The 72,089-nt window shown below is 45.1% G+C and overlaps 1 protein-coding gene across 1 annotated transcript; it reads left to right on the top strand.

The window, feature by feature from the left end:
- Positions 1-13,040: 13,040 nt before the first annotated feature.
- On the top strand, positions 13,041-65,292 carry NSG2 (neuronal vesicle trafficking associated 2). Its single transcript, XM_028102851.2, has 4 exons — positions 13,041-13,169; positions 28,478-28,561; positions 62,569-62,679; positions 65,101-65,292. The coding sequence occupies exons 1-4, from the start codon at positions 13,041-13,043 to the stop codon at positions 65,290-65,292; spliced, it is 516 nt and encodes a 171-aa protein (XP_027958652.1).
- Positions 65,293-72,089: the final 6,797 nt, after the last annotated feature.

Genomic DNA, 72,089 nt, shown 5'->3' with positions numbered 1-72,089 from the left:
GGCTCCCTGCTGAGGGGCTCGATCCCAGGATCCTGGGATCATGACCTGAGACAAAGGCAGATGCTTAACTGACTGAGCTACCCAGGCGCCCTGAGAATAGATCTTAAATGTCTTCACCACACATAGTAAAAAGTGGTAACTATATGAGGTGGTGGATATGTTAGTTAGTTTGATTGTGGTGATCATTTCACAGTGTATACCCATATTAACACATTGTACACCTTAAATATTTACAATGCTTATTAATTATATTTCAATAAGGTTGGAAGAAAAATAACAATAGATGTTTACAGCCTGTTAATACTTTCTGGTGTGTCAGAGAGGAATAAAAGGAATTTTTCATGAAGTGTTCATAACATCCAGTAAACTTATACTCAACTATTTGATTTTTACCATATTGGCTTACTTGTCTCTTATAAATGATTGTTTTTTAAAAAAAAACTTGTTTTTTTAGAACTCAGTAGACTTTTTATCTAGCAGAAAATTATTCATTTTTCCTCACTGATTTAAAAATAAATAGTGTTTTGGGGGAGATGAGCAAAGAAGTGTTAAGAAAAGAATGAAAATCAGACAAAAAAATCATGCAGAAAAAAACCTATAAACATTTTAATGTTTTTCAGTCTTTTTTATTGAAATATAATTTGACATATAACATTGTGTAAATTTAAGGTATACAACATGTTAATTTGATACATTTATATATTGTAATATGATTGCCATTGTAGCAATAATTAGCACTTCTGTCACATTTCATAATTATTCTTTTTTTTATTTTTAGTTTTGGGGGGCAAAGGGAGAGGGACAGAGAATCTTTTTTTTTAAGGTTTTATTTATTTCAGAGAGAGAGAAAGAGAGCACAAGCAGGGGGACGGACAGAGAGAGAGGGACAAGCAGACACCCTCCCCCCCACCGGGGAGCCTGAAGCGGGGCTCAATTCCAGGACCCAGAGATCACAACCTAAGCTGAAGTCAGACACTTAACCGACTGAACCCCCCAAGTGCCCTAAAAGAGAATCTTAAGCAGGCTCTGTGCCCAGCTCAGAATTCCACACAGGGCTTGATCTCACAACCCTGAGATCATGACCTGAGCTGAAATCAAGAGTCAGATACTTAACTGACTGAGCCACCCAGATGCCCCCATTGTTTTTCTTTCATAGTTGGTATTCAGTCTCTATATTTTCACATAATCAAAATCATAATGTCCCTATAATTTTGATTCCTCTTTTTATTCAACATTATAAACATTTCCCATGTTACCTAAAATTCTATGACATCATTTTTAATGACTGTATAATATTTTACCGTATGCTGTGAACTAAAATTTACCCATCTACCCCCTGGTTGTTGATCTTTTGGTTGGAAGAACACAATCTCTACTCTCATTAAACCATAATTACACAAATAATCATATAATTTTTAAGAATGATAGGTATTTCAACATAAAAAGACATGGATAGGTATTTCAACATAGAAAAACAGAATTATAGGTATTTCAACATAGAAAAACATAGATAGGTATTTCAACATAGAAAAACTTTAAAAAAATTTTTGAGAATGGTAGGTATTTCAACATAGAAAAACTCCTCCTAAGGTAGTACAAGGGGAGTCAAATATAGTCTGGGGTCTCAGGGGAGACTTCTCTGACAAAGTAATATTTAAGTGACTCTGAAGAATAATAAGAAATTAATTATAGGAATAGGAAAGAGCACTCCCTGAAGAGGGAGTCATTGAGGAAACATCATATGAAAAGTCTCTGGGTTGGGAAGGAGTGTGTTTGGGAGGTCAGGGAAGCTGGAGCATAGCTGTAAGGGGAAAGGTGGCAGGAGATGAAGCTTGCAGAATAGGCAGGGGACAAACTATAAAGAGCCTTTCAGACTAAGTTTGAGATTTTGGTCTTTATCTTTAAAAAGAAGGAGGGGGAGCAGGAGGAGGAGGAGGGGGAGAAGAAGGAGAAGAAGAAAACTTCTAAGGAATTCTAAGCAAGGAAAAAGAATTACTAGACTTTTCATTTCACAGAACTTGTTTGGACTGTGGTTAAAGAATAGATTGGTGGGGAGGAAAATACAGTTGTGAGGAGACTTGTTAGACGGGGAGACAGAGTGGACTCAGGAGTCATGGAGAGGGGGGGTTAGATGTGAGAGATATTTGGGAGGGAGAGTGATCAGGACTTGGTGATTAGATATAGGAGTGAGGAATAACATGTCAAGAATTCCTCTCAGTTTTCTGGTTGTATAATGGATGGATGATGGCACAATTCACCAAGAGGCAAAGCAGGAAGAGGTGCACGTTTGAGGTGAGAGAGCAGGAATTGGACATGTTGAGATTCAAGTGCCCTTGAACCATTGGAATGGATATGTCAAGGAAAGAGTTGTATATATGGGTCTGGAAACCAGAACAAATCTCTGTGCTTGAGATATAAATTTAGGAGTTATTGATATATGAATGGTATTTGAAGTCACAGGGTGTGACTGTCAAGTGAGGGAGCATGAGAACAGCCTAGGATAGAGCCTGTGGTGGGTGCTGCGCTGCCCAGTTAAATCCCCCTACAGGACTGAAAGTCTTTTGCCCCTTAGGTGTTGGCTGACAGCCTTAGCTATTAGCTCTCTCCAGGAATTGCCCTTGGTTGAAGAGACCCACTCTTGCCCTCTTGGAGAAGGGTGTCCACCTGCAACTGAATTCAAGACAACTAAGAAAGGTCATCCCGGCTTCACAGGTACTTGTGAGATTGTCTGAGGGCGTTATTGAGATTGTATCACAGTTCAACTTCTCCTTCTGGTCAGTCCTGCTTCCTTCCCTTCCTTTCTTCATCCTGAGCATTCCTTAGTAAGTTTCCTGCATTCAAAGCTCTCAGAATCTGCTTTTGGGGAAACCTGTTCTACAACCGAAACTTTCCACTCAATTGTTACTCATTTTACAAAATAGACTGAGAAACCTTTTGTTGGAAAAGACAGATGAATGGATCATTTAACAGGAAAAAGTGCCCTGGAATGCATTTTAAAGACATACTTCTTGGCAAAATTTAAAACTTTTTAAAAAAGGCTTTATTCTTATCGACTTATTTCTAAGTGGATGCCCAGACTTAATTGGAAGGGTTCTTCATAAGTCATCCTGCTTGAATTAAGCTGATGTCAATTTTCACCCCCAGGGCTTGCCTCCCTTTTTTTATTTTAGAAAGTCTTCTTCATCTGTTTCTAGCCAATCTGAGGAGAGATGTGGACTGGCCTTTCTATCGTTTGCCTTTTGGCCTCTCTATTGTCTGTTTTTCCTTCAAATCAAAAGTAGGCAATGCCCTCTTCCCTTTTTAAGAAGAAAGAGAATCTCATGCTTTTCATTGCTTTCTGACTACTGTTGTTTGAAATTTAAATATAGAGCTCCTAGCAATAGTATGAGCATAGCTTCTTTTTATGCTGGCCTCTGGGAGATTCTTAGAACAGATTTCTGAAAAGCTTATATTCCTATCACATCATTAAATTTTGAATAACATTCTTAAACTGACAACTTAAGAAGATTTATAATGAGACATTTAAAGTTCTTTTATCATCTCTTTCATTGGAGGTATATCTTATACATGGAAACAAAACAAAACATTAAATGCGAAGATGTAATGAAAACCTATCACAGAAACATCACAGATCCTTTGAAACTTATGTATGTAAAGTAATTATTTTCAGATAAAGTATCATTGAGCCCTTTGGGAAAAGACTCACACTGTATTCACTTTTCTCCCACTATGAATCCTGACAAGAGTGTCTCAGGAAATGGAAGTAAAATGGGAAAATGTGCATCAGTGAAAATAAAGACTTGGGTTTAATATCTGATAATTATAGGAGAAATGAGAGGCCAGAACAGGAGGAGAAAAAATGTGATGTGATGTGAAAAAAAAATGATGTGTGCGTATCATCTAATTTTACATGGGAGGATATCAGAAGATTTTGTTTTATTCTTGAGGCTGGGAGATGAATGTTGATTCAAATATGTTTTGGGTATATTAAAAAATAACTGAAGACATCAATTTAAAACACTATATGTGCCTTCCAAATTATTGGAGGAAACTTTATGTAAAAAACAATGAAGGAAATCACAAGGAACAATAAACATTATGACAAGTATAAGACAATACATATCATCATAAGAGTTAATTTTAAGGAGTTAAATTCCCACATTAAAAAGGTTACTTATAATGACCTATGTAAAGAATAAAGTCCAATTATAAAAGGCTGGAAAGAGCAAATACAATCACAGAAAGAAAAGAGTTTGCATTTGTATTTTAGATAGAGAGGAATTCAAATCACAAAGCACGAAAAAGGACTCAGGTCATTTTACATCCATAAAAGCAAAATTCACAAGAAGATGTGACATCATGAAGCTTTATGTCAAATAACATAGCTTTAATGCAAGGAGAAATATCACAGCAGTAGTAGAAAATAGAAACACCTATCTTTCATTTCTTTTTTTTAAGATTTACTTATTTTAGAGAGGGAGGTGGAAAGGGGAAAGGGAGAGAGAGAGAATCTGAAGCAGACTCCCTGCTGAGTGTGGAGCCCAAAGACAGGGCTCGATCCCATGACCCTGAGATCGTGACCTGAGTTGAAACCAAGAGTCAGATGCCTAACTGACTGAGCCACCCAGGCACCCCTATCTTTCATTTCTTGACAAACAAGCAAGTGAAAAATCAGGGTATAGAAGATTTAAGTATCTTATGTAACAGGTTTGACTTAATAGTGATGTATAAAAATCATATGTATTTAATTTTTTTAAAAATTTTTATTGTTATGTTAATCACCATATATTACATCATTAGTTTTTGATGTAGTGTTCCATGATTCATTGTTTGTGCATAACACCCAGTGCTCCATGCAGAATGTGCCCTCTTTAATACCCATCACCAGGCTAACCCATCCCCCTACCCTCCTCCCCTCTAGAACCCTCAGTTTGTTTTTCAGAGTCCATCATCTCTCATGGTTTGTCTCCCCCTCTGACTTACTCCCCTTCATTCTTCCCCTCCTGCTATCTTCTTCTTTTTCTTTTTTCTTAACATATGTTGCATTATTTGTTTCAGAAGTACAGACCTGTGATTCAACAGTCTTGCACAATTCACAGCGCTCACCATAGCACATACCCTCCCCAATGTCTATCACCCAGCCACCCCATCCCTTCCACCCTCCACCACTCCAGCAACACTCAGTTTGTTTCCTGAGATTAAGAATTCCTCATATCAGTGAGGTCATATGATACAAGTCTTTCTCTGATTGACTTATTTCACTCAGCATAACACCCTCCAGTTCCATCCACGTCGTTGCAAATGGTAAGATCTCATTCCTTTTGATGGCTAAAAATCATATGTATTTAAATAGAAAATGACTTATTTCCTTATGCTCAGAAAATTTAACAGAAATAGTTCATATGCTAGGCCACAAAGGAAATTTAATACATTCTACAAAATAGAAAATGTACAGAAAATACTCTTGGACTACACACAATAAAACTAGAAACTGGTCTCAAAAGATACAAATTAGTAATGATGAAAAGCATGTAGAAATTAAAATAAAACAAAACTATTTTACTGAATGACTCAAGTCAGAGAAACAAGCCTTAAGTTATAAGATATTTGAAGAATAATAATGAAAGAGCCTCAGTAATCAGAGGTAAATTAAAATAATAGCATTAATTTCCCATTTTCAAACAGGAAGAAAGCAAATCATTAAACTAGATATTTGTTCCAGGAAGCTCAAAAGAGAAAAATGAGATATATTTAAGGAAATCGGGAAAAATAAAACATTTTAAAAGTGTAAATTAGGAAAGTAAAAACAAAACTGATTAACATAGGAGCTAGGTCTAAAAAAGTGTATATAATAATTGAATAACATGAGTAAATATTTGTCTTGTACTGATAGGTGTTGTTCTAAGCACTTTACATATATTAACTCCATATAATGTTCCTATGCAGTAAGTATTAGTAGTATCCAGGTTTATAATGAGGAAACTGAGGCACAGAACAGTTAAGTAACTTACCCAAAACCAGAAATCTAGCAAGTGGCAAGGCTGGGATTTGAGCCCAGACAGTCTGGCTCTAAAGACTGTGTCCTTAATTTCCATAGTATACACACAATTATTAAGGAAAATGGTTACAAACAGTAAATACCAGTTAAAACATTTTAAAAGTGAAAAAAATGCCTATGACATTATGCTAAAAACATGGGTGTTTTAAAAATGTTCTTTATAAGTAACTTATGGTGCAAGCCATCTAGAATGGTCAGATAATGTTCAAAAAAATAATTATTTCTTTGTTTCATCCAGGACAATGCCAATACACTGTCTTAAGGGTATTTAGTAGGTTAAGGGTGAAGTTGATAACGTTTAAACTCTTCAGCATGTTATTATTATATTTAGATATCTGTTGTTTTGGGTGATCAATATTCCTTCTCACTTTTTGGAAATGCTACCTTCCTTTCTTCCAGGAAGTGCTTTTGTCCACTTCAACCATGTGGTTTGAATAAAAGTTGTCGTCCTTTTCAAATTTTGTTTCCCTCATAAGAAGTGGGCACTGGAGTCTACTAGGGCCCATCAGAGCTCTTCTCTGGGAATTTTGAACCTAGAACCTGAGAGGACAAGTCTCAAATTCCTGTTTGGTGTGATGGAGAAGCTTGTTTTAGCAATACTTCTAAACTGAGAGCAATTAAAATTTTGGCTAAAATAGAACACAGCTATGTGAAACAATGAGATACTACTATGCAGCTTTGAACTGGTTAAAATCCAAAACACTGACAACACTAAATGCTAGTAAGGTGGTGGAGCAACAGGAACTCTCATTCATTGCTACTGGCATTGCAGAATAATACAAATACTTTGGAAGAACTTGGCAGTTCTTTACAAAACTGACCATACTCTTTTCATATGATCTAGCATTTCCTTTCCTTGGTATTTACCCAAATGAGTTGAAAACATGTTTACATAAAAACCTGCACACACATGTTTAAAGTAGCCTTATTCATAATTGCTAAAACTTGAAAGCAATCAAGATATTTTCACTGGGTGAATGGATAAATAAATTGTGGTATATCCAAACAATGGAATACTATTCAGTGGTAAAAACCAATGTGCTATTAAGTCATGAAAAGACATGGAAGACAGTCAAATGCATACTGCTAGGTGAGAGGAGCCTATCTGAAAAGGCAACATAATGTATGATTTCAACTATATGACATTCTGAAAAAGACAAATTTATAATCAGTGGTTGCCAGGGGTTTGGAGGGAAGGGGGGAGGGATAAATAGGTAGAGCACAAGGGATTTTTAGGACTATGAAACTCTTCTGTATGACACTGTAATGATGAATGTATTCTATACATGTAATGGTGGATACATTATACATTTGCCAAAACTCACAGAGTGTACAAATACAAAGTAAACCCTAATGTAAATTATGGATTTTAGTCAATAATAATGTATCATCAGTGGCTCATCAATTGTAATAAATATTTCACACTAATGTCAGATGTTAATAATAGGAGAAACTGTATGTGTACTTGCACAGGGTGGGTGGTGGCAGGGATATATGGGAACTCTGCACTTTCCACTCAATTTTTCTGTAAACCTGAAACTGCTTTAAAAAATAAATTTTGTCAATTAAAAATAAAACAGACAAAACAGCTGTTTGAAGGAAATGGACCAGTGAAGCAAGGACTTGGGGAGCTAAGGTTCTAGAGAGAAATTAGTAATGGATTGGGGCAAACTCCAAATTCTCGCTGCTTTTCCCCTTCACACTGCCAATTCTTAATAACATTCTTAGAAGCTTAGCAGAAAGCAATGGCGTAGAGCTTTCATCAGTCTCTTGGAGGTGGGGAGACAAACTTTGGAGTTCTTTGCTACCAAGATATCCAGAACTGGAAGGGACAAGATCCTAGAGAAAAGGGAACAGCTAGGAAGAGAGCCCAAACTTTTCTACCATATCTTCCCTCCAGATGTTTTCTGATTTTTAATCTGTAGAAAATCTGAAAGAATCAACAAGCAAACTCCTGGAACTAATAAGCAGTTGTAGCTAAGTTACAGGATACAAGGTTAATATACAAAAGTCAATTGCTTTCCTATACACCAGCAATTAACAAGTAGAATTTGAAATTAAAAACACAATACCATTTATAGTATTACCCAAAAATGAAATTCTAAGGTATAAGCTAACAAAATATATCGAATATAGGAGGAAAACAAAAATGTAATGAAAAAAATCAAAAAAGATCTAGATAAATGGAGAGATATTCCATGTTCATGGATAGGAAGATTCAATATTATAAATGTGTCAGTTTTTCCCAAGATGCCAGATTTTCTATTGATCTATAGGACCAATGCAATCTCAATAAAAATTCTAGCAAGTTATTTTATGGATACCAACAAACTAACGCTTAAGTTTGTATGGAGAGGCAAAAGATCCAGAATAGCCAAGGATATTGAAAAAGAACGACAAAGTTGGAAGATTGACACTATCTGACTTTAAGACTTACTATAAATTTTTAATAATGAAGATAGTGTGTTATTGGAGAAAGAATGGGCAAATAGACTGATAGAACAAAATAGAGAGCCCAGAAATAAGCCTAAAAATATGTAGTCAACCAATCTTTGATAAAGAGCAAAGGCATTACAATGGACAAAAGATGGCCTTTTCAACAAATGGTGCTGGAACAACTGGATGTTCACATGCAAAATAATTAATCTAGGTGCAGACTTTACACACTTCACAAAGATAACATGGATCATGGATCCAAATGTAAAATGTAAAACTATAAAATCCCTGGAAGATAACATAGAAAATCTAGATGGTTTTGGTGGTGGTGTTTTAGATACAACACCAAAGGCATAAACCATGGAAGAAATAATTGATAAGCTGGGCTTAATCAACATTAAAAAATTCTGCTCTGCAGCAGAAGATACTGTCAAGAGGATGAAAAGATTAGCCATAGACTGGGAGAAAATATTTGCAAAACACATGTTTGATAAGGGACTCTTATCCAAAATACACAAGAATTCTTAAAGTTCAACAATAAGAAAACAACCTAATTAAAAAATGAGCCAAAGACTTTAATAGCCACTTACCTAAAGAGGATATATAGATGGCAAATAAGCATATGAGATATTCCACATCATATGTCATCACGGAGATATAAATTAAACAATAATGAAGTGCTACTCCACACTTATTAAATGGCCAAATTCAAGAGTCTCAAAATCACCAAATGTTGGCAAGGATATGGAGCAATAAGAACTCTCATCTCTCCTGGGAATGCACAATGGTACAGACACTTTGGAAGACAGTTTGGCAGTTTCCTACAAAGCTAAACATACTCTTATCATATGATCCAGGAATTGCACTCCTTTGTTTTTACCTAAAGAAGTAAAAAACTTATGTCCACACAAAAACCTGCACACAAATGTTTATAGTAGCCACATTCATAATTGTCAAAATGTGGAGGTGACCACAATGTCCTTTAGCAGGTAAGTGGATAAACTGTGTTTTACCCAGACAATGGAATCTTACTCAGTGCTAAAAAAAAAAAAAGATGATCTAGCAGGCCATGAAAAGACATGGAGGACACGTAAATGCATTTTACTGTGAAAGAACCAATCTGAAAAGGCAACTTACTGTATGATTCCAACTACGTGACATTCTGGAAAGGCAAAACTATGGAGACAGTTAAAAGATCAGTAGTTGCGAAGGACTGAGGGAGAGGGAGGGATAAATACGTGGAGCACAGAGGACTTTTAGGGCAATGAGACTATTTTGTATGATAACCAGATGATGGAAACATGTCATTACACATTTGTCCAAATCCATAGAATGTACAACACCAAGAATGAGCTCTAATGTAAACTATGAACTCTGGATGATAATGCTAAGTTTGGATTTAAGTCTACGATTTCATTATTTGTTTTCTGCTTGTTTCCTTTGTTTTGTTGTTGTTCCTGTTTTTTTCTTTCCTGCCTTTTTTGGGTTATTTGATTTTTTTTTTTAGTATTCCATTTATATTTCTTTATTGTAGTTTTGATCTTACCTCTGTATATTTTTGGTTATTCTGGGGATTTAACTAGACATAGCTAACTTTTCACTGTTTAGTGGGAATATACTTTACCACTTAGAATATAGAAACATTACCACTGTAGTGGTCCATTTATCCTCTCCTCTTCATGTTGCAGTTATCCTATATATTACATCTACACACATGGAAAACCTCATAAAAATGCTCTAGTTTTGTTTTCAACTGTGAAACATATCTCCCAGAACTCAACAGAAGAATAATAGTCTATTATATTAAGCTCCTCTCAATATCATTTTCCCATAAGGGGCTTTTCCACATCACTCCAGCCCCCTGTTTCTTCTTGCAGCCTCTCTCTTGACTCCACACACCAGGAAGCCTGGATTTCCCACTGCCATGAGACAGGTGCTTCTCCTGGACCTTTTACTAAACTGTCAGGACCTCTGGCTTGGAGTTATTAAAGGTGTGACTTCTGCTTGTGAATCAATCATAAGCTGTGTCAAAGGGACTTTTTTTTTTCCTTTGGAGACAACAATAATTGGATCAGACACAAGTGTTCACAAGTGACTCCATGTGGATGTCTACATTGTGTTTTCCTTAGACGATGCTTGCACCTGAAAGTCATGCTGGTCTTTGGAAAGGAGAGAGTGAGAAATTAATATTAAAGTAACTTCCTCTCATATATATGCATACTTCTGGTAATAGTACCCTGTGCAGCTCTGATATGTTATAGACTTTACTGTCTCAGAAACATCTCTCTTTACACATACACATGCACACATGCACACACATGTCCATTTCATTACTGAACAATACCGATAATAAGCATGTTTTCTCCTGGCCTTTTAGGTGATAGAGTGTATGCTCATCATGTGAGCACTAATTAAGGTGGCCAAACAATTTATCATGGGAACGAGGATATTTTTGAAAGTGAAAGGGGATGCTATTACTAATGCCAAGACCACTCGACCTCATGATGTGCATCATAAATAGCACTGCAGCTGGGGATAAATGACCAACAGTGATTTGAACCACAGCGAGGAGAAACTTGTGGCAATAGTCTTAATCTCAGAGGATTCTAAGAGTGTAAGAGCAATCTCCAGAGATGAAATAATTCAGCCATTCGGAACCTTGTCCCTGAGCTAGAAGAGGTATCCTTGAGCACAGTCTCATCTTACTCCCAACCACCCTGCAAGGGAGGTATTATTATTCCCACATTATAGATAAAGAAATGGAGGCTTGGGGAGGGAAAACAAAATGTCCAAGATCTCCACAGTCAGAACTTCATAGAGCTGATACCAGGACTTCACCTTCTCTGATTCCAGACACCAACTTGGAAGGTATACAAAGTTGTGGACTGCATGCAAACATCAGTGGCCATGGATCAGGGCTCAAGGTCCAGCTCCCGGTGCTCTACCTGACCTGTGTGATTCCAGCGGCATTGTGAGAATAGTGTGCCCTGCTCTGAGCTGCTTTCCTTTTGTGATCACATTCCCACCTCACACTAATCCCATCACATTTTGCAAATGAGGAAAATAGTCTGAAAGAAACTGGAAAAGTGCCCACTGCTTGGGAAATAATAAATATAGGTTTCCCTTCACTCCTTACCACAGGTCAGAGCACAGCGCAGGTCCTGAACCATTCTGGGTTTCATAATATTGCTCTGGAAGATTTTAAAAAGTGATCCTTTCTCCTAATGAATATGTCTCTTCTGTTTTTCTAAAGACTCAAGGATTGCTTATTATATGGTTATTATTATTATTATTATGGCCAGAATCCCTCCCACTTTCTTGAAACCATTTTGTCCCATGCCCTGGTTGTGGCCATGCATGAGAAACAGCAGGTGGTGCCAGATGACAGATGGTGTGGGAGCCCGTTCCCCGGTGGGAGGGGGCGCGAGCGAGGGAGCAGGCAGGCAGCTGCCAGGAGCTCTTCCCCTTGCTCGCGCCTCGCTCTCAGAAACTCCCAATCCAGACACAGGCAAGGCGCTGTCTTTTCAGCACCACAAGCTCGGGCTGAGGAGGGAGGACTCCTGGCCGTCCTCCTCCTCTTCAAATTGGCTTGAATCTGCTCTGACCCCCCAAGAGTGCATCACAGTAAGTAGGCATTTGTTTTTGTTATAACCACTCCTCAATATCCTCCGACCCTTTATCATCCTTTCATCTCCACAACAATCCTATTTTGTCTAATAATGTTCCATCAGCAGGATTGACAAGAGAAATCCAGTTGTCTGGGCTTCTAGGGGTGGGGTGGGAGCATCGTTTGACTTCCAAGGGAGCTTGAGAGAAATAAATGTGATTTGTTTATTTAGTTGGCAATCTTGCAATACGGGGGTTGCTAACTTTCCATGGAAGAAAAAAAAATGGCCCTTCGCTATTGAGGAAATGGAGGCATTCCATGGCTGAATAACAGGATCAGGTTCAAGCCAGCTTTTTTTTTGTTTTGTTTTAGGAAATTGTATCTCTTGTACAATCTACATATCATGTGAAAGGGTACAGTACACATAGAGACACTGAATGTATTTATTGTGGTTTAAGGAGATTGCTGAAGAAAAGCCAACATCATAAAATAGCAAGGTGGTAAGGTGTGGTGGTAAGGTGAAATTTATCATACTGCAGGGTGACCCAGAATAATAGGGTTTAATTTTTTGGTAAAAATAAGCTTTTCACTGAAATTATATGACTGTATTAGCTCTAGTATCTTGGATTTTTTTTTAAAGCTTGTATATTGTTGGTGTAAGTCTGGGATTTCCTTGAGTTTTCCTGAATTTGAGGGCTGTTGAACTCCATAGGCAGGTGGCATATTTTGATGATTAAAGAAGTTTTGCTGGATAATGAGAATCATGTCATGAAATCTAGCAGAAAATATATAGATGACTGATCTCTACACTGAAAACCAAGTGGACCCGTTGAGGACACTGCTGTTTTCTCTGTCGTCAGCCCTCTCTTACCCTGCTTCACCTCCCACTGTAACCAGAACCCCACTGCTTGCCTTAGGTCTGGGAAGAAAGGCGTAAGGATGGTGAAGCTGAACAGTAACCCCAGTGAGAAGGGAACCAAGCCGCCTTCGGTTGAGGATGGCTTCCAGACCGTCCCTCTCATAACTCCCTTGGAGGTTAACCACTTACAGCTGCCTGCTCCGGAAAAGGTAAAGCAGTTGCTCTTCTCCCCATCAGTCCCTCATGCTCCCCCCATCTCAGGAAATAAAGCAGTAAAAATTCCACCTCTCCAAACCCTTTCATTCCCTCCGCCAAATATATCCCTTTTCTTATAAAATGTAGTCTTCCAGAGACATGACATCTCTTGTGTTATTTCAGGTTTATGGTAAGTGTTTACTCATTTTTTGTTCACATATACATATATGGGCAAGAAAATTAATCTTTCTTTTTTAAAGTTTTATCATAGCAGATGAATACTAATAAGCTTGTGGATGGTGATGGAGAAAATTGTCTTGATTATTGGGGGGGAGGTGTTTCAAAAATTCACTGGTATATATTTGAGGACAGAGATATTGGATGCAGTCCAACAAGCATTTAGTTTGCACCTGCTAAGGCCCTATCCTTGTGCTACAAGTTGGTTATGAAAAGGCAAATTACAAAATCCCTATCTAGTGTAATGCTTAATATAATACATCAGGGTAAATGTTATACCTGAGAATTTCACAGGTTATGAGAGCACAGGGGTGGAAACAATTAAATTCTCTTGGGGTGGGAAGGGACTGGAAGAACAGATTAGGTAAACTGCAGAGGAGAACATTTGAATTTGGCTTGTAAAGGTGAGTGAAAACCTTCCAGATAGACCATAGGAGGAAAAGACATTTAAGACATATGCAAAGCATGGAAAGCTTTTGAGAAATAGCATGACTAGAGTAGAGTGTCTTTGGGGAGGCGTGGCTGGAAATGAATGACTGGCTGATGGCACATCTCCTGACATGGGAGTAGTCCATGAAGAATGGAGGTGGGCATTTATACAAAGGTGGGCAACAATACAAAAGTTATCCCATGGGCAGAGCTGGGAGAAACGTTATTGTTTAAGATCCAGTTGAGAGAACTTGGGGTTTTATAATATAAGCTTTTGCACACCGTAAGAGATAGATTTGGAGGTAAATGATGGAGTTCCCTGGCTGAAGAGCAAACAATGGATCATTCCATCTGTTTGATTTTCTCATTGGCATCTCCAGGAGGGCATTGTGTGTCTTAACCAATTGGCTCTAGCCAATGAACAGAAGAGGAGCCAAAGCTAGATAAAGGACCTGGCTGATTGGCTGGGGGTTGAGTCATCTGTTTTGAAAGTGCAGAGGTTGTCAGTATGAGAATGTGCATGGGGGTGGCAGAAATAAAGAATCCTTGAGCCATCCTGTGAGACTGATAAGGCTTTTAAAAATAAAATGTGAACAGGCACTTAACACTAAAGAAATGTAAAAGAACAGTATTAATTAGGTATCTGCTGCATGGATAACAGAGGCTCTCAGTTTTGGGCTGCATATTAGAATCACCTAGGGGAGGCTTTGAAAATCCTGATATCTAGGCTACACCCCAGAACAATTATGTCAGAACCTCTGGGGGTGAGATCCAGGCATCAGTATTAATTAAATCTCCCCAGGTGACTCACGCATGCAGCCAAAGTTGAGAACCGCTGCGTTAGATGCACGTTTCCCCATGGGAGTCAGGGATTATGCACTCAAATTTATAGGTGAAAAGGTGAAGGATCAAAGAAATTTGGTTAGTTATCCAAGCTTAGAGAAGGAGTACCTGGCAATGCTGGAATTTGAACCCGGATATAATGGAAATTGGAGAGGAGCAAGGGGATATTTTCTTGAGGTTTTAGGAAGATTCTTTACCCTTCTGCCAACAGCTACAACCTGGAAGATCTGCATGTCCCTAAAAGGTGCACAAGGAAAAGGGATTGTGGTGAGATCATCCCTCCCCCCATCCTTAGACACATCGCAAGTCATCCGGACATACCATGGCCTCTGTTTCCCCTTACTCTTCCCATCCCACCCTTTTGCCTTCAAGGGCTTCCTTCTCTTCTTTAGAAAGGAAAAGACACAATAACCATTGAGTGCCCAGTCCAGATGAACCAAAAGGCTGTCCCAAAGCCTGAAGGACAAATACACTGGGGACTTGCACGCATGGAAAGGGAAAGCAATGCATCCCGAAAGATGCAAATCCCTACTGGGACACATCCTCACAGGGGCACATTACAGACTCTTCTGATGTTCATGACCAAGTCTTCCTACCAGGCACCACCATTTCTTCCTTTGTGAAACAGGGAGGATCACCCCTACTCACAGTGGTCAGAACAAAGTTAGATATGGCCTCATATGTAAAGTTTCTGGCACAAAAGTAACTGTAAAAGAATAATAATGATCATTTTCAAGTGCTTCCTAAATACTAGATTCTGTTCTAAATCATACGTACATGTGGTGCGCGCGCACGCACACACACACACTTTTCTTTTAGCTGTAAATAGTTAATAGGACCCAATAAAGGAATTGCTATTTTAATCCAATTTTTGATGATGACAAAACTCAGGCATGGAGTGATAAAGTAACTTCCCAAAGCACATAGTTAACAAGCATCCTGGCGATGTCTAGAGAACCCAGAACCTAGGCAGTGTTGTTCCAGAAACTTCACTTCAGTGGGAACAAGGAGCCAGCTGGCCTGGGAGTCCACAGACTTGGGCTTTTGCTCAAACTCAGTTGCAACCCACAGTGTGATTTGTGTAACTTGTTTCTCCTCACTCAGGCCTCTGTCTACTCTTCTCTGAGTCAGAAACTCTAGTAGTGGTATTCTGTGCTAGAATTTTGATTTTATAATATTTACAAGAGTAAACAAGTTTTCCTGACATCAGAACAGATGTGTTAGAAGTGAATTCCACTTGAGAAGCCAAATGGGTCCTCCAAATACTTATTTAGCAGCACAGACTCTGAAGCTACCGCTCTAGGAGGGTTCACATCTCTGCCCTACCTTTTACTGTTTTACTTTGGCTGATGACTTGAAGCAAGCTTCCTAGACTGCCTCAGCCTCCTCATTGTAAAGTGGGGATAATGATATTGGGACTCAGGTCACGGGACTGTAGGGAAGGTGAGGTGAGTCCTGACACAGTTGTCAGTGCTTTGGTTAGGTTCCAGTCAGATGGTGAGTGTTTGAAGCCAAAACGTTCATCACAAAGAAGTATATTTGACACCAATGTTAAATCAGATTTTTTTTGAAAATGTAAAATACGGAGCGTGCTTGGCGTGTGATACTGATAATCATCTTTAGATTTGTTCACTAAATGTACTATAGTATGGAGTCTATGAGTTTCAGGGGGAAAAGCTTTCGGAGGCCAAATGGAGAAATGAGCAGGTCTGAAGCCTTTGCACTGGGCTGGGAATGGGCCACAAAGGCATTCATATCTGTTGTTTCAGTTAATCTTCCCAATGGCCCTGTGAGGGGGGTTTTAGTGCACCCAATTCACTGATGGGGAAATTAAGCTCACATCAATAGAGTGGCTTGCCCAAGCCTCACAGATGGAGTGGGAGAGCTGGGGTTGGAATCCCAGTGCACCTGAAACCCCAATATTTCCCTCTTCACTGTGCTTGTCAATAACAAGAAGTATTCCACCTCCAGAGAGTGCTTCCTCAAACTCAACATCCCTCATCCATGGCCATGCTCCTCCGTGGGCTCCCTGGACCAGCTGCTGGGGGCTGGGTGTGATCCTCCAGAGAGAAAATCCCAGCCTCCAATGCTTCCTCCCTGCCCAGTACTGGAGGGATTCATGCCTGCCTCAGGAGAGGAGATGGGCTAGCTTCCCACCTTGTCTAGCACTCTAATCAAATCCTCCACACTGCACCTGAGGGAGCCTCCCAGAGTTGGGACCAGGTGCTTCTCCCATGGAAACCCCTTTCAATCATAGTCACAGGCTACAGTCTCAAATCTTTACCTTGGCAAATCCTTATTTGCCCTACTGGCTTCCATTCTCACCATTCCCACTTTGTACCTTGAACACCAACATGTCAGACATATCAAGAGCAGTGGAGGGTGATTTTTTCCCCCCAAGGGGACATTTGACAATGTCTGGAGACATTTTTGGTAGTGAAAACTTTAGGGGAGGGAACACTATTGGCATCTAGTGAGTAGAGGCCAGGAATGCCGCTAAGTATCCTACAGTGCGTAGAATGTACCCTCCCACCAAAACTGAAAGAATTATCCGGCCCCAAATGTCAACAGTGCCAAGGTTGAGAAACCCTGCCTTAGAGTTTTCCACAGTTTCCAGGGTGGTTCATGCTCCCTTCTCTTGCACATGCCATTCCTTATGCCCAGAATGTCCTTATCACCTCTTGCCTGTCTGTTAAGCCAGTACTCATCTTCCTAAACCCAGCTCAGATGGCAGCTCTCCTGGGTTCCTTCCCTAGCCACCCATCATTATAGCTATGATTTTACTTATCACCATGGAAGGTATCTACTCACTCACTCACCCAACACATCTTTTTGGGCACTTCTCTGTGCCAGGCACTGTGCCAGGCTATGCATATCCAGCCATAAAAACCAGGCCTAGCCACTGCTTTCACGGAGCTTCCAGTCCAGTGGGGAAGAGGGACTTCAAACAAGCCATCATACAAACAGATGCACAGAGACACAAGCTGAAAATGGGCTCTTAAGGAAACAATACAGAGCTGTGATGTGAGAGAGGATAAGACTTGAGAGACCTAACTGTGATAGAGGCTGGTCGGGGAGGTCCTCCTGAGGAAGGAGGCCCGCCTGAGACCTGGAGGTTGGGTGGTCAAAGGAGTAGGGGCAGTGGGTCTAGTATGTGGACAGGTATTGAGGGAGTCGGAGGGATAGGCAGGAAAGTAGGTGGGCTGGACACACTGATGAGGGGGAGACATTTGGGAGATGAGGGGAGGTGGGTACCAGTTCATGGGGGGCTCAGTGTATTTTTTTGGAGGGGTTTAAAGCAGGAGAGTAATGGGATCAGATTTCTATTTAAGGAAGATTCCTCTGGCTGCTGTGGGCCACCCTAGGGATGAGGGACTCATGATGGGTCTCCTCTTCCTCATTCCTTCCAACGTATCCCCCTTGCAGCACCAGAGTAGTTTCCCCAAGACAGAGGTGACTGGTTCCCTGCAGCATGCCCACCATGAGTGGTAGAAGTAGAGAAAGAGTGCAAGGCAGGAGGTCAGCTAGAAGGCCACTGCTGTGTTCATGAAGGAGGTGGGAGGTGGCACTAGGGCAGTGGCAGTGAGAATGGGGAGGTGGGTGGATTTAGGCTGACTTTGTGTCTGGTGGGCACTGAGGAGATTTGCCCACTAGGCCGGAGGGCCCTGGCTCGGCCTCATCATGAATCCTGGCATGCAATGGGCAGTGGGAAGTACTGGCTGAGCGAGGACCCCTGTCCCTTCCATAGCCTAAAGCTGGGCTTAGTTTCTCCACTTGACACATGTGGGAATAGACTTGAATGTAAGCAGTTGGGCGACTTTTCCAGCCTGTGAGTGCAAGCTCTTGAGAAGCTGAAACATCAATCTGCAGACAGCAAATTTTGGGACATGCCCATGGGGCCTCGTTGCCTTTGGTGTGTCTAAGTGAGCACAGTTAATCTGGATATCCCCCACAACCCATCTGGGAGGTTGCAACCATTATTGCCGTTTTACAGATGCAGAAACAGACTCAGAGAGGTGAAATGCTATCCTAGGATACCCAAAAGAAAACAGTGCAGCCAAGATCAGCACACAGGTGTGCTGGGAGATGCCAACTAGTGGGTGGCAGGTCTGCAGAAAGTAAGCCACAAACGGGCACAGCCCCACCTTGGCAAATCCCCAGATGAATCATGTATTTGGCAAGCCAGCAACCAAGCTCTGGGAAAATGTTCCTTTCCTTTCTACTAATTCCTAAGTCTTTACATGTCCTGGATGAGGTTGGCTTACTTGCTTGTGGGAGGAAAAGAATGCAAACATTTGTAGATCCAGTATTGAGGTTTGATACACTTGGTATTTTGCAGGGTAAACCACATGAGCTTTGCCATCCTAGAGGTCTGGGTTCAGATCTCAGCTAAGCTACTTCCTTACTGTGGGGCTTTAGGCAAGTCGCTTAGCCTCTCTGGACTTTTTTTTCCAACTGCAAAATGAGCATAATATCTATCTACCAGGGTTATTGTGAGGAAAAAGCATGAAAATTGTCTAATGGCACACAAATGGTGCTTTATTGATATAGTTTCCTATCTTCCACTGGACATCCAGAATATGGGTCTTGCAGTTCACATTTTTGAAAGATGACTGTAAAAATGAAACATGATATGAATGGGGTTTCCAAGGTGAAGGTACAGGGGATCCGACAGGGTGGACCTGGACAGATGTGGCCAAAGGAGATGCCTCTCCTGTCACTGAGTCCCGCGAGCCTTCTTGGCTTCTCTCGTGGCTTTAAAAAGAGGGTTCTTTTTCTCCCTGAAGCACAGGATCAGAGAACCGTCAGCCATTCCCTAGGGAGCAGCAGAAATGCACATCTCTGCACATTTGAGGTTCACAGAGCCCCCTCGTTTCGCTCTTCAGACACTCTCAAGACACAGCTTTATAAATCACCATGAATCGGGGCAAAGGCTCTGACCAGGCATTTCCAGTAAATAGATATAAAAATGACCACTCAGCATATTTAAAATTTTTATAATTTTAAAAATATAATTTTAAACAAAATATAATTTTTCACCTATTAGATTGGCAAAAACAAAACAAAAAACCCCTGATCCCACAGCATTTGATAAAGCCCAGTGTTGCTAGTACTGAGGCGAAGCAGATCTCCATACGCTCTGGTCAGTTATATAATTTGGTGCAATGTTTTGCAGAGGGTGTTTTGACATTGTTTATAAAATTTAAACTATGCGTACCATTCGATTGGTATGCTTCCTACTGGTAGGAAGTTACCTTATGGGTATATTCTTTCAAGTATGCAAAGGCTTATGCATAAAGAAAACCTATGAACAACTGGAATGTTCCATGCGACTGGGCCGGTTAGATGAACCCTAGCGCATGGATGTGGAATACTGAGTGGTTGCTAGGAGAACGAAGCATTCCTGCTTGTGCTAATGTGGGAGGAACCACAGACACACCGCTCAGTTGGAATAGCTTTAAAGAGCATGGCACGGAGTCATCTCATTTGTGGAAACACATCTGTGTGTATGTTTTGTTCTTATCATTCATAAAACAATTCTGGACAGACGCACAAGAAACCATTATATGTTGAGGGAGTAGGGATAGGGGTTGGAGGGTGGACTGTTTGAAGACTTTCATTCCATATTTTTCAAGCTTTATTTTTATCATGAGCATCTATCAAATTTTCTACTAAAAAAATCACCCCCATTCTCACAGATGGTGAGACAGTCTTGGAGCACGGAAGTGACTTGCTCACACTTACACATGGAGCAAGCCGGCATCCCTGCACGTAGAGGAAGGCATTATAGCAGTGCACTTTGAATTTGAACCCTAACTCTACCACCTACTTGCTGTGTGACCCTGGGCAGGTTTATTAACCACTCTGTCCCTCTGTTTCCTCGCTGGTAAAATGAGGACGATAATCTCTTCCTGTAACAACTGTTTTAGGGGTGAAATGAGAAAATGCATGTCGAGTGTTCACCCCAGTGCCCAGCACAGAGTAGATGCTAGTGTGAGGCTGTTGTTATTACTGTTGTTGCTTATTACCATTCTCATCTGTTTGTGGAGAGCACAGGGCTGGCCCCAGGCCTCAAGGAGTGCTGAGCAGTGAAGTGGGCTGGGCCTCTGGACCACAGAAGACAGGCCCAGGGGCAGATCTGCGGGTCTCTGCTACAAAGATTCCAGCCCAGGCGGCTAGTTTCCACTCAGAACAGGAGCTGGAGCCCTCCCCACACCCCAAACCCCAGAGAGGACCATATGGAGAGTCCCTCATCTCCCCGCATGCTACGTACTGCCGGGGGGCTGGACAGTCATAGGCTTAGTGGGCTGGCCAGTGCATTTGAGGCCATACTGGCCCACCTTCCATTCTGCCTCTGAAAAAGTAAAAGCCCAGCAAGGAAAAAAGACCTGATCCCATGGAAAGAGCCCTAGACTGGGAGTGAGCAGGCCCTTACTAGAGTCCCGCTTCTGACCCAGTCTTGCTGTGTGACCCGTAGCAAATACCTTCCCCTCTCCGGGCTTCCATCTCCCCATCTGTGAGTTGATGGGGTTGGACAACACTACCATTAATGTCCTCTGAGCACTGACATTTTACCCTGTGTTCTGGGCCCTTACCAAGCTTTGAGGGCCCAGAGAAACAGAGTAGACTCAAACCCAAAAAGATGGAGTATGGGTTGAGAGGTGAGCAAGGGAAATGGGAGAAAGTTCCCAACTAAGTATTCAGGCCCCATCTGGTCAATTTCACCTTGTCTCTTTACAGATGGGATTCATTCATTCAACAGTATGTATGGATTCCCTTCGTGTGTACCAGGTGCCACAAGATCAGAGTTAGAGTTTTTGAATGGTGACCTTCCTAGTGGGTGGCACTTGGATTTGAGCCAAAAGCTTAGATTCAAGCTTTGGTTCTACTTCTTAGTGCCCTGTGAGGTTATGAGGTCATTTCTGCTCTCCAAGACTCAGGTTCCTCATCTGTAGAATGGGGATAATCATTCTTACTTCAGAGTGATAGAGAGGGTTTCCTATGATATAAGATGTAAAGCTTTTGGCATAGTGGTAGTGGGTACCCATTATATTTTATTTTAAATTTTTTAAAGATTTTATTTATTTTGGGGAGGCAGAGAGAGAGAGAGGAGGGGCAGAGGGAGAGAATCTCAAGCAGACTCCCTGCTTAGCACAGAGCCCAACTCAGGGTTGGATCCCAGGACCTTCAGATCATGACCTAAGCAGAAATCAAGAGTCAGATGCTTCCTCAACTGAGCCACCCAAGCGCTCCTGGGTACCCGTTTTAAAACAATGATAGGAAAGAGCAGGGTAATCTTGAGTTTGAACCACCAGTTCAACTACTTACCAGTCATTTGATCATAGGCAAGTGACGAATTCTCTAAGGCTGAATTGTCTCATTTGAAAAATGGGAATAATAATGATTTTAAAGGGGATACATGAAGATTGGAGAGAAGGTTGTGAGGAGAGTTATGAGAATTAACAGAGTACACATCAGTAGACCCCCTAGAACAGTGCCTGGCACATAGTAGGTGCTTGGCAGATTCCCTATCCTGCTCTGAACTTCTCTCTTAGCAGCAGGGATGAGCTGCAGGGTACAACTTAGATCTATTTTTGGCCTGTGAAAGTCCAGCTCATAAAAATACAATCTTGCTCCTTGTCAGCACTTCTGCACTTTTATTTATTGTTCTTGCCAATCCTGGGGCCTCTCCATGTGGGAACCTCTTCATTATTGATAATCCCGGGAAGTAGTATTTTAAATTTTTATGATCTGTACTTTGCGCCATCTGAACCACCATGTATTATCTGGCCTTGCCAGTGAACAGAGAATATATCCAGACTAGGGGTCCTTTTGGGATGAATAATTTATCCCATTTTCACAACGCCAATTATGTTAAATTATGTTCTTCATATCAGCCACTGACAGGACAATGGGGACTGATGTATAAATATGAAAACAAATTATATCTTTGCCCAAATCCACAATGGTATTTGAAAATCTGGAGGTTCATTTTTCCAAATATTTGTAAGACCCCACTTTAAATGATAAAAAGCATAGAAAGGATTTTTCCTCTTCTCTCTCCACTTCCCCCCCACCCTTTCTGTTATTAATCAAGAGCTCAGGGCTCCATTTTCCCCACTTTTTTTTTCAACTGCAGAGAATAGAGCCTTTCTTTGCAAATGTATTTTCTCTTTTCTCTTTCTTTGCTTATGTAAGCTGATTCCTCCAAGGTACAATTAATGATTTGCTAACATTTCTTATGCTTTCCCCTTCATAGTACTTAAAAAAAAAAAAAAAAGCGACTGTTGCCGTATCTTCTTTTATAGAAGGGAAATGTTTTTGGCTCCCCTCCACGGGAACAGAACACCAACTTTCATGACACGCCCAATAGCTGGTTGATTCCAGTAACTCTGTAGGGTTGTATTTCTCCTGTTCTCTGCATCTTTCCAGTGTATCTCACTGTGGCCAGAGGCTTATCCATTACCTGTCCTATACATCTGGAAAGGCACTCTCTGGTTTATAATCCTTCCTTGAATTTTCACTGCTTTCAAGTTAATCTTCAAGTTGCTTGGTGTGGCATTCAGAGCCTCTGTTTACCCCTCACTTTCACCTACCCTATGCTCTGGCCGCTCAAAACCAATTCCTGTGGCTCCTTCATGTGCCAGCCTCCTGAGTGTCTCCTGAACGTACGCTGGTATATGCCGTTCCCTCGGTCTAGAAAACCCTTTTCCCTAAGTTTGGGGAGGCAAGAATGGAAAAAAGAAGTTGGCCAGAGAAACCATTCAGGGAGAGATGACAATGCTCTGGACTAGGGTGCAGGCAGTGTGACTGGACAGATGGGTTGATTTGAGAGAAGTTTTTGAGAAGCAGGAGCTGGTGCTGAAATGGATTTGGAGAGTGCAGGGAAGGGAGGAGTCATGGGAGAATTCCTGTATTTGACATAAGCACTGGCATGGATAATGCCGCTATTTGGGGGCGGATGGCTTGGGGAAGAACTAGTAAGGGGCAGGTGGACTGGGAACACAAGAGCTTTGCTGTGGACATGGTATATTTAGGCAGATTGGTCCAAGGGCAAATGTCCAGTAGGGAAATCTGAATGCTGGATGAGGTCTGAATTTAGTTATAAGGGTAAAGATGGACTTGGAAGTTATAGGAGTGCGAATACTCAGAGGAGGTGTGTAGGAGGGAAGCACGCCCATGACTTCACCCTGAGAAATTCTATCATTGAGAGGTCAAGCAGAAGGGGAGGATCTTGAAAGGGAAACTGAGGAGAGCTGGTCAGTGAACGGGAAGAGAACCAAGAGAAATATGGCCATGGACCCAAGGGAGAAGGGCATTTCAAGGGGTAGGGAGCAAACAAGCCTACCAGTGAGAGGTCAGAGAAGAGGCCAGAGGACTGTCTGTTCTTGTCCTAGGCAAATGGGCAAAGACCTGCTTTTGATGTGGAGATGGGGTTCTAAGGAGCTAACATTTCCTTAGGGGCGGTGGTAAAATATTAAGCCACGTGGGTTGCTTTTGGGGAAAATGTGGCTTAGCTAAAGAGAGGACAAGACTGAAGACCAGCCTGGGTCAGGTACCCACCTGACCTGTGGCTTGTGTTTGAACTTGGTAGTTTGAGAACTGGGGCTCCGAAACCAAAAAGAACCCCTTTCATTAGAAAGTCACTCAGGGCATAAGCAGCCTGTCATAGGGGTTTAGGGCAAAGCAGGACATGGATTTGAAGGAGGGCTATGACCTCAACTCTGCCTAAACTCAACACCCCCACCATTACTGCAAATGGTAAACGGGGGACTTTAAAAAGAAATAGTATATATATACTTATAAACATTACATGCTATTTATATATTTATTATAAATATTATATATAAATTATATAAAATAATATATAATTTTTATGTATATTTTGAACTTGATATAAATAAATCATATAATATACAAAAAAATTTTGGGTCAGATCTTGTTCAAGGTAATGTCTGTAAGATTCACCCATGTGTGTGGCATTCCATTTTATGAATAAACCACAATTTATGCATTCTCCTATTAATGGACTTTTGGATTGTTCTCAGTTCAGGGATATTATGAAAAAAGTGGCCATGAACATTTTTATTTGTATGTTTTGGTGGATCCATTATATTCTGAGGTTTTTTGTTTTTTTTTTGCTGGTGCCAAAAAAATCTACTGTTTTTTTTTATGCTTATTTAGTATTTGGCCGTCTTACTAAATTCTAATAGCTTTTCAGTTCATTTTTCTTGGAACATATTTTTTATCAGCTAGATCTTTTTACCTCACAGAAGGACCTAATCCAAATTGGACTAAGGCCCAAAGAGTATAAATTGGCCCCTATAACTGCAGAGTTCAATGTGAACTTTAGGCAAGGTGTGATCCAGAGGGCACTGTGTCATCAGGGCCCATCTCCATTTCTCTAGGGTCCTCTTGGCTCTGCTCTCCTTCATATGCCACCTTTGTCTTCATCTCGGCTACTCCTTATTGTGACAACAATCTCTGCGGAAGTTTCAGAACTCAAGTCCTCACCACACCAGCCAGAGGAAGAGCATGCTCTTTGAGGAACACCCATAAAGAGCAAGGAGGCTTCTTTCCCCAAGTTCCTAGTCAATCTTGCCTCATATCTCATTGGTCCTAATCTTGAGCCAATCATATTTTGTGATCAAGAGGATAGTAGGCCCTGATTGGCTTAACGTATCATTCCTATCATGAAGGGAGGCATCAATCCCACCAAACCACATGGCTGCCACACAAAGGGGCAGCAGTGGGTTCCCAAAAGGAATATCTGGGGACTTTTGATCTAAATGGATGCTAGGGAAGCAACCACAAAATGTTTAATATGATAATTAGAATGTTATTCCGACAGTAATATTTTTAAAGTTCTGTCACCTGTCTCAAAATGTCGGCTATGCATAGGGTCTTTTAAATTTATGTGGAATGATGAAAATGATTTCGAGCTTTTTGAGAAGCTTTGGAAAAACTGTTCATAGAAATTGAGGGCGGAGGGAAGGACTAAGAAGCAAATGCTTCTTAACATTTCCTCTGTGATGTGTAAACACCAGAGATCTGATGGCTAAGGATCTAGCTGCAAACAGATCAACCCAAAAGATGGTTGTTGGTTGAGATGGACTTGGCAGTGTGGGAAAGCATATCAGTTTTCTATCGTTGTACAATAAATTTCCAAAAATGTAATGGTTTAAAACTACACAAATATATTATCTCACAGTTTTTGTAGGTCAGAAGTCAGGGCACAAGTTAGCTGTGTTCTCTGCTTGGTGTCTCACAGGTCTGAAGTCAAGGCGTTGGCTAGGCTGCCTTCTCGTCTGGCACTCAGGGTCCTCTTCCACACCTGCTGAGGTTGTTGGCAGTATTCAGTTACTTGTGGTTGTAGAACAGAAGTCCCCATCTTCTTGAGTGACCTGGTTGTCAGCTGAGGTCACTTTCAGCATCTAGAGTCTGCCTTCCAGCTGCATGGTCTTCTTGTAACAAGTCAGCTTATTTCTTCAAGGCCAGTAGGAGACGCTTTCTCTAGTCTGTTATGACGAAGTTTTTTTTTTTTTTTTAAGATTTTATTTATTTATTTGAGAGAGAGAGAAAGTGGGAGTGGGAGAGAAAGCATGAGTGAGGGGTAGAGAGAGAGAGAAGCAGGGTCCCCACTGAGCAGGAACCTCAATGAGGGACACGATCCCAGGACCCTGGGATCATGACCTGAGCTGAAGGCAGACGCTTAACCGACTGAGCCACCCAGGAGCCCCTCACCCAGTAAATTTCTATTCATCCATCACTCCCTACCTTTTTTTTTTTTTTTTTTCCAGACAAGGAGGTCAGGAGCATGCTTGAACAGCATTGTTCGGGCTGGGTAGGGAGGACCTGCAGGCTGACAAGTGCAGGCCAGGCTCCATTCCACATCTGCTTTGAACGTCCATGGAAGAAAATTTGGCAGCACTCAGAGGCAGTGTGCAAATAAACATTTGTTTTTGAATGAATGGTTTGAGTGCTTATCTTCTATTAACTCATTTAAGCCTCACAACAACCCAATGAGATATTTATGGTTATTGTCCCACTTTATAGAGGAGAAGACACAGAAGGCTTAGGAGTGGAGCTAGTGTTCAAACCCAGCACATACCCTTACACCTTCCTACAGTACTGACAGTATCAGTGTCTGCCCCACAGCGTAGAATTAAGTGAGATATGTATGTCAAATGTTCAGTGCCTGCTATATGGTAAATTTGCAAAGCATGAGACTTATTTTTATTACCTGTGCCAAAGAAGCTTCTGCTTTCCTATTCTTTAGAATAGGAGGTAGGAAGAAAATAAAAATAACAGAACAACCCACCCTACCTCCCAAAAGACCCTCACCCTTATTTGGCTGCCCTAATTCCCTATTTGAAGGAGCCAGGGCTCACTTCCATTGTTTGGAGGAGCAGACTACAGAGAGGGGCGGGACACAAGAGCAGAACTGACATCTGCAAATTTTGGATTCTAGATCATGGGGAGGAAGAGAACTGTTAGATGGGCTGGTCGCCGAGCCTCCTTAACCAACATATGTAAGTGCCACACCGGCGATGCTCAGTAATAGCAGTCCTTTCTCCATCCTTTCCTTTTTGAGCTACATTTAGTTAATGGCATGCCTCACAGACTTAAAGAATATTCTTCATAGGAGAATTTTTTTGCTTGAGTCAGTACACTTGACTACTGTCTCCAGGAAAACATGGGAATTTCCCATGAAGATTCAGTTAATTTAAGCTCCAGTGAGAAGTAAGAGTGATCATGGCTAGGAGGCAGCTTCCTTTTAGCTGAGTGACCTTGGACAAGTGACTTAGTATCTCTGAGCTTCAGTTTCCTTGTCCCAAGACTGGCAATAGTAGTGGTATGTAGAGAAAGGCTTATGAAGTGCTTGATCTAGTTCTGGCACATAATAAATAATTCCAAAAATATTACCCATTATCATCTCATTTAACCCTCAGAACAACCTTGTGAAATAGGGAAGATTATTGCCCGTATTTTACAGGTGAGGCCCTGAGTCTCAGACAGCTTCTGTGCTCCCCCTGACACTGTGGCACTCGGCCATGGTTATTGATTATCTGTCAGGTTCTTTTTTTCTTCCACTTTGCCTACACAGTGGGATGGAGTTCCATAAATGTCTTGGCAGGTTGACAGCATATCTTGATAAGATATTAACCACCTCTGCAAAATATTCAGACTTTAGAAAAACAAGATGATACAAGAGATTCAAAGACCTTTATGTTTTTCTCTGTGCAAGTGCCTAAGTCAAATTGGAATCAAGTATATATATAAAGGTTGAGCTACAAGATGTTCATCATAACTTGTTTACATAACCCAAGCTGTGAAAATAACTTAAATGTTCAACAATAGAGACTCATCAGATTCATTGTAGTATATGCATATAGTGAAATATTATGCTTCATCAAAAGGCAAAATACAATTGTGTATTTGTCTACATAAAAATATGTTAATATATTGTTGTATGTTTAAAATAGGTTATAATTCACGAAGTATGAATCTGTCACATAAAAAGAAAAGATATGCTTATATAAATAGCACACATATGTCTAATATATGCATATATATGTGCATATAAAAACATCTGGAAAGGTGTGAACCAAATTGTCACCTATGGTTGTCTCTGTTGGCATGGGGAAGTATGGGTAATTTGAATTTTCTACTTTCTTATATGTTTGAGAAGGAGGTTCTTTATTTTCTGATCTTTATGCAATGTATAAAAATTCTAGCTACTGAGAAAAAGAAAAGAAAAAAAGAAGCAGTTCAAGTCTCCAGTTGTGCTCACACTCGTTGAACATTTCAGGTGATTGTGAAGACAAGAACAGAATATCAGCCTGAACAGAAGAACAAAGGGAAGTTTCGGGTGCCGAAAATCGCCGAATTTACGGTCAGTTTCGTTACACAAATTGTAAAGGTAAGGCTGGCTTCAGCCAGCTCAAGGCTCCTCGCGCTAGTAGAGCAGGTGCTCCTGGGGAGTGGGAAATGAGAGAGGCTATTTCTGGGAGGATTTCTTGAGGCCACACTATCTGGCTCACTGAGTCTGATCAAATAACAAAAGCTCTGCCTCCTGAGGACTATTTATGCTCTCTTCTGCTCTGGAATGCTCAGATAATTTGATAATTGAGGAATGTGCCTCCTTTCTTCTTTTTCCCCCTGTCCCCATCTCTCTACCTTTCCATCACAATCTCCAGGAAATATGATGGAAATGTATATTAAAAAAAAAAAAAGCCCTCAAATATATTAGTCAGTGGATGGTTGTAACAAAATACAAAAAAGACAAAGGGGGAAAAAAAGCTGACTTCTTAGTGGAAAAAACCCAAATGGTTGACCTTCTATTTCTTGGTGAGCGGTCACTAGGAGGGCTGATAAATATATATCACTGTGATGAAGGAGTCTTGAAGCATGCTCTGCAAGGACGAAGGGAGGAACTTGAGGGAAGTACCCTGGAGAAGTCACTTAGGAAGCTGAGAAGAGCACAACTTGTGTAAAGGCCCTGAGGCTGGTCCCAACTCTGAATAAGAACACAGGCAGTGAGGCTAGGCTCTTAGAAGGGCGCAGGGAGTAGGCAGATAGGAGACAGGAGAAGTGGGCGGAAAGCAGACAATTCTAGGCTGTGTAGACTCTATGGAGGAATTTGGATTTTATGCTAGAAGCATAAAGGAAGCCTCTGAAGGACTTCAAGAAGGGAAAGGACATGATTTAATTGGGTTTTAAATAAAGTACACTGGCTTTTATGTGGCCAGTGGACTGTAGCGGGCAAGAGGGAATGTTTGGAGACAATTAGGCTACTGCAGTCGTCCAAGTAGAAAGAGATGGTGGCTCCAACAAGAATGGCGAGCAGATAGAGAGACATGGAAAGACTTAAAAGATATTTAGGAGGCAAAATCAGCCATGATTTTACTAGAACAAAGTGGTTCTTTAGATGGATATTGGAGCAGCCTGGCTGGGTATGAGCCCTGTTTCCACTTTATACTAGGCCAAGTGGCCACCACAAGTCTGCAAACCTCATGTATCAGATGGAGGTAATAGCAGGGTCACTGTGAGGGTCAAGTGCAGAAGACATGCAGAGCACTACGATCTGTACATGATAAATACAAAAGAACAGTAGCTCTTCAGTGTCAGCTGTGACTGGGGGCTTTGAAAGTGAAAACAGCCCTTGGTTGGAGTGTGTACATGGATAAACATATTGGTCTGTTCCCGTCCCTCCCTATCTCCCTGCTAAATTTGGGTTAGAGCCGCTGGGTGTGTGAGCCTGAGAGGGAGTGTGGCCCCTCTGTATGCATCCCTTGGAGTGTGGGAGCTCCCTGGATGCTGACGCCCTCTTTGAGGACAGGGGCTGCTCTTATTTTTGGCTGTAGCTTCAGTGTCTGGCTCACAGTGTAGGCCCCATGAATATGGATCTGGCCTGAACTGCATGCCCACAAGAATGAGCCTGATCAGAGCTTCAAGGTGAAGGTGAGGGTACCTTGGGGAATAAAGTATATGCATGGGGCCAGAGAGTAAGCTGACCTGTTCTCCTGGCAGCGGAGACCATTAGAAATATGCCCAGATTCACATACAAGAACGTTTACTTCAATGTTATTTAGAACATCAAAGTATTGGAAATAATGCTACATTTTCAACAACTTCCTCATGATTCTGTAAATAAGACCATAGCCATATGATGGATTATTTTAGCAGTTTCTCAGGTTTCCCTTTCTCTCAGAAAGTATTTCATTTACTCAGAATTATGGGCTTCTGCAATATTTTCATCTCTTTTTACTTTCCCGTGCTTTCCAAATTTGATATGAGCATGCATGATTTTGATAATCAGAAAAAAAGTAGGATTATTATTATTATTTTTACCAAATAGAGTGTTACAAGCTTCTGATGGAATTATTCCCTATTTATCAGTTGCTTTACAATGATAGTTATGAAGACACAATAATTTGGGCAAATACTTCAGAGGGAAAGTTGAGTGAAGAAAGCAAGGATTCAAATTGTGTGTTTTCCAGGATTGGAACTATGCAAAAACCCACAAGTAAACAGAGGGAAAAAGACATGGCAAAAATGTATCAGTGTATGCCCCCTCTGTGGCCGTGTTACAGCAGTGGTGTTGGATGATTTTTTCCTCTTCTTTGACTTTTAGTGATGTTGCTATTTAATCATATTTACTGCCCACAAGCCCCTGAGAGACTGATGTAATCCTCCATTTCTCGAAGGGGAGCCATGGCTCGGAGCAGTGACGTGATCTGCTCCTCTAGCCAGCAAGTAGCAGGGCCGCGGCTCAGAGCTGAGCCAGAGTGGCCTTTCTGTTCAGCCACGCCGCCTGTCGTGGTGGGTCACTCCCCATTCGAACAGAACAGAAGTGAGTCAACGAAGAGAAAAGGAGGGGCTCAGTCCGGGTCTGGGGCTGCAGAAGCCCCCCCCACCCCCAGCAGCTTGACTCGATTAGTCCTAGGGGGTTAAGGAGGAAGGGTGTTAGGTTTGGGGGCAGCAGTCCTTTGTCAGCACGGGTGTCACGGGTAGGCAGGGGGCCCTGCCACTTGGAACAAAATGGGAGGAATGGAGCAAATCCCTTTATGTAAAGCTGTGAGCATTCATTAGCCTCTTTTTGCTTTTTTAAAGAGAGCTGCCTCTGGGTTGTGTGGAGGTTATATCTGTTGGGGTGAGGGTGGCTCGAGGACCTGGGAGGAGGCTTTGGGGGAGAGTCTGAGGGTCTGCGCTGTTGGCTGCAATAAGGCTTGGGGCCCAGGTGGTCTGTTTTGAAGACAGAATTTATAGGACTTGTTCCTGTTGGGAAAAGGGCGACTCCTTGGTATTTGGCTTGGCTGGCTGGGCAAGGGGGTGCTGTCCACTGAAGGAGAAACTGGGGGACCTAGGTTGGGGGCATGCATTGAGTGAGAGGTGCCTGGAGCATATGGGCCATGGATGGTGGTCTGGTCACCCTTGTATGTAAATGGCCTGGGGCTCAGGATGGCTCTGTGCTGGAGAACCAGGGCTGGAAGTCAGAATTCCCAGTTAGTCTTAGAGAGTGTGGTGCTGGTAAACAGTGGCTGGGCTACTTCCCAAGGATATTGCTCATGTAGGAGGTAACTATGGGGATGGCAAAGATGCATCTGTCCCTCATTCCAATACCCTCACAGAGGTGGAAAGGCTTATGACTTCACATTTCAGAGCTGATCTAGACAGAGCGGCTCAAAGCCACATAAGAGAGAATGAGAGGAGAGAGTGGCGGGGCAATGAAGTGAGAAAGTTGGCTGAAAGAATTGTCTGGACTTTTTGTCTTTTCTAAAACCAAGAAAGCTCTTGTGAGAGGTCACAGACTTGAGAAAGCGTTCAGCAGGCTACTTAAGAAAACAGTAGCGTGCAGAGAGGAGCCGCTCCTTCTTTCTTAGTCTTGGGAGCTGAGTGTTCCTCTAAAGCTGATTTTGCCGTGGAAGGCGCTGTGCAGGGTGCTGGTCCGTGCAGGGTGCTGGTCTGTGCAGGGTGCTGGTCGGTGCAGGGTGCTGGTCGGTGCGGGGTGCTGTTGTATCTGGCCATGCTGTCAAACCTGGTTGTCCCCCAAGCTGGTGTGAGAAGGAACTGAGTTTTGCATTTGGAGGCCACTGTGTTAGGTTGATGAGAGGTTGTTCTAGGGCCTTGGGGCTAGAATGACCTGGGAAGCTGAGATCACATCTTTGTCACCTCTTAGCTCCATGACCTTGGGAAAGTCCCTTCGCCTTTCTGAGCTCCTGATTCCTCATCAATAAACCAGGACACACTGTGGACATAACAAACAGTGTAAGTCCTTGGCACACTCTAGATCTTAATGAATGCTCATCTTATTTCCTTCCTGTTCAGACCCTCTTTCTTCCTCCTGGGTTCTTAGCTTCCTGCCTAATCAGCCAGCTTTTGTCTGTTGGTCGAGACAAACCTGGGCCTCCCTTTCTGGCTTTCCCCTTTGGGAACGTGGCTGGGGAAACATGCAGAATTGTTCAAGGGTGGCCAGTTCAATGTCAGGATTCATGGGGAGCCCCTGGCTGTCTACCGTGACCTCTGGAGCTACCTCTTTGCCTACTGGGGAGTGTAGGGAAATTTTTTGGTCGGCTATTTCTCAACACATTGGTTATAACATGAATAATCCCGGTATCTGTTAAAAAACGCTTTTAATCCACTTTTCAGCCTAACAACAACAATGCCTATTGTTATCCCCATTTTACAGATGAGGAACTTGATGCTCAGAGAAGTGAGGTGGCTTCCAAGGTCATTCCGCCCGGCAGTGTTAGAACAAGATAGGAACCCAGCTATATCTCACTCTCTGCCACACGTCCATGCCACCCTGCCATTGTCCGTGCCCATTCTGTGGCTGGCTTGCCTTCTTTCCTTCCTTTTTTGTCTTCATTAATATTTGTTCTGGGCTGGGCCAAATGCCTGTTGCTGGGAGACACAAAGATGCATAAGACAAAATCCTTGCTCTGGAGGAGCTCACAAATGTGGATTCGTCAAGAACATTCTGGCCACCTTCTCAGCTATACTGTGCCTATAGGGTCAGCTCCTCTGGGATGCTTCCCCCAATCCTCTCAGCCGGGTTTGGTGCCTCCTCTTGGCTCTGCAGCTCACAGGGGGCCTTGAATGCCGCTGTACTGTAACTGGCTGCTCCTGTATCTGCAGACCTGCCCCCAGCCTCTGGTCCCTGGAGGGCAAGGTCACTTCTGGCCTACCCACGTGTCTCCAGTTCCCAGCACGGGGCCTGGCATAGAGTGGGTGTCTGGTGTGTGGCCACTGGAGCCCCAGTCTTTTGGGACTGCCACTCAGTGTTTGTCTCTGACCACACCCCAGTTTGGGGTCCAGAAAGTCTGACTCTGGTGGTTATGGCCCGGGCAAGCTCAGATAGGGAGGCCGTCCAAATGCATGGGGATGTCTGCAGATCAGACCCAGAACACAGTCAGTGGCAGAAGTCAGAATGGCAGGGATGCATAAGTGGTAAGGGACCAGAACTCACCATATGTCAGGCAAACGGACACGTTACCAGGAAGCCAGGTGGCGGAGGACTGGAAGTGGGAGGGCTAGTAATTCTTAGAGAATAGGGGTCTGTGGGCTGTTACTAAAAAACAAGCAACAACGAACAAACAACACAAAATAAACAAAAGTCCAACTGAAACTTCAGGCCCCTAACATTATAAGGCTTTGCTTTTTCACTATTTCATCTATCTGCTGTGATCCACTCAGTTCTTTTGGATTTCTGCTCTGCTCCTGACCTGTGACTGGTGCCTTATGTATGTTATCTCACTGAGTGATCCCGGCATGCGGGGCTGGTGAGCTCATCACCCCACTTACAGGCAAGGGAAACAGGCTCAGAGAGCCTGGTGCTTCCCCCAAGTTCCACACCAGGAGGCTGTGTGGCTGGCCTGGGCTCCCAGGCCCTACGCAGGGGCTCAGGAGTCAGGCAAGGCTGCTTGCAGTGGAATGGGAGCTGGGCTACCAGTGAGTAGCTCTCTGGGGATGCTGCGGAGCCAATTTACCTGCTGCTTGTTCCTTTCCTCCTTCCCTTCCTTCTGGCCAAGCGATGGGGCCTTGGTACTCCATCTCAGGCCTCTGCTCCACTAGCGTACCCCCCCCCACCAACATGGGAAAAGATATGGGGCAGCCCTGGAACCAGCCTCGCCAGGCTCAAGTGCCACATCTAAAAGCCAGCAGAGTCCAGGCCCCTCTCCCTCCTGAAAGTCTCCAATAACTGTACCTTCTTCTCTGTTCACCCATCCTCTCATCACCCAGCCTCATCCTGGGTCCCTGGGCCTCCTTTCTCAGGCTCCTGTCCATTCTTCTCACCACTCCAGAGAAGGACTCTTCCTAAAGTGCATATCCCATGAGGGCTTTGGCCCCTTTAAAGTCCTTCTGCAGCTCCACAGCTCACCTGCCTCTCCCACAAGCACTCTGACCACCCAAAGCACTTCCCTTATGACACTGTACACAGTATGCCTCCCTGTCTTTCTTCGTGCTGTGCCTTCCAGCTGGAATGCCTTTCCTGCCTTCACCAATGGGCATAGTCCATACTCACCCTTCAACACCCACCCCAAATGGCCCCTGGCCTGTGCGGTCTTGCTGGCTTGCCCACATGGTCTGTCCTTCCTCCTTGGTTTCCTGCACCTGCTGTACGAGCCTCTATTCTAGCACCAGTTACATGGTGTTGGCGTCATGGACTTACCTGCCATGTCTTGCACTGACTTGGGATTGGAATGGTGTTTCCTTCATCTTTGCACCTCAAGAGCCTAGCCAGCGCCCGGCCACGTTAGGAACTAAAAGATGCCTTCAATAGCTGAGTGAACAGGTGCATGAGTAAACAAAAAAATCCACCTGGCTGACTGAGAAACTCCACATTTAAACAACCCCAGAGCTCTGGCTGCCTCGTTTTCAACATCTTTATTTAAAATCAGGGCTTTATCTCTGTTCCTAAGTTTATTGATGATGACACATTCTTGTAAATGTCTTCTTCTTGATGCCACATTCCAAGGGAGGTGAGACCCCATTTATACCTTTGCCATTTGCTTCTGCCAATTTTTCATCAAAACCCCAGGGGCTGCCTTCCTTGGATGGGATTCTAATCTTTGCTGACAGTAGTAAATGGAGATAAGACATTTTACTTTATTATCTGTTGTCTTGGTTTTTATTGCTCTCCTATTTTTTTTAATTTTTTTATTCTGAGGAACATTCTAGGTGAGTTATTAAAAACATTGCCTGCTGGGTTAAGAGCAGATTCATTATCTGGCAGGGAAGGAAAGAATTTGCATATGAGTATTTGGTAGAGAAAGGCCCTGATCATATTTGATGTTTATTATTGCATTTCTGGCTAGGGTTTAATTGAAAATCAGAATAAAGATGCTGGTCTATGTTTCTGTCTGGGTGCTTTCTCCAGGCCTGATAGAATCATACTGTTAGAGTAACTTCCAGAAATATATATATTGTTATCAGTTGATCATTGAAAAGCAAATGTGGCTTTTTTTTTTTTTTTAAACAAAAACCTCCGTGGCGCTGTCTCATAAGGAATGTGCTCAGGATTTCAGTGGGGGCCTGGGTGTCTGGGTGGCTCAGTGACCACTCTATAGCCCAATAACTGGAGCTGCTTTTAATTGCTGACTTCTCATGCTTGTTGATTCAAACAAACACTGGTAAGTAAACGCTGCAATAAAGCAAGTGACTAGTTAATACATTGGATGTATAAGAAGGCTGCTAGAGTTTAGTGAATATCTTCTTTCCTACCGGACTGCTCAGCAGGGGCTGGAGCTGGCTCACACGGCCTCCTGAGGGCCAGTTATTAAAAGGCTGCAAGCCAGTTGTTAAACTGTTGCAAGCTTGTAACCAGCCATAGTGGGAGTATTTACACCATGGAAATGGGCAAACACAGGCAAATTAGCCCCCCCCCCCCCGCAAAATCAATATGAAAGGCAATATGGAAGAAGGGGGAATATAGGGGTCGGGGATTTGTGTGAACTAAAGCAGGTCATTTCACCTGTTTGAACCCGTGTTTCCTGACCTGTAAAATGGTATAGTGACGTCTACATTATAAGCCTGGTGTGAGGACTGAGTGAGATAATATAAACTAACACTGTCCCATGGGAGCTCAGGAAATGTGAACTTCCTCTTGTACATTTCTGGGGAGTTGGTCATCTGACCAGATGGAATACATCCACCTAGTTCGGGCATCCAGTGGGAAGCCTGCCTCATTCCATCTCTGTGAGCCCTCTGTCTCAACTGACATTGCCTGGGCACACCTGTCCCTCCCCACTCGCCCTTTCTACTGTGTCAGCTTTTGACCCTCCATCTCCCTGCCACCTCCTTCCCCCCATTATGAGCAACATCAGATTGGATCATTGATCTTGCCTGAGAAATCTTCAGTGGCTCCCTACTTGCTACAGGCAACAGCATGAGGACCTTAGTATGGCATTGCCGGCTCGTCCAAAGGTGGTCCTTGCTGCTAGTTCCAGTCGCCGTGCCACTGACCTCCTGCACCCCCAGGACCGCAGCCTTCTCATAGTGCTGTAAAGCCACCACGCCTTTTCTCACCTCCGGATCTTTGCCCGCGCAGTCTCCCCCCACCTCTACCCCATGCTCTCTGACTTGTGACCCAGCTCAAATGTCACCTCCTGCAGAAACTAGTCTTGGATTCCCCAAGTCAGTTCCTCATCTGGGATTCCCCAAGTCCCAGCATTGCCCTTTGTCCTAGTGTCTGTCTCTGCTTGGGCAGAGTTCTCCTGCTACATGGTTGAGTTGCTGAAGGCAGCACTGAAGGCAGGGCTTCATAGTGTTTCTTGAATCCCACGTGGGGGTAGTAAGAGGAAGATGTTCATAGAAGGTAAAGCAGTATTTAAAATTATTTGTAGTTAATTAATAACAATAACTTTCTTTTTTTGAACATCTGTATGTGTCAGGTAGTTAGCTAGTCATTTTCCATCTCATCTTTACTATAGCTCATGAAGTAGGCAGCATTTTGATATACAGAGGAGAAAACTGGGGATCAGAGAGGTTAGTTAAGGTACCTACAATCACACAGCCAATAAGGGGCGGAATCAGGCTTTTTTGACCCAGAGTGGTATGTGTGACTATGGATGCTTTTGAGTGTACGTGTGAGTGTGTGTATGTGCTCATTTGTCTATACCCATCTTCCAAATTGGGAAACCCTGCACATTTTGGGAACTGGCTAAATGAAACTAAACTGAAAAGTGGTTGTTAGAATTCTAAATTTTGCTGCTTTTCCTCGTTATTTGCCAAGAATTAGGCTAATTTTGCCTTGGCTCTTTCCCTTTTTCTTTTCTTTGAATACACTGTTTGGCCAAGCCCTGAAACGCATTGATCCAAAAAAGAAAAAAAGAGAAGCAAAATTTCCCAAGGGAGAATTGCCATTTTCCTCACTGCTTGTCATGTGGCTTGCCTCATGGTCCCATCACATGGTGGGAGGGTGAATCTCCTGACTTTCTCGCTCTCTGGGCCTCCACTGTTGCAATGCGTGATTATATTAAATGTGATTAAAAAAAATTTATGATGTTTAAGCTCCTGGAAGTGTCAGAGGCAGACAGGTCCTAACAAAGTGACTGTATATGCAGCTTGTGTGTCACCACCATGTTCTATAATTATAAGAAAAGTAGTTGTCATAGCAACTGCCAGAGGCCTAGCTTTCTCCTGGAGATGCTGACAAGCTCCTCAGCTCCGTGATCCAAGAAACTGGGAGGGAATTTGGTTCTCTGAGGACATTCAACTTTCACTTGGGTGTTAATCGTGAGCTCACTCTAATTCTCCACAACTTGAACTCAGTTGTGTTATGCAATCTGACAGACAGGGGTTCAAATCTGGTTATAGAACCACTCATTGGCTCACTGGCTGTTTGACCTTGGGCAAGTCACCTCACCTCCATGAGCCTCAGTTTCCTCTTTTGCAAAATGGGGATACTAATGCCCACTTCAGAGGATTGTTGTAATGATACTGTTTGTGATGTATCTGTCAGGGGCCCCTGATATATATTAGATATGTTCCCCTTAATCTCTTCACTGTGAACAAATAAAAAATGAAAAATGCTGAATTAGAGAGGGTGGTTGTTTTAATAATAACAGAATTATAATAATAATAATTTTGGTACCATTTGTGGCTAGAAAACCAAATTAGTAAATAGAAATTCTACGATGAATCATGTATATGAGGCAAAGAAAGAGAGAGAGATGGAGAGAGAGAAGAGAGAGAGAAAAGATAAATGAATATGCACCTAGGTGAAATTGACCTGAATGAAAATTCTGCCAATTTTTTTTAAACTACATTTCTTTGAAGCTAAGAAAAAGATCTCTGGTCTCCAAAAAAAATCTCTAACCTGTGTGAGGAAAACTAACTTCTAGTCTCAGTCTCTGGACCTCAGTTTTCCCATCTGTAAAATGGGCAGTTGGGTGGGCTTGCCCCCAAGGTCTCTCCTGTCTTTGATGTTCTTATGGTGGTTCTCAACCAGGGATGATTTTGCAATGAGGGGAGACGTTTGGCAGTATGTGGAGACATTTACAGTTGTCACAGCTGTGGTGTGTGTGTGTGTGTGTGTGTGTGTGTGTGTGTGTGTGTGCATACTACTGGCATTTAGTAGGTAGAGGGCAGAGATGCTGCTAAACGTCCTGGAATGCACTGGATGACCCCTACAGTGAAGAATTATCCTGCCCCAAATGTCATGGGTGCCAAGGCTGAGAAACATTGGTCTAGGACTTACCACCATGTTTATCGGTCTAAAAAGAGGAATCATGCCATTGTCGCCCCACTAAGATGTGTCAGATTTGTCGAGTATTCAGTTCTTATCCTAGCCATCTCCTAGAGAGTTGAAGCCCTAGGAAAATTAGTTAAGGTAAAGACAAAGACTTCTCAAGATCCCAGGGGCTTAATAAAAAATGAGATGGCCTTGGGAGGTGGGGAAAATATGGTCCTGTGAATTTGCTTTTTTCTGGGTACTGCATAACTCTAAACAGACCAAATGTGATTGTTTCATGGGCAAACAGTGCAATTTTAGACCCATAAATATTATTATTTCTTTATTATTATTGCTTTATTATATTATTATATAATAAATGCTTTACTATTATTTCTCTATAGAGAATAAAAATAAGCCTTTGTGTATATTTCAACTGCACCCCCATTTCTAGCTTCAGCCTTTGATTTTAACATTCCAAGTCACAATCAGTGTGTGTTTCTTTTCAAAGTCATTGTGATCACTCCTTACTCCTGCTTAAAATTATTTTGGGGCTTCCCCTGGCCTTCAGGGTGAAATCTGAACCCCTTAGTTCATTGTACCTGGTCCTCAAGAACCTGTCTTTTGTTCATCTCTTCAATCTCCCTTCCTTCCTTTCGCCAAACTCCTCCCGCCAACCTACATTACCCACGGAATCCTGGGCACACTCTGCCCTATCTCCTCCACTCCTCAGCTTAGCTGTTTCTTGCACCCTGAATATTTTTCTCTCCCCCGTGGTCTAGTGTACACCTGTTCATCTCATTGGCCTGGCTCAAACATCACCTCTCTTCCCTGCTGTCAGTTATGGAACAGACCGTTTCCTCTGGGATCTTCCTCACTGCACAGAGTTTGTCAACTTCATGCAGTTATTTCCTTACCTGCGATTTTCCATGGCCCTGTGAAAGCCTGGGCTCTTGGAGACAGATGTCACCCCTGGCTGAGTTCTACATCCCCCATAGCTATTGACCATGCGGCCTTGAAAACAATAGGTGGTCAGTAAGTTTTCTTTTTAAATAAGAGTAACACATCTACGTGTACAAAATTCCCACAGTGTAGAAAGGCATAAAATGGAAAATGTCTCCTTTTCTCTCCCTCTGTAATCCTTCTCACCTCAAATACTCATCATCTATGTCTGTGCCGTACAAATTGGAAGCCTCTAGCCAGATGTGACTATACTCCTTTATCAAAATGAAATAAAATTCAGACTTTAATTCCTCAGTCACACAAGTTACATTTCGAGTGCTCAATAGCTACAGGAGTCCAGTGGCTACCATAGTGGGTAGCTCAGATTTACAGGACGTTTCCATCATTGCACAAAGCTCCATTGGATGGCCCAGGAATACTTTATGTTCTCATCTAGAGACATTTTCTACATGGCAGCATATATTGATTTATATACACATGTATACATTTGATATCCTTTTTGTTTTCTCAAATGGGACCATTTTATATATATTCTTCTGTACCTTGCTTTTTTTCTCTTAATAATATAGCTTAGAGATCCTTGTACATCAGCACATTGAGATCCTTTTATGTTCTTGTTAATGACTGTAGACTGAGGGTTTTCATAATCTTCCTAATCAGTCTCTTATTGTTGTTCTAGCTTTCAGTCTTTTGTCGTTAAAAACCCTGCTGCAATAAACTTCCTAGTGTGCGTGTCTACACACACACACACACACACACACACACACACACGCACACACACATCTTTCATATATTTTACAAGTATATTGGTAAGCTATGAGAATCTTCATCTTACAAGCTTTGCCAGAGAGTCTGTGAATCTTCGATTTTAATAGATTTGGTCAAATTATCTACCAAAACTTTTTCCCAACAATCTATACTTCCTCTATCATGCCTACAAGTGTGTTCTTCCTCACATTGCTAGTTTTAGCAAGCTTTAAAAGTTTTACCAATCTGATATAGAGACAATGGCACCTCTTCTTTGTTTTAGTTTGTATGTCTTTCATTATCAGTGAGATGGAGCCACTTTCTGTGTTCTAATTGACTGTTTGACCTTTGCATCCTTCCTGGAAAACATCTTATTTTGTTGGGCGACTTGCTGTTCCTTCCTGCTGATTTGTGTGGCCTCTTCCCAAAGCTAAGAACTTAGTCATTCTCACCTATTTGGTACTTTCTTAGTTGTCCTTTGCCTTTTGGTTTTGTTTATGGTGTTACTTCTTTTTTAAGCCTGCAGGATTTCCTACTTTTGCTTTAACTGAGATTAATCACCAACTCTAGAAGTCCTAAAGGAAAATATTGATACATTTGACTCTATAAAAATCAAGGCCTTCTTCCACCCTAAACTCATGTTTTCTTCTGGTACTTTTATGATTTTATTTTCTGTAATAAAATTTTGATCCATCTGGAATTTGCAAAGAGCAAGGTAGGAATCCAACTTTCTTTCTTTAGAAGTTTGCCACTGGTTCCACATTTATTAGTGAATCCTTCCTCTCTCTGATTTGACATACCCCCATTTTTAGATAATGCATTCCCATTTGTATTTGAGTTTATTTCTGGGTTCTCTTTTCTTCCATTGATCTGACAGTTACTTGATATCAAAAATTGAGACAATACCAAATTGTCTCAATTACATAGTTTTATTATTTATTATTATTTTTAAGTAGGCTCCACACCCAGCATGGAACTCGGTGTGGGACTTGAACTCACAACCCTGAGATCAAGACCTGAGCTGAAACCAGGAGTCAGATGCTTAACCAACTGCGCCATCCAGGTGCTCCTTTGTCATTTACATTTTGATGGATTTTTTTTTTTTCCTCTCCAAATACCTTTTCTGCATGTACTGAGGGCATCATATGGTTTGTCTTCTTTGGCCTGACATTATGGTAAATTATATGAGTAGATTTTTAAATACTAAGCCATTCATACACGTCCACATTTGGTCATGGTGTACTACTGAATTCTGTTTGATAATATATTCTTTGGAAATTTTGCTTTAGGAATGCTGTGAGTTTGTGTTGAGTAATTTTGTGTGTGTGTGCTGCCTTTGTTAAGAAAATGTACATGCCTTTTTCTTTCTCGATGCTCTAGAAAATTTAAAAGAATAGAGTAATACTGTTTCTTTGAGGTTTTTTTTTTTTTAAGAATTAACACATAAAGTCATCTGGCTTAGTGTTATTGGGAGGGTGTGGTAGTTTTCAGTAAATATGTAAAGAACTAATAAACAAATTTCATTTGTACCCAGCTTCTTCTCTAAAGCTTTGAAAGTTTATCTTTTGAAATGCGCCCATTGTCATTCTCTTAATTGTAACTCCGTTCAGCAATTTTTCTCTAAGTGGCCCCATTCAGTCAATAAATATTTACAGAATAGCGACCAGGACCCAGGCCTTGGGGTAGGTGGTGTGGGTGATTCATGGAAGTACCAGACTTGGCCCACAATCTAATGTTCCCGGCATCCAGCTAAAACCTCCATTCATGTTCATCTATTTGATTTTAAAGCAACATCATTTATCATTGAATATTAATAGAGCTCCGGGCTCTGTATTTACAGTTTCCCCTTTAGGCATACACGAATTATTTTTGGCTCTAGAGTGCAACATCTCACTCCCTCATACAGCAAATTGTCCCTCCTTTTTGTGTTGGAGCCTGCTGCCGTCTCTGACTCTGGTCTGCAGAGTCCACGCTGCTCTTCAGCGGGTGGAGTTCCTGGTGTTACTCACCTCTACTTCTCTGAGCTAGGTTTTTTTTTTTTTAATCTGTAAAATGGAGATACCAATCTTGTTTTGTGATACTTAGATGGGAAAACACTTGTAAAACATCAAAATGCAGTGGGCACCCAGTAAACCTGAGTTTATCTCCTTATTTTGGTATTTCCCCAAATACCTAGCTTAGTACTTGGCTATCAAGAAGCCACTCATGGAATATGTGTTCAGGTCTGGATTAGTTTTAGAGCCCTTGACTGGTCTTCCTACCTCCCAGTTTTACCACCTCCAATTCAATTTCCATCCAAACTGCCAGAGTAATGTTTAATGCTCACATGGAACCACATCAGTGAACACCAGATATTAAACACGGGTTAGCTCTCTGGTTCTCCCAATAAACTCTAGTCTGACATCAAGGTCCTTCTTGAGCTTGCCTCTGTTTACCTTTCAGCCTCCTCTTTCACCGTCACGTACCATCCACACCCCCATATCTTGGCACAGGCTGTTCTCTCGGCCCACATTACCCTTCCCCACCTCCTTCCAGGCTGGCTTAGGAACCCTCTCGCCTGGTGCTGTCTTCATCACAGCTTGCCTTCTAAAGGGTTCTCCTGAGGGTAGAGACCACATACCTGTCATTTCTATGTCCCATGTGCCTGGCCCTGGGTCTGCTATGGACTAGATGTTCTGCCAGTATCTGTTGCCAGATGCATGATTAGTCTTTGGGTTACATGGTAAAATATGAATGAGATTTTCTCCATTTCAGTTCTCAGAGGAGCCCTGGGGAAATAGTTCTTTAAAACACGAAAATGAGGCCAGGAAAATCAATTGCATTTCTTGGCTGCAGGAGATGACAGAAAAGCGTGACTTTCGGGAGCCTCCCAGGGCACGACACTATAATGGGGAGTTGGAGGCACCTTTCATTTAACGTGGATTTCAAGCAGGGCCCAGGCTGGAACTCACCAAACCATTCAGCCACCCACTGCTCATGAAATTCAGAAGCAGGCGTGCTTGAAAAGCCCCGAGACACCTTGCACAGCTCCTTTCTTCTTTTTAAGTAATAATGAGCTGGCTGGGCAGCCTTGCCAATCATTTTACAGTTAAACACCCACGCTCCAAGAGGCCTCCTTCAATAAGTGGATGGGGCAAAAAGGTCAGAGAAGAGATAGGAGGGCGAATATTGATGGAGTGTCTTCTGGGTTCCAGGCACTGGGCTTGCGGTCTTTATCAGCTCCTGGACCTTCCTAACTGCCCTGTGATGGGGACATTACTGTAATCACTCCCTTTGTACAGAGGGAAAAACAGAGGGTGAGAGAGAAGTGACTTGCCCAAGGCCACACAAGTCAGCTAAGAACCATTTGTGCATCTTCCGAGCAATTTTTTTTTTTTTAATCTTCTGGACTCTGAATGTTCTAACAGATCCAGTTCCTTTCTTTTGTCAGGCTGCTAGTAAACGTTGAGCCAATTTTTGCCCCCCTGCTCTGAGTGTGGGCACTGTTATAACACCTGCTTCCAATTTATGCCCATCTTTGTTCCTTCCACTTACTTCATTACTGTTTTCCTCATCTGTAAAATGGGGCTAATCATAATAATCCCCACCACGGAGGATGGTTGTGAAGACACACTGGAGAAAACAGGTAATGTACTCAAGGCAGAACTTGGCACACTGTGAGCATTCAATGAATGGTAGTGATTGCTAAATCATGTAGCTTGTAAGTTGCCTTAAATCATTTCTGGAAATAGATGGGGGGTGTAATAAAAATCAGACGAATGAAACTGGTTAGGTGGCATTTATTTACTCAGCACAGATTTATTGGACACCTACTGCAGTCAAGCCTTGGACAAAGACAGGGGGTGCCAAGATAAATCTTCAAGGCTGGGGACCCTCAAGGAACAGACAGCACAGGACAAATGTCAAACTGGCTTTCTTAGCCATGGACAGCCTGTTGCTAAGAACATTCCACACTCTGCATCTTCTGCCCTGCTTGATTTCCGTGTCCGGGAAGCCACCCTGACCTGAACCTCACTCCCAACCCTTTCGTTTTCTGCAATCCTGCAAAGAGCAGCATCGAGGAAATGCCACTGCCCCTTCACTCTAGGTCACGTTGCTCAACTCCTCCTACCAGGGCTGTTGGGAGGGGTCGGGCTGAGGTCACCATTGACTAAGCACACAAACGGGATTGCAATCCCTTTAGGGAACTCAGCAGAGGGAGGGTAATTTCATTAGGTTCCAAGCCCTTGCGTTAGTGTTCTGCAGAGAGGTTTCTCTGTGGCCCTGCAGGCTGGCTGTGTGCTCAACCTTGTGTGTCTACCGGGTGATTTGTTCGTCTTTGTAGAGTCAGAGCAATTTATAAGGGACATGCACCTCCATTATTTGGAGTCAGGGAGAGTGGGCGAAATGCAAGGGTCTGATTCCTGCCCCAAGAACACCATGCAAAAGTTAATTAAGGTTCTGACTCACCAGACCATTTTGATGAAATTAAGAGGTTCAGCTAAGCATTGACTATTTCAGTGACAGGAAGTCAAACAGTTGGCTCTGCAGGTGACTGCTTAAGAAATGTATTTCAGTAATAATGACAATAATGATATCCAACAATGTTGGGAGCTTTACATCAAGTGTCTCTGGGAGTCCTTCCAACGTGCCTGGTAGGTAGCTGTTATGATAATTCCATTTTTGCAGATAGGAGATGGAGGCTCAGAGAGGTGGCGCTACTTGCTTAAGGTCACACAGCCAGAAAATGGTGGAGCAGAGACTGGATCCCAGGCCAGTCTGGTGTTAGAGCCTGCTTCCTTCTCCCACCTCCCACTGCTTCCCTTTAAACCTCTGCATCCCAGTCTCTGCAAAGCCAAAACTGAACTGCCATACCCCTTGTATCCTGATCCCTTGGAAGCCTTTTGTCTTCTTCATAATAAATCAAAATCATAATCACGGCAGCAGTAAATCAACTTCATGACCTATCTGCTCAAAGCCCATTTGGCTGCATGTTGGGACAGATTTGTAGCTATAATCACTCCTTGTGGGAACAGCAAGGCTTGTGTGACATCTTAATTTACTGAGTTTCCCCTGGTGCCAAAGAGCCCTGGCAAGATTTGTGAGGGTCTCCTTATCTGGACCATATTTACAAAATGCGGGTGAGTGACAAGGTTGTAGGGGAAGCTCCAGGGCTCCCTTTGCTCAGCAGCCCAGGCAGGAGGAGGGCCCAGGTGTGCTGAGCAAATGTTAGAAAGAAGGCCTTGACCTGGCCTTGCTGTGGGACCCTGGGAAGTCCCCTAGCTTGACCTCAATAAGACAGGGACAATAGCATCTTCATCAAACAGTTGTTGTGTGGACTTGATAAAGCAATGTGTGCAAAACCCAGTGCCTGGCTCATAGCAGATGCTCAATAAACGGTAGATCCTTCTTCTCCACACCCCCAAATCCCCTCCCTTCCCTGCGGTAGAAGGTGCTGGGGCTCTTTGGAGATGTTCTGTGGACACGTGCTCCGGACACCTTGAATCCTCCCACCTGACCTGTGCAGTAAATCGGTCATCACCTCCCTCGTAGAACTGATTGGGGGCAAGTCCTGGTTTCACACTTTGCTGCTATCTGACCCTGAACCAACTACTTTTTGGAACCTGATTTCCTACAAAATAGGATTGAAAAGGCCAATTTTATAAGGAAACATTTAAAATGTATAACGAAAGAAAACATAGTTTTGTATCTGCTGCCCCCAATTTAAATATCGGGAAATTTCCCATAAGGTTCCGAACCTCCGTCTTTTCTTGAGAAAGCAGATTCGCTGTAATGAGCCCTCATTCCTGTCCTTGACAGCACTTGCCTGGGGCTGAGCAGCTGCTGTCCCCGTGGATGGGGTGTTTTCCCTCCAGTGCCTGGCCCTGGCCCTCTTCCCCCATTTATGTTGCTTGTCTACTCTGTGCTCGCACATCTTGGGAGCCTAGGAAGCCTTGACTCCCTCCCCCTTGATACATTGTTTAGATCAAGTTGCATTTGTTTAGATCTCTGTTCTGTGTTTGTCTTTATCAGCTTAGAAAGACACAACCTTGTGCAGTAAGGCCCTAGCCTCTCCATCTTGTGAAAGCATTACTGTCTTAAGGTCCTCGGGTCCAAAACGAACAATGGTTTGAACTTCTGAAATGAAAAATATTTCGGGAGGCCAGAGATTTGTCTCCCACATAAGCGGGGCCCCCAGACCCTCATTTCTGCTTTCTAATGATTATGCAAATAGCAAATTATATTGAGAGATAAGTTATTGCTTTGGAATGTTCCAGTTTAAATTGTGCTTCTTCTCTTTCAAGGGTTCCACAATTATTAATGAATTCCTGGCTCGAGCAGGGTCCACACTTGGGCACCACTCCTCCTTCCGTGGGGGAATTTCCCTTCCTGGGTTCTGAAAGAGACTCTCGAATTATTGCTCATATAAAGTTTGAGGCCACAGATGTTTCCTTTTCCTTTCAAAAGGCAATTTACTGAGCTGGATTCATTTGGGGCCCTAGAGGATAGGCTTCCTTAATGGGTTTTTGGGAGCTTCCACAGGGAGCCGGCCAAACAGTGTAATAACGCCATCTTTTTGGTTTGGGGATGGAGAGAACCTTTGTCTTCCAAAGAGCCACACTACTAGCAGCCATTCCAGAGGAAGTAGTGTGAGTGGAAGGTAACACACAGCCTTTGGAATCGCACCTGAGTTCAAATTCTGCATCTTAATTCGTTATTTGAGTCTACCTAGGCAAGCAACTCAACTTTTTTGGGTCTTATGTTCCTCATTTATAAAACAGGAAAAATGAGAAGACCTACCTTATAGAGTTGGTTTTAAAAAGCTACCAACAAGAAATAAAGTTAAAACAACCAGCTGTGTTTAAGAATTCTTACTGCCCATCTTAAACCTTTCCAATGAAATCATCTTGGATATGGAAGCACGGCCCATAAGCACAGCCAGCTCCCTCTCTAAGAACTAACTCCTGTGGAGGAATTAAACAGAACGTGGGAGTGAACAAAACACACGCTCACTCTCCAGTCCTTGCCTGCCACTTTAGGGTCAGCATTTCTACCCCAGAGGTAGTATGACAGAAATTGTTCTGCCCTCTGCTGAACGTGTAGAGCAAAGCTGGGCCGCTGATCTGTATGATCCACAAGGTACCTTTCAGTGCTTCTGGGGGCTAGGGATCGTTGTAACCCCCATCTTTAGGTGGAGAACCTGAGGCTTAGAGACGTCACGGAACTTGTCCAAAGTCATGCAGAAAGCAGGGTAAGAGCTGGAAGTGGAGAGCAGGTCTGTTCTGAGCTTGCATGGGCCTCAGACCGGCCCTGGCCACTACTGATGGCTGTCTTCAGTCTTGTCCGGATAGTTCATAAAACCCAAACAATTTCTTTTCTTCTGATTAGGCCAAACAGACCCACAAAGACACCGAGGGTCTTTGTTTTGGTCACTCTGGTTATCTCTCATTCACAGGTATGTCCTTGAGTCCAAGGAATCCAAAATAGGAGAATGAATTCATTAGTATTCAATGAATGCCGTTTGTTTGGCATGAAAAAAATCATTCAAAGCATGGAATTGTGGGACAGTCAGAGGAAATCAGATTTTAGATCCTGAGGCACCTTTATTCTTCCCAGATCCTTGGTGAGGACGAAGAATGGGCTGGACAGCTCTGGGCACTGGCCCTGCACCAGGCATTGGGCTCGGTATTTCCACACAGCGATTTCATTTTATCCTCACCCCAGGGCTTCAAAGTGGTTATTATGATCCCAATTTCCAGATGAGAAAGCTGAGGCCTGGGAAATCTAAATGGGACAGCCATTGCATTTTTCTCCCTTTATCAGGATGGAACAGACTGATGGTAAAATGTTCTGCCTGAGGCCACACTGAAACATCCTTGGCTGACCTGAGAATATTTAGGCCTTGAGGGCCGACTCAGCTCCTAGGTGTGACCTAAAGGTGAAACTGCTGAGCATCCTGACTGGGCCATGTGGCTGTGGAGTCAGCTTACATACCCACATGTGTACTTTGCCAAGAGCTGGGAAGACAAATGTTTTGGTGCTAGAACCCTTTCACTCTTTCCTTCTGAGGCTCCCTGCCAAGGACGTCTGTACGTAAGGAGGCAAAGTACCCCTGCAGAGCACCCGATATCCGGACAGATCGCTTCTTCCGTGAGCAAAGCGGGCATGAGCTGTTGGTGGGAGGCCTCAGAGAGCCTTTGGCTTCTCATCTTGGCCTGCTCACCCTCACCCCAAGGAGGGATCTCGTACTACACTTTGAGAAAAGAGCAGTCCAAAGCACATTCGCCACCACCGGAGGGAAAAAAACGTGAGCTGCAAGATAGGAGAGAGTGTTTATTCCCAAATCCTGATGTAGGCTCACCCAGTGATCACATGGGTCAAGAGGCCACAAAGAGAGGAGGTATAGACCTGAAAAGAGATGGCACAGGCTCCTCCTGGGCAGGAAGAAGAAGACCCTTACCCTGTCCTGATCCACGAGGCAAGAAGTAAGGAAGAGAGATTCAAGAGGCCTGAACTGAAGGGGGAGGAAGGGAAAGGTTCAAGGGTGGAAGCTGGTGCCTGTCTTTAAGACATAGGGTCCATAGCAACAGATATTCCTGCCAGGCTCTGAAAAATCAGGTCCGCGGTGCTTCTCCTTTAGGGGAACCAGAAAGGGGACCAGTGAGGGGAGCCGTACTGGAGGCCCCTGGGACCACCCCCAGGCTGGTGATTCATGAGAAGGACTCACAGGACCCAGTGTATAGCTGTATTCAGCACTCTGTTTTATTACAGCAAAAAGGAGACAAGGCAAAGGAGAAAGGGCCACAGTCAGGCACGGGCTTGCAGACCCTTCTCCTCATGGAGTCATGCTGGACACAGCTCCCACAGCAATGAGTTGTGACATGCATGAAATTGTGTCCACTAGGCAACTCATTAGAGACTCAGGGTTCTTACTGGGAGCTGGTCATGTAGGCACGCCCTTGCCCAGCACGTACCCACATTCCAGACCCCCGGAAGGAAGGCAGGTGTCAGCATCATCCGTACTGCCTGTATAGGTTAGGCATAGTGAGCCACTCTTACTAGTTCTGGGAACGTGCATGTCCCCAGGCACCAGCCAAGTGCCAACCCTGCAAGTAGACCTTCCGAAGGTAAAGGTCTCAGGCCTGGGGCTTTAACTCTTTTCTGTGAGTCTCTTTTCCAAGACTCCTCCAGGTGGGGAGGGTGCACATGTCTGTGCGTCTGTGTGTCTGTGGGTGGGGTGGGAGGGAGAGGAGGTAAAGGTGGGGGTACAGATTCCTTCCTCCTCACGGACAAAGGCAGCAAATTGAGGAGAGGAGCAGAAATGCCGCCTCCCCCAAGCACAGCTGCTTTCTGTCCGAGGACCCTCTGCTGTGGGGCTGCTGTGGCATTGGCAGGCATGGTTTCTCACCCTTGCAAGATGTACAGGAAGACGTGGAGTGGCTTATCTGGTTCCAAAACCCCGCTGGTATTTCTAGCGGTGCCACACATTGGAACATAGAGGATGATTTCTAATTTTCCAGACTAAATCTTGCTGACCTGCTTCTTTCTCTCTTTTTAAAATCAACCTCTCTGCCAAGAAAGGGGATTGAGGAATGAAAGTAGCTTAATGGAACCGGGTATTTGGGTGGCAGGGCTGGTGTCTCCATGGAGATGGGTCTAGACAAGGGCTGGCTGGGATGCGGGGGGACAGCGGTGTGCTTCTGAATGTGGTTATGGTGTGCACAGAGCCCTGGCTGGAGGGGACCTGCCCTGCTCTGCTCGGGGGCCCGGCTCTGGGTGTGGCTGAAGCAAACGCGTATGAGTCCTTCCCAGCTCCCTCGTACGTTCTTTGTGGCAGGGCCAGGACAAGAACTGGACAGGTCACGGAGGCATGGCCCCTGCCCCTGAAAAGCTCCTGGTCGAGTGGGGTAGGCTGATGGGGCAAGAAGTCATGACAACACAGCTAAGTGACCATGGCTAGAACCCAGCACCTGGGGGCTTCAGAGAGGCCTCACTCCTGAGGGAAAGGTCTGGGAAGGCTACCTGGCGTGTGCTGTGGGACCGCACTCCAGGGAGAACGCAGTGGAAAGGCATGCCAGTAGCAGGAGGTCTAAAACTTTCAGGAGCTAAGGAGAGAGAGAGAGGGAGAGTGTGCATGTGTGTGTATGTATGTCTGTGTGTCGGTGCATAGGTCTCTGTGTCTGTGTGTCTACCTGCGTCAGTATGTTGGTCTGTGTGTGTGTGTGTGTGTGTGTGTGTGTGTGTGTGTGTGTGTGTGTGAGGGTTGCTGAGACAGTAGTAGTTGGTGATGTGGGACAGGTCAGCAGAGGCCAGATGATGAAGACAGTGTAGTGCTGAGGACAGAAAATGTGTTTTGGATCCAAATAGATCTGGCGTCTAGTTCTTGCTCCATTACTGATGGGCTGGAAAACTCTGGGAACTGAAGAAGTGCCAGCAATCCTCAGGTTCATCATCTAGAAAGCAGGAATATCAACCATACCAACTTTTTGGGATACTGGGTATGACTGAGTGAGCTAATATTTGTAAAGTGCTGAGTATCTGCCAATCAAGAGTGGGAGCCCCTTGCTCTCTTCTCTTAGAGACCAGGCAAAGAGTTTTGGTCTTTGCCTTGATCTAACTATAGTTTCCAGGTTACTTGAAACCTGGAAACTGTTAGGCTTGTGTGGAAATGCTGGTTTGCAGGTGTCAGGGCAGACTGAGGGAACCAGAATCTCTGGGTGTAAGGCCCGGGACCCTGCATCTACTCAGTCTCCTCAGATGGCTTTGATGCTCAGTAAATCGTAGATGCACCGTGTCCGGACATGAGGTCAGCCCTGCAGTGGGCCGAGATGAGATCTACAGCCACTCCCACAAAATGTGCTGAGGAATAATTTAAGAAGATCCCTTTGGAGGCCAGCAGAGATGATGGATTGGGAGGGGAAGGCAGGAGAAGCCAGAGAAAAAATGACCCCCATGAGAGGTGCCTTTCTGTCCCATCAACAAAAATCACCGGTGGGGCCTTTGGGCCCTTGGAAACCCAAAGGCAGACAGCACTGCCCTTGAGGGGTTGTCTGTCAGGGAGGACAGGTCACAGGTGATGGCAACACAGTGTAATACCCGGTGGTCCTCGTGCTGCAGAAACACCTGGACCAAGCTCAGCTCTGAGGATGCACGATTATAACAGTAACAGTGGTGGCCACGAGAAGTATTAGTTCATCACTTTCACATTTACGTGGCCCTTTGGCCTTTTGCATTATTCATCTTGGTCATACTTCATGACAGTTTTGTGTAGATTAGTGTAATGACCTAGAGCCATTGGCAGGTGGTAAAATGAGGTCTGTCTGGTGCTGGGAGGGGCCAGGCTTTCCTTGTGGTCGTAGAAAGTTGGATGGGTGACGAATGGGTAAAATGGGAAGAAATGGAAGAAATCAAGATTTATGCAAGGATGCATGTGGATAAGAATAAATAGAAAGTGTGTAAAAACAGAGTTGAGAGGATGGCAGGATTGTAATGGGTGTTTTCCTCTTGGATTTCCATGTTGTTCTTACTATAATGGTGCAGCGCACTTGGAATAAAAATAAACTCTAACACAGTTATAGATTTATCAGCAGTATAGCCATTGGTAAGGCAGCTGTATTTCTCAGTTAGACCTGAGTTTAAATCTCCACTCTGTCTTCATATATGTCAAGTCATTGCCATCCGTAAAATGGGCACATTGCTAGTACCTTCCCCAAGGAGTTTCGAGGACATGAAATGATGTGAGCCATGTATGTGCTCCATGGGTGCTGAAGTCATTACCACGGGCCGGGCCTATCCTGAAGCCTTCATGCATTGCCCGGGGTCACACAGTAAGTCAGTCATGGAGCTGGGCTTTCGGTCTCGACATCCTGGCTCTAAAACTCTACTCCATTAAGTTCTTGGTGCTAGGGACAGGGCCAGGGAAACCAGGATGTCATTGAGGCAGGATTTATGGAGAATTTACCATCCCCTTGCACTTTCCACTCAAGCCCTATTGTCAGGATCTTTGGGACCGAGCCAGGAGCAAGGCACCGGGTGGCCTAATTCTGTCTCTGGAGGTTCCAGCTGTTGCATTCAAAAGATGAATGTCTGTCGGGCAGCTCTGTTTTTATCTCCCCACAAAGTTTAATTTCCCCGATGTGAGTGGTTCGATTACTTTGAGGTTTCCAGGGTTTGCATTCTTCATAAAAAGGGTGGTTTCCTGAGCATTGTGATGCCATGAGGCTGCAGTACATGAATGTGAATGAAATTCACGTTTCCTGCCACAATGAGGGTCCTAGATCGGTGTCCTGGCTCGGCAGACAGTGGGAGGCTTTTGTTCTTCTCCTCTGTCTTCCTAACTCCTGGGATTTCCACGTCCACGTCTAGGTGACATCCCCCCTAGAATCAGTTAAGAGTATAGATTGTCTTCTTTCATTGAGCTATTGCAAGGAAAGGCAGCAACAGGGCAGAGAAATATTTACCAAAAGTCTACTTAAGGTAATGGTTAGGGTTGAGAAGGTCAGAATCAGGTATTCCAGAGTTCCATTCAAGCTCTGCTGCTTCAATAACCAGGTGGCCTCAGGCAGGCTACCCGGTGCCTCTGCGCCTTTGTTTGCACAGCTGTAAAATGCAGGGAATGAGTGGGCTTATAGGTTTCCCATGAAAGATTTAAAAAAAGACACTACCTACATAGTGCTGGACACGGTACCCGGTGTATTACTGAACAATCAGTAAAGGATTGCTATTATCGGTTGAGCCCGTGCACCAGGACAACCTTGGGCATTTTTACAAACAGTGAATCAATGGATCCTCTCAGCCGTCCTGTGGGCTGGGAGTTTTGTCCCCATTTAACAGATTAGGAAATGAGCTCAGAGAGGTGAAGCATCCTGCCCAAGGTCACACAGCTCATCAGAGGCAGAGGTAGGCTGAGAGACCTTTTGGGATGCGGCCACCACTGCTGCACAGAACTTCATGGACAGTGCCCAGAATGGAGAAGCCAGTCCTCCCAGCCATCAGAGAGAGGCCTCTCATCTTTGACAGGCACAGCAGACAGACCAGGAGATTCCTCCAGGGGCAACTAATAATTCTTCCAGCGTCAAATGGCCTTATGCAGTGATTTTATCCAGTCACCCCGCAAGGCAGTGAGGGCTAAGGAATGTGGGGTATACATTAGCATCCCCTCTACCCAGTGCCAGCTCATGAGCCAGAAGCTGGGACCACAGAGGCAAACAAGGTACGGTCCCTGCCCCATGACACACACAATAGAATGAATAGTCGTGGTACGGGGCCGAGTGCTTAGTGGTGGAGGAAAGAAAGTGTGATGAAACACAAGTAGGCAAGGGAAGGCTCGTCAGGGAAGGCAACATGCTGTGAGTTGGGTTTTGAAGCATGCCTAGGAGTTCACTAAGGGAGGAAAGGCTGAAAAGGTGCATAAGAGCAACATATGTTGAGAAAAATGGCAGTCTTCTGGAGTGGTTGGAAGTTTTGGACTACATGCTGAGGAGCATGGCAGATGATGTGGAGAAATCCAAGAGTTCCCATTTGCAGCACTGCCAGGCCCTGTAGGAGGGCATTCTATCAGTTTCCTGGGGCTGGCATAACAAATTACTGAAGACTGTGTGGCTTAATGCGATGGAAATGTACTCTCACAGCTCTGGAGACCAGAAGTCCGAACTCAAGGAAGGGTTTTGCACCCTCTGAAGGGTCTTTCCTTGCTTCTTGGATTCTGGTGGCTCCAGGTATTCCCCGGGCTTGCAAGTGTATCATTCCAGTTTCTGCTTCTCCTTGTGGGTTTGTCTTCCTCTGTATGTCTCTTATAAGGGCACTTGTTCTTGGATTTGGAGCCCACTTGCATAATCCAAGATGATTTCATCTTTAGATCTTTAACTTCATTGTATCTACAAAGATTTCTTTTCCAAATAAGGCCATATTTATGGGTTCCAGAGGTGAGGACATGGACATCTGTCTTGCGGGGTGAGTCAACTCACTACAAGGCTTCACATGCATTATCTGATTTAATCCTCAGAACTCTGAGAGGCAGGTACTATTATTATTCCCCTTTTATAGAGGAGGAAAGTCACTCGAAGGGATGGGAGGGAAACTATGAGAGCAGGGCCCTCCCCTGTCCTCCTCAGCATATGTCCAATGTGTAGAATTATTTCTGGCACATTGTAGGGGCTCAGCTGACATTTAATGAATAAATGCTTTATGAGGAATACAGCATGGGTGAAGAGCCCAGGCCAATACTTCACTGAATTAGACTCCGGCTGTATTATTTAATTAGCTGTGTGACTCTGAGAAAATTACTTAACCTCTCTGTGCCTTAGTCTCGTCATCTAAAACAATGAAGATGAACCTACCTCGTAGGGCTGTTGTGAGGTTTACAAGAATAAATCCATGTCCAGTGCCAAGAACAGTGCCTGGCACATAATCAGTGCTTCGTAAATGGAAATGTGAAGTGTTATTCCACACGACCTCTCAAGAGGGGAAGCAGACCGTGGTGGTTAATGATGGTGCACTGAGAAAAGTGTCAGGGAGCTGTGAGCTGACAGGGGAGGGGCTGAGTACTGCCTCAAGACTTTGGGGAAGATTCCGGGGAAAAGGAGATACTTGACTTGGGCTTAGGATGAGCTGCAGGACCAGCAAATACAAGGGGCCTGGAAGTGGGGAAATGAGGGTGCATTCAGGCAGTGGAGGGAAGGAGCTGAGGCCTGGGGGGATGCTGAACACAAATCCCACTGAGGCAGAAGACACCGTGGCTGGTCCCGGAACGGAGAGTTCAAGGTATCCTTGAGGCGCCTTGGTGTGTTGTCTGAACCTATCTTTTACTCACTGTGGGACCTTAGGCAAGTCACTTAACCTGTCAGAGCCTCAGTTTCTCCATCAGCAAAGTGGGCATAATAATTCTACTTGCAGTATATGATTGTGCCGATATTAGTATACAGTAAGTTCCCAATAACAGCACCTCTGATTTTTTTTAAAGATTTTGTTTATTTATTTGAGGGAGAGAGAGAGAGAGAGCACAAGTGGGGGGGAGGGGCAGAGAGAGAGAGAAGGAGAGGCAGGCTCCCCACTGAGCAGAGAGCCTGACTCGGGGCTCGATCCCAGGATCCTTGGATCATGACCTGAGCCGAAGGCAGACGCTTAACCAACTGAGCCACCCAGACGCCCCAATATCTATGAGTAATATCAATATTACTACCACTGCTACTATCATTGTATGGATGTGTGGCCCATGGCGGGTGGTCATTATGGCCCCCATCCCAGCATGGCTTTGCTGGAGCTGTGAGCTGTGTACTTCTGTGCCGAGTTCTTTCTCTGTTCTCTCTCTGACCTATGCTCAAAAGCGTGAGGAGAAATCTTGGGCAGGTCTTAGCAGATTCCAACCTAAAACCTGGCCCTTTTCAAGGTTCAGGTACTTTTGTTTGAGCATGTGTTGGGGGTTGTGGTGGATGGGATTGAGAATAGGGGATGGAAAAGAACAGAAGGCCAAGGGCAGGTTATCTCAGTCCTCCATCCTAGATAAACACAATGTGCTTGGGACCGGGTTGCATGTCTGTCTGCTTGTGTATGTCTGGGGAAGTGTGTGTGTGTGTGTGTGTGTGTGCGCGCGCACACACACACACACACACACACACACACTGTGCGGTCTTTGATTCAGCATTTCGGTTCAGGAGATGTTTACTGATCCCCCTCTGTAGGAGTCATGGTGCCGGGCACAGAGTAAATGATGAAATATGCTTGCTGCCCAAGGCATTCCCTGGGGAAGGGAAGGTTCAGAGGTATGAAGAGGTCATGATGACAGAGGGAGCACCCTCAGAGCGGCCGACGCAGGCCCTGGTACAGAGCCAGGCAAGGAAGGGATAGCAGGCTGGACCGGAAGGCTGAGGACCATTCTCTGTGATCAGGAAGGACACGCGGGAGTTCCACGCTGAGACACACGAGTGCAGGAGGGCTCAGTGGGCTGGGCGTAGCTGGAGGGGACCAGGCGAGCCAGAGAGTGGTGGCCTGTGTGGCTGGAGGTGGCAGAGACGGGCCAGGCTGAGCAGGACGTTACCTGAAATATGGGATGGATGTTGTGGGAAGTCGCTCTCCTGGGCAGGACAAAGGTGACCTTGGTCTCAAAGCCCTGTGGCACATCATCTCAATGTTCTCTCCCCTTGTGCCCTGTCTCAGCTACCCTGCTCCTTCCAGACCCACTAGGACCCAGCTACTCCCTTTGTGGGTCTTTGGGCTGGCGCCTCATCCTGGACCACTCTGGCCAGAGTCTTCTTATGGGGGCCTCCTTCTCCCACCCTGGACCACCCTATCCCTGCTATGTGCCCTTCCAGATCCCGCTCAGGGCTTGTTTTAGGATTCTTTCTTTGTGCCTGTTCAGCGTCTGACCCTGTCTCTGCCGTAAGCTCCCGAGGCGATGACTATAGGGCAGCATCTGGCTCGCCGTGGGCCCTTCATAAATGTGTGCTGCGTGGATGCACGGATGAACGTGTGGCGGGGGGCGGCTGGAGATGGGGAGGGGGGCTACGTCCAGCGGTGAGGACTGCATCTCCGAGGAAACCCAAATCTAGCCCGGAACTGATTTCTAGTTCCAGGTTGTTACATCACGAGGTGACGCCGAGGGTTGTAGGACCTCTCTGAGATTATACAAACCCAGTTAGTCCTCACTGACGTGCAGTCAGGCTTTCACTTTGCGAGGTGCTCAGTGGGGAAGTGGGAGCTTCTCTCTGGGGTCCTCTCTGAGCACCCTTCCAACAATCAATGCTGTTCCCAAGAATCCAGACCAACCCAAATGTCACCCGTTGTCCCCAGAGTCAGCCCCTCGCTCCTCCCTCTCCCATCACCCTGCTCACCTCCTAGCAGCTTCTCAAACCATGCACTCCTTTGCACCCTCACGACCCCATGTCCAGCCTCCGCTTTTGGGGCATGCCCCAGTGCATCAGCCTCTCCACCGGCCTCTGCCTCTAGCCATGCCTCTGCAAACTCGCCTTCACGTTGCCTCGAGAGACATCTTTCCAAAATATCATTTGTATCCTGTCACTTCCCTCCTGAAAACCTTCAGGGGTTCCTTGTTGCCCTGGAGATACAGGGCAAGTTTTAGCCTGGTCTTTCTTTATCTGTTCTCTTGCCACCTACCCATTGCCCCAGACCTCTCTCTCCCTCACTTGTACCCTCTGGGCCAGCCATGTCAAACTGTATGATGTTTCCAGAACAGCCCCAGCTTCCACTCCACGGCAGATACGACTTCTCTGCCCAGAACCTTCCTCCTTCCCTATCCTATTTTCTTCCCTGAAGTCACTTCCAACATTGCCTCCCCCAGGAGGCCTTCCATGATCCCCTACCTCCAGGCTGATTAGGCCTAGCAGTCCCCTGTGCTGATGCCCTCAGTCAGGGTGCCACCCCTGGTGTGCACGTGCCCACATCCATCTGTCCAGCTCTCCCTCACCCTGTAGGCTGGGAGGCTCCAAGGGAGGGCCTGTGCTTGATTCACAGCCCTGTATTCTCTGACCTCCACAAGGTTTTAGGGAATGACTGGCCTCCAGCTGCAGAAGTTACCAAGATTCAGGACAGGGAGGCAAAGTCTCCTTCCCCTAAAATGGTCTCGGCTCAGCCTCGTTCCGGGGCTTGTTAGCCTCACTCAGCAAAATCCCTTGGGTGGCCACACTCCTGGCACCCTCCTCAGCACCAGACCCTGGTCTCTGGCAGTGATATTGGGCACCCTGCCCGCTGTCTGTGTGCCAAAGTCTTCTCAACCCTGCGGACACACGACGGTCACCTTGGGGCTTGGACTCTACCGTCAGCGATTCTGCTATAATGGGTCTGGGGCAGATCCAGAGCATCAGGATTGTTCAAAACGCTGCCCAGGTGATTCTAAGAATGCGTAGCCAGCTTGAGAACCACTCACACCTAGTCATCCTAGAGTAGTGGTCCTCGTACTATAGCTTGTATGTTATAATCACCCAGAGAGTTCATAAGACTCCCCGTGTCCTGGACCTACCGTCCCTAACCCAACAAATGAGAATCCACCAGGGTGGTAACAATCTTGGCATCAGCATTGAATCCTACAGGATCTTCCCTCCCTCCCTCCATCTCTCCCTCCCTCTCTTTCCTTGTTCCAGAAACAATTGCTGGGCTTATCTTTGGAGCTCTGGGAGCACTGAGGTGAATCAGACCCTGCCCCTCCTAGGTGGGGGCTTAACGGGGCTTAACTCAGAGCTGTTAGGAAGGGAAGAGCCCGGCCCTCCCCACCGGCTCCCTAAGGGGAACGTGTCCCAAGGACAGGTGTGCTGGGCCCTGCTCCAGCTCCCAGCGCCTCCTCCTCTTCACCAACCTGCTGCTTCCCCGGAGATGCCCATGCTGGGTCAGCCCAGAGACTGGGTCTCTGTTCAGTCTGATCACATTAAGATGGGGGTTTCCCGGGGGCTTCCCCTGCATGAGGCTGGCGGTGGCGACAGGGTGGGGCTGCGGGTCTCTGTTCTCTCCTTGGCACACGCGAGCTCTGCAGCTGTCCTTTGTCCGGGGCTGCACCTGCAAGCATGTCTGTGTCTCAGCCAGCCCCACGCGCGGCTCTGGTGAGGGCATGCCAGCAGGACTTTAAGGGCCTTTTGATGGAAAGAATCAACCTGGGCTCTGGGCATTTTTTAAAAATTGAGGTAAAATTCACATATAAAATTAACTAAAGTGAAAACTTCAATGCCATTTAGTGCATTCACAATATTGTGCAAGTATCACCTCTACCTAGTTCCCAAACATTGTCCTCACCCCAAAAGGAAACTCTGTTCCCATTCCCCTTCCCCCCAGCCCCTGGCAGCCACCAATCTGCATTCTTTCTCTTTGAACTGACCTATTCTGGATATTTCTATAAATGGAGTCACATAATATGTGGCCCTTTATGTCTGGTGTCTTTCACTCAGCGTGTTTGCAGCGTCCATCGACATGTGTAGTATCTATCAGTACTTCATTTTTTTTGCAGATGAATAATATTCTATTGTATGGATGGACAGTGTGTTTATTCATTTATTAGTCCACGGACATTTGGGCTGTTTCTGCCTTTAGCTACTGGGAAATCTGGGCATTTACAAGTCCTTATATCTATGCTCCAAACATCAGCTGACCCAGGTATTCCTAGGTCCTTAGCATTAGCCAGAGGTCTGTGGTGGCCCCTTCCCTGTACTAATCAAATACTATCTTCGAGGTCCCTGAAGGGGTGTATGCATATGTGGGGCATCCCTGACTCCAGCTTCCAGCCTCCACTGACATCTCCAACTCTCTCCACATCTTACCCGGGTGATTCCAGTCCGGTCTCTGCACTCTCCCATCCCACCCCACCCCCACCCCAATCTTGGGCAGGAGGCTGGTGCGTGTGCAACAGGCTGCAGCTGAGGGGTCAGCATGCAAATGGAGGGGCGGCCAGCGCACTGTGCTGACAAGAGTTTAGAAGTGAATTTTGCATGTCACCATCTGAAAGGAAAAACTGCTTTTTCTCCATCCTTCCACAATACTTCTGACATCAAACATGCGAGGTGTTCCCCACACCAGGTAATTCTCCAATTCTCAGGGGACGGCGACTAGATGTTCTATAATTTAACTCGCCTCTGACACGAGCTGCTGGGGTTAGCGCACACCCAGCAGGTGAAGGGCTCCGTCCCACAGACTGTCCCAGTTCAGATGCCAGTCCCAAGTCCCAGGCTGTGTCTGCGCTCCTGACCAACTGGCTATTCACTGGCGGCTCCTGCTCTCTCTTCCTCAGTTTTAATAATTTGCTAGAACAGCTCACAGAACTCAGGAAAGCGCTTAATATTAGTCTTCTTGATTTATTATGAAGGATACAGATGAACAGCCCCCGGAGGGGGTACACAGGATGAAGCGTGGAAGGGTCCTGAGCACAGGGGCTTCTGTCCCCATGTAGAGTAATGGGGTGAGCCACACTCCTGCATATGGACGCGTTCTTGTTCACCAATCTGGAAACTCTCTAAATCCCTTCAGTTAAGGTTTCTATAGAGGCTTCATTACATAGGCATGATTGATGAAATCACTGGCCATTAGTGATTGAACTCAATCTCTCCCCTCCCCCTGGGTGAGGGGGTGCGGTCAGAAGTTCCAACCCTTTAATCCCATGGGTCGCTCCCTGGCAACTGGCCCCCCTCCTTAGAGGCTTTCCAAAAGTCATGTCATTAACATAAACTCAGGTGTGGTTGAAAGGGGCTCCTTATGAATAATAAAAGACTCCTTTCATCTTTATGGATCTGGGCTATTTCAGGAACTCCGCACAAAACCCAAGTATTAGAACAAAAGATGCTTCTAGTGCTCCTATCATTTAGGAGATTTTAAGCGTTTTAGGAGCTCTGTGCCAGGAATTGGGAACAAGACCCAAATATATATTTTTCTTATATCATAATAGCGCACTGTCCTAAAACTTCATACACACGTGCACAAGGTATTTCTCACGGACAGTGTCTGCCCATTGGGTTTGGATGGACACCTCCCATCTCCATCTTCCTCTTGGCTTTTCCAATGCCTCCCACCCAGTATTTAAAGCTGCCAACAAACAACTCCGTTCATTTGGAGCAACATAGACTTCTGTCTTCTCTGGTCCGCATAAACCATGACCTGGGGTGGAGAGGAGATGGGATGGGGACCCCCGAGGTTGATTTTATTTTTCTTCTGAATCAAAAGAAACCTCCTCTCCACGAGAGGAAATCTGCCATGTGTCTGGGCCAACTGGCTCAAAAAGCCACCAGCTTTTAAAAATAGCACGAAAAAGAATTCTGCGTGTAACGCTAGGTGCCCATGTCATGGGATTACCCTACCACTTTGTACACGGGGAGTGGGATGGGGTTGGTGTAAGCCTGGAGGCACCTCTGAAATTAACCATCTACTCCTTTCTGGTAAATCCTGTCTGTTTAGTCTTGTATTATTTTTTTAAAGTTTGCTCGTAGATAATGGTTAGGAGCTAGGCTTTCACTGTGAGCAATTTGGACACCATGAGATGCTTCTGAGCAGACAAGAGACATGGCCTGACTTAGATTTTGAAAGGACCTCCCTGGTTGCTGCATGTGACTGCATCGAAGAGGGCGAGAAGGCTGCTAGTTAGAGGCTGCTTTGGGACTAAAGGTGAGAGGTGGTGATGACTCGGCTGGGTTGGAGACAATTGGGAGGTCAGAAGCCATCAGATTATGGGATATATTCGAAGGCAGAAACCATAGCTTCTGATGGAGGACTGGATGTAGAATATAGGAAAAAGCGTTGAAGATGACTCCAAGGGGCACCTAGGTGGCTCAGATGGTTAAGTGTCTGTCTTTGGCTCAGGGCACGATCCCAGGGTCCTGGGATCGAGTCCTGCATCAGGCTCCCTACTCAGCGGGGAGCCTGCTTCTCCCTCTCCATCCGCCTCTCCTCCTGCTCGTGCTTGCTCTCTCTCACTCTCTCAGATAAATAAAAATTAAAAAAAAAAAAGAATGACTCCAAGATGTTTGGCCTAAGTGACTGTAAAGGTGGACTTGGGGAAAAATGTAGACAGAACAGATGTGGGATGGCGAGGAGCAGGGGTTTAGTTTGGTCACATGTCCTACAGAGGTGAAAGAGGCAGGTGTATCTAAGATTAGAATTCAGTAGTTCTAGGGAGGGCGGTGGTGATGGAAAGCAGAAGCACCGGAAGTGACAGGTGGATTAATGACTGCCCCCGCCACACACCCCACCGCCCCCTGCTTCAGGCTGTGCACCCGAGCACACACACACTTAACAGGAAAAGTGAAAAACAAGAACAAAAACAAGAAAAGTAAATGAGGGGGGAAATCACACCTTGGGCCAAGAAGGAGTTTCAGAAAGTATCTAGCAGAAGGGGGAAACTGAGGCCCAAACAGTACAGGTGCTTTCCTCCAGGTCACACTGCAAGTTAGTGGCAGAGTGAGACAGAACCAGTTCCTCAGGCCTCAGGCCGCCCCTGCTCTCTCTGACATATCACTTTGCCTACCGGCTCCAGGATTCGAAGGCTGCCTGTGTGCTGGGCTGAAGGCAGGTAGGACTGAGGCTAGATGACTCTCAACGTTGTTTTCCTCCAGGTCACCATTCTTGTCAGCCTGGCCCTCGCCTTCCTCGCTTGCATCGTGTTCCTGGTGGTTTACAAAGCCTTCACCTATGACCACAGCTGCCCAGAGGGATTTGTCTACAAGGTAAGAGGCTTCTGGCAGGTGAGTGGCCCCAGGTGACTGCCAACCTCAATTAGAGGGTTTATCAATGTCTTCTCTTCACTGGCATCCAAATTCGGGGGACCTCCCTGCAGACTACTGAAAATGTAGTCTGTGTCAGGCAAGGGGTTTCACGAAGGACTTGGTTTCCTTCCAGTAGGCAGTAGAGTTCTCCCTTCCAGATGGTGCTCTCTGGAGTCAGGAGTAGGAGGTGGTCCAGCTTCAGGCTGGAGGTCAGCGGGCAGGGAGAGCTCACTCCCGCTTGAGATAGGCCAGTCCATCTTCAGAAAGCTCTGCCTGGGCACCCATCTTCCTGGTTTAATGTCCGATTCCCAGTTCCTGTGGTGGGAGTGGGGGCTTTCGAAGTCTCTTGAATCCTTCTGTTGGGCCTGTCCCACTGAACCCTGCTCTGGTCGCACCCCTTCCGTTGAAGAACCGAACCAGCTGCGTGACTCTGGGGTGTCTCTTCGCCCCTGAACCTCAGTTCTCTTGCCTGCAACATGGGCACTGGTAACACCTGTCTGCAGGATTTTTGTGAGGCCTTAAGGAGAGAATTTAAGTTAATAAAAGACCTATTAGGTAATGGGCTCTCAACGAATATTAGTTGTCATAAAGACAGAATCTGTTCTACAGCAAAAACAGGTGATTCAGATATTTATAGATTGCCATTTACTGCGCACCTATAGGCTGTAAGTCACAGCCTTTCCTCGATATTTTCATAAACATTGTCTTGGTTGAGCTGTACATGCATTCTGAAAATTAGGTTTTATTGCCCCCAGTTTACATACGAGGAAACAGGGGAAGAACGTGTAGGATAAGAGAGTTTTCCAAACCGTCACGTTACATTCCTAAGTGAGGGAGTCAAATGGGGTGTGTCCTGCCTTAGAAACACACGTCCTTCAGTTCTGCTCCGTGGCTTCTTCAGACTACATTCCTGGCGGTTAAAAGCTGAGGTTCTCAAAGAGGCAACAGCTCTCCAGAGGGGACAGTTGAATGAACGATGACATGTTCACACAAGGGGTTTCTGCGCAACCGTGAAAATGGGCGGGAAGGCCTCCAGACCCGGGCCTGGAATATCCTCCAGGACAATAATGACGAGAAAAAGCACTGAGGAGGGGAAGGATATTGGCTTATACTTTCAGAAAGAAGTTCTAGAAGGATAAATGAAAACACTAGGACAATGGTTACTCGGTGTGGGGGGTTGGAGGGGGAAGAGAGTGAAGGGGGCAGGAAAGAGGAGCAAGGCTGCTCTGGACACATCTCGCTATCCACCTGTCCTTGCTGTCTGTGAACGTCTGGGGGCATATCTAAAAAATAAACAACAACAAGTCATTCCTCAAAATCAAAAACAAGCTTAACAGAGAACCTGGCTCTATATTAATTTGGGGACATAAACATACAAAGAAAATAAATATTCCAAATGAGCAGAGTGCATTGACTGTACAGCCACAGAGGAATATGGCCTAAGGATACAGAAAGTTATAGAGAAATCTTAAAGTTGATTCAATATTCTAACTGTTGGTCGTAATATTCGTGTTATTTTGTGACCATTTGATATATGTTGTAGGATAACGCAAATAGACCATTCTATCAGTGTTTGTTGGGAACCAGAGATTTGGATCAAAGAGAGAGGAGTTACAAATATAAAATAAAAGAAATAAAATAGACAGCCATAGGCTGAAGCCATGGCCCAGAGAAGCAGCTGGGGGATGGGTGATTGAGCTGAATCAAGAGGTGGGGGTGGGGGGGTGGGGATTGGTGTCCTCTATAGCCTCACAGTCACTGAGCAGAGGACCGTGGATTAGTACCAGCCTCAGGTTTCTTTCTCTCTTTTTTGTAAATGGAGGGATAATTGACATATAACATGTTAGTTTCAAGAATCAACGTGATGATTCAATATCTGCATATATTTTTAAATGTAAGTCTAGGTAACATCCATCACCACACAGTTACAAAAAATTTTTTTTCTTATGATAAGAGCTCTTAAGATCAACTCTCTTAGCAACTTTCAGATATACAAGACAGAGTTCTTAACTATAGTCACCATTGTCCATGGCATCTGCAAGGCTTATTTATTTTAAAACTGGACGTCTGTGCCTTTTAGCCACTTTCACCACCTTCACCCCTGCCCCCGCCTCCCGCCGCCCATCCCCTAGCCTCTAGCAACCACCAGTCTAGCATCAGGTTTATTTTTTCTGAGGTCAAGTAGGTGGCAGCTTTGAGATGGTGATGGTGATGATGTTGGGGAAAGAGTCCTGAGGGCCGGGCCCAGGCCAGGTGACATCACCTGCCCTCCGGTACAGAGCCTCCTGTGGCCATGGCCTTAAAAGACAGGGTGGCCGAGGTGCAGGTTGAGTTGGAAGCAGTCCGCTGAGCTCCCCCTGACTCTGTCTCTCTCGTCCTCAGCACAAGCGCTGTATCCCGGCCTCCCTGGATGCTTACTACTCATCCCAGGACCCCAACTCCAGAAGCCGCTTCTACACGGTCATCAGCCACTACAGTGTGGCCAAGCAGAGCACCGCTCGGGCCATCGGGCCGTGGCTGTCGGCGGCTGCTGTCATCCATGAGCCCAAACCGCCCAAGACCCAGGGCCATTAGAGGCCCACCCCCAGCCAGAATGGGGGGCACAGAGGGGAGCCCCCCTGTCGGCTAAGCCAAGCTCCAGTTACAAGACACCACTGTACTCCTGGGATATGGGGGCGGGGGTGGGGCCGGGGTGGGTGGGGGGGAACTCACCGAAAATATCGTGCACTGGAGTTGTCTGAATCGATATTTCTTTTTGTCCTTTGGTATTGTTGATTCGTCCCCAAGTCAGGATTATGTACAAAGGCATGTTTCGTGTTGATTGTTCCCATGTAAGATATTTTCAAAGCCACTGCTTATTACTTGTTAGGAAAATTTAAAAACAGAAAAGGAAACAACATGGACAAAGAAGGATTAAACTGGCTGCATCTGGAAGACGTTGGTGGGCAGTAAAGAGCACAGACTCTGGGCTTCTTCAGTGAGAAGCCGTAGTTTCAGTGGGGGGTTTGGAAGGTACAGAAAATGTGAGTGATGCAGGCTGGGGCTACGTGGTTGGCCCCTGCTGTGCAGGAGAGGAAGATAGGAAGTCAGGACCAGCCTATTTAGAGAAGAGGGCTGATTTTGGCATGGTTAAGCTTGGGACGCACACAACCCAGAGTCAAGAGCACCCACCGTGGGTGTGTTTTGCCAAGTTAACACAGACTGTCCATACAGGAATCTGAGCTGGGGCTTGGGCCGGCGCATGAGGCCTGGGGATGCATAGTTGCAATCAAACCCTGAGCAGAGGCAGACTTTCTCTGTCTTTTTCTTGCGTGCCTAGATCGACACCCGGATACTGCCTATGTTTAAGAGCCGGCAGGGGTAGGAAGGGAGAGGGGACGAGAGGCCGCAGGACGAAGCAAGGCACGGGACAGGCGTACCATATGTGGCCAAGCCATAAGCACAGGCACCACATTTTACAAGTCTTGTTTGCTTGTTGTTTCCCAAAGTGCTAATAACAATTGGAAGAGTGATGAAGGTCATAACCGGGGACCGCAGGTAACAGCCAGGGAGACTTTAAGACCGGGGTTGCAACAATGCCAAATCACCCCTAAAGGAAGCTGAAAAATGTGACCATCTTTTGCCCACTTGTTGTACTGACAGCCGTTGGACAAGCACCCAAAGTCCCCAGTCTAGTTCTAGAAGCTCCTGACTAGGGGGGGCAGCGTCTGGCATTGACCAGGGCTCCCGCTGCACTGGGACCACATCAGGTACTCCCATACCGCTCTCCTGCAAAGGTGTCCGGAAGGCCCACTCAGTGGGATGTGGCTCCAGGCCTGCAGGGCCAGAATTGGCTGGGAGAGTTGGTTATCTGAGATGTAGTACTGTTTCCCCACGAAGCTGCGACAGGCCGTTGAATGGACATTTTTTCCTGGCTCGCTATGTTGCCGAAATCATACACAACAGCTGGGTAAGAAGACTAGCATCGCTCAAACTATCCTGCCAAATGCTATCATCTGACTCGCCTCCTCCCACCCCATCATCTCAAGTCACCTGTAAATTCATTTGTCATCCGAAGCGGAATAACAAATTGTCCCTAGCAAAACCGCTGAGCGCTTTATAATTTTGTGGTGTATTTTTGTCAGTAGGTAGCAGAGGCTGAAGTATTTTTTGGTGTAATTCTTGAACTTTTCTGACAGGAAACAAATAAAGATAGATGTGTCTGAAATTCTTGACCTTCCTTTGCAACTTTCCTCACCTTTTGTTCAGTGAGCCTGGTGGGAAGATGCCGGGGGCAGGGATCAGTCCCCGAAGATAGGGTGGGCTGTGGGGGCAGAGTGTCTTGTGGGGCTGGGGCTGGAATTGGGCTGTGGGGGACCTTCATCCTCTGGCAGGTGGGCCCTGAGATGATGCTGCGGTTAGAAGCAAGGACTAAGAGATACACCTGGCCACTTGGCTTGCAGTGCACTGTCCTTCACCCCGTGAGTATCTGCTGAGCACCCATGGAGGGCCAGGCTATGCTGGGCATGGAGCATTCAGGGATGAATGATGCATAGTCAACACCCTGACATCTGGAGATGGAGTTGGACGTGGACATAGATGCTGGCAAAAGAAGAGTTTGAGGATGCCACTGGTATAACACAGTTGGCTGTTAGCCAACAGCTTGAGGAAGAAGGTCATGAGTGATCAGTGGGGTCCTCTTCATAATTAGCTTTAGGTTTATTGTAACCATGGCAGGGCATAGTTATTGACCCCCATTTCACAGATAAGAAGACTGAAGCTCAGAGGGATGGAGAGGTGCCCTAGGGTCATAGAAGATGAGCTGGGATTCGAACCCAGGTGTGTATGGCTCCTTTGCCCCCAACCTGCTTCTCTAAGACCTTGAACAACCCTGTCAAGGTTATAGTTCATTCCCCCCCCTAAAGTCAGGTCACTGTTATCATAAAAGCAAACTAGCTTACTCTCAGCCAGAACTCAGTATTAATGGTTAGTGTTAAGAATAGCAAACATGTGCGGTGCCTGGCTGGTTCAGTTGGTAGAGCATGCGACTCTTGATCTTGGGATTGTGATTTAGAGGCCCCCTCCCCCGACTAAAAAAGAATAGCAAACACGTGAACGCCCCTTGCTCCGTGCCAGGTACTACGTGTGTCATATAACCCTCCATCAGCTCCATGAGGTAAGCACCCTCATCATCAGCGTCACTGTTGTCATGCTGTCATCCTCACCCCCACTTTGGGAGGGAGGCACGGAGGCATGGAGCAGTGCCCCAGCCTGTACAAGGCCACGTGGTTAAGAAGCCGCCACCGAGCCATGATTCTAACCCACAGGTTTTAGGACTGGTGTCCTAACCGAGGTGCCATTCAGCAGTAACCGCTCATCCCTATATTTTGCTTGGTAGTTTATGGTTTGTGTTTACAGCTCTTCTCAAACTCAGATGAAGGTGCGTTTGAGGGAAAGGCTGGGATTGACTTTGGGCAGAGTTGGAGGCTGAGGCTCCAAGTTCATTGCTGCACCGGGGATTATGGCCATTCATGCACGCCTGGCGGGATGGAGAAGGAAGAGAACAGGGCTCCCGTCCTTTGGGGTGGCCCACGCTGCTGAGTTCTGGGGTGAGACAACCCTACCCGCACCCACAGAGCCCTGCAATTCAGCCTCTCTTCAGGCCAGGGTGAAGCCCGGGCAGGGATCTGGGCCGGCAGACCACACTCGTTGAGGCAGGCTGATCCATATGGCCAAGGCATAAACACCCACTATTTTTTTCAATTACACAAAGTCAACTAAAGACTTAATGAACACATGTTCAAACATTCTGTCACAAATGGATCTGCCACTCCATTGCCTCAAAAAATAAACCAAAGCCATCTTTTCTCTGGAACGAAGAGGCTATGGTGTGTAACTGGAAAGGAGGCACAGGGTGGGGGACAGGGGATGGGCCACAGACACTTCTGTTTTTAGGGGCAACCCTGGGGCCATGCTTTCTGCTTGGTAGAGTCATACCTTTCTCAGCAGAAAAAAAGAGGATACCTAACTCTTCCCATAAGACCCAAGGAGTGGGAGATTAGTTCTAGAAGAGTTTAACCAGCGGGGGTTTGGTCAGGGAAAGGCTGCTCTGGTTTTTGGAGGATGGGGTTTTGCAGAGCACCACTGGCTGATGGAGAGTCAGGAGAAGACAGGAAATCACGATAAGCCAGCCCCTTGGTCCATAGGATCAGCTCCGTCTGTGGCTTTTGCACCCTCTGTAACCTACTCACCGACACTGGGAAGCGCTCTCTTGAGAGGCTCCCGGTTGACCGGGAGAGAAGACAGAAGGAAGGTGTGCAAGAGAGGTGGAGGGGAGGGCCGGACAGTGTGGCTGTCAGCCGCGGGTCCCTGGAGGACCGGGCCCTAGACCTGGGCCTTGAAGGACGGCTTGCGTTGTGATGGAGAGACTTCATGAGGGTGGAGAGAGGGCGCCACAGAGCAGACAGCATTCCCGGGTAAGGGGATGTCTCCTCTGTGCCCGTGCTGGATGCAGAGATAAAACAGGCCCAGGACACAGCTGCCACTCCCCTGTGGCTCCCGGGCCAGGCCAGGGGCAGGGGCAGGGGCAGGGGCCAGAAGAGACCATTGCTGCACCGCGGGGACAGGCCATGATGGCACCACGGTAATCCCAGCAGGCAGGCAGGTCCGGAGGTGTTCAGAAAGATGTTCGTTTTTCTTGGAAAATCGAGAGACTATCTGTCAGAACTGTTATTGATCAGTTTATCGTGCCCCCCCATCCCTACCTCATGTTCTAATCTGACTGGGGAGTCATGTGGAAGAAGGAGAAGAAGACATAAATCCCTGATCCTTTTTCCAAGAAGCACACATCACCATCTCTTTAGAAAAATAGTGTTCCCAAACAGTTGAGGGAAAAAGACTGGTTTCCATGGCAACATCAATGTCATTCCCCATAGACCAGCCTCAAATCTGGCACAGCGGGGTGTTTATCTGATTCTGTCCTTTTGTCAGAAATGATCTGCTTCTGAGAACCCAGACCCAGAGTTCATTAGTCATAGTTGCCCTCAAAGGTGGCCATCCCCTCCCTGGACACTCTTTGCCTCCCTCTCTTCTCTCTTTGTCTTTCCCTCTCTGTGCCTCTCTGCCTCCTTCCAAAGGAAGGATGTCTGGAGGCTGTGGACCGAGTTGATGTAATTTATATTTCAATTCGAGGCCCCCGGTGAGCGCTGTGCTGGGCGTGGGCGGCAGAGGGGGAAACAGAGTCCCTGGGAAGCGCACGGCCTCCCGGTGCCGTCCTTCCTGTAGCTGTGGCCTCGGCTAACTCCGTTTCCCCCTCTCAGCTTCAGCCTCCCCATCTTTAAAATGGGGACAAGAACTGTACCTACCTTATTTTGCCAGAATTCAATGAAATAATGTTTAAAGATTTACCTCTGGGCCTTATTCAACAATTATAGCTGCCATATCTTGAACAATTCCCTTCCTCAGGCTCAGTTTCCTCATTTGTAAATTGGAATTATTTATTTAAAAAAACCCCAAAAACGCTCCACTCACAGGATTGCTGTGGTTTAGAATACGGCAGCGCTGTGACATACCCATGACCCAGAAATTGGTCACCTCCCACCTGCCCTTAGGAAGCCCGTGGGCTCTGGCACCATGGCATGTCCCAGACCCACCTTGTATTCCCTTTCCCAGACCTGGAATCAACCATGTTTCCAAGGATCCCTGGTTCCCTTTTTGAGAAATGGTATCTAGAAACCAAGATCTGGGTGTTAGTTGTGTGTATTCCTAGAGGGGTGTCGTCGCTTCCAAACACTCTCAGTGGACAGAGTTAGGAAACTATAAATGTATAGTAATTCATATGTATATCACTATTTCTGTCTCTTTTTGTCTATCTATTATCTATCTATCATCTTTCTACCTACCATCCACTTATCATCTGTCCATCTATAAAAATCAAACAGACATGAATTTATTTTGATACCTCGTTTCCAACGCAAAACCAAAGCGTTCATGCTAGCATCTCTTCTTTGCTTGCTTGTAATTTCTATCTCTGACAGTGGAAAATATGACTCTATTATCTACCATATATTTCCCGCCTTATTTGTCTCTAGTATACAGGTAAAGTTGTTTCAGGTACATTTTTTTGACATTTAGAATTTCTAACACCACTAGAGAAAATTTTCAAATCTTTAACTTTGTGTTTTGGAGTATACCACTTTCCATTTTTTTTTTTAAAGATTTTATTTATTTGACAGAGAGAGACACAGTGAGAGAGGGAACACAAGCAGGGGGAATGGGAGAGGGAACACAAACAGGGGGAGTGGGAGAGGGAGAAGCAGGCTCCTGCCTGAGCAGGAAGCCCGATGTGGGGCTCGATCCCAGGACCCTGGGATCACAACCTGAGCCTAAGGCAGACGCTTAACGACTGAGCCACCTAGGCGCCCCTATCACTTTCCTTTGTGCTTAATTTGTAAAGACTCACAGGTAGAGCCATTTGTTTTCTGAAGGTTAGCACTTTAGGAGGCCAATGCCTTGTGGTATATTTCAGCTGAGTTTCCCAAGGCCTCACCACTGAGAATAATAATGAGCTCTTATTAGCAACAATACCTTAAATGTCATAAACACATGCCTCCATCTGCTCATGGAGGATTCCGCTCCTTGTAAAGACCTTCCTCCCCAGCCCAGGTGGAGCGTCATGTGTGCTTGAGGACAGATGTGAACTCCTGCTGGGTTCTGCTGAGCTCCACGCGTGCCCCAGATGTTCTCAGGCACCAATGGCCAATGCCACAGATACCCTAGAGGCAGTGTGGTTTGTTTCCTCAGGCTCTGGTGGAATAAGGGGACATGGTGTTCTCTGCCCTTTAAACTTCACCTTATTATCAGGGGCCCATTGCGGGACTGCTTGTCCTCCAGATCCTGACAGAGTTTTAACCAAAATAGCTCTCTTTATTCTTTTATTGTATCCTCGGCACTCCTACCTCCTCTGTGCCCTACACGGGACCACTGTGGGAATCCATGAAGTCTGCACTGAAAGACAAATGGGAGTAGCGTGCTTGGGTGCTAGGAAGATGGCCAGCACCCTAGCTGCTCCCGCCTGCACCCAGGGCAGACTGTGAATTGTTTGTGTCACTCTCTCTCACTCTCACGGGGCCTCCTGCAGCCGAGGCATCTCTCCCTGCACTGGTTCTCCACACTTGCTCTATTGCTTGATTTGATGTTGTTGGTGACAGACACTGTGGCTCCCTAAGACGTCTCATGACTCCCTCCCAGAGCATGGAGTTATTGCTAGGAGGGCCTTGACTGGTGAGGGGTCATCTTTCCCAGCCCCCCTCATATCCAAGCTTGATTACACACTGGTTTTCACCCTTCAAATGTTAGAAGTGATACGTGTCACTTCTAGGTTGGCACTTTGA

Source organism: Eumetopias jubatus, unplaced genomic scaffold (genome assembly GCF_037043125.1).
Source record: "Eumetopias jubatus isolate StellerSeaLion01/CBP00866 unplaced genomic scaffold, mEumJub1_p1.0 scaffold_5, whole genome shotgun sequence".
Classification (NCBI taxonomy): domain Eukaryota; kingdom Metazoa; phylum Chordata; class Mammalia; order Carnivora; family Otariidae; genus Eumetopias; species Eumetopias jubatus.
This window is presented reverse-complemented; position numbering and strand designations above follow the sequence as displayed.

Bases quoted from the DNA above. Each gene is read 5' to 3' on its own strand.
- NSG2 (XM_028102851.2), top strand. From the start codon at position 13,041: ATGGTGAAGCTGAACAGTAACCCCAGTGAGAAGGGAACCAAGCCGCCT. The intron at 13,170-28,477 runs GTAAAGCAGTTG...TGAACATTTCAG, and splicing joins AGCTGCCTGCTCCGGAAAAG to GTGATTGTGAAGACAAGAAC. The intron at 62,680-65,100 runs GTAAGAGGCTTC...TCTCGTCCTCAG, and splicing joins CAGAGGGATTTGTCTACAAG to CACAAGCGCTGTATCCCGGC.